We start from the raw sequence: 57,002 nt of genomic DNA on the forward strand, positions 1-57,002 counted from the left end.
TTTCGTTTTTTTCCGTTTTGCTTAATAAACATTATTTTGGAGAGAGAGAGAGAGAGAGAGAGAGAGAGAGAGAGAGAGAGAGAGAGAGAGAGAGAGAGAGAGAGAGAGAGAATGGCCTGAAGTTCTGCATTTAAGTAAATAGTATAGACTTATATCATATAGTAAAGAAATCTTGCAAAATATCTTAAAAATATTTCAAGTCCCATCCTGTCAAACAACAAAATACTAAATGAATAAATAAGAAAAAGAAAAAGAAACAAGAACATAACACCCCAAACTGAGTCGATTGAAATCCATGATCCCTCAGGAAGTTGAATTACTTATTTTCAATTAATTAGTTTCAATTATAAGAAAATAAATATATAAAGAAATATTAAAAGATATATGTATATCACGAGAATGGCAAAAATTATAATTGTTTAAAGTTTTAAGACGTTAAAATAAAACTCAAGTTGCTTAATTTCATATAACAGATTATTTTTAATTGCAATGTTTGATCTCGGTGAAATACTTAGGATTGATTTTCGTATTGATTCACGCATACATATAGTTAAGCAATTGTTAATACATGTAGCAGTCATCGGGGCGCATTACAATTGTACCTGTAATTGTATTTATTTTGGTATTCGGGCACTCTGACAAAATAATCATGAATTTATATTAATGTAACCATTACTTCATTTTTATATTAATAAAAACAACTATGTCCTGAGTAACACATATTGACTTATTCCATGTACTCGTAATTAATCGAAAAAAAGTATCAAAATGAAGCCGAAATAAGAAAGATAAATTATGAATATGCACACTATACCTTTAAGTCGTTTCTGTTTAATCATTGCAATGACAACACATACCCTGATTAAAACAATAGATGCAGCAAAAAATGGAACGAGGAAGAGTCCAAATAATTATGGTATTTCAATGATTTTATGATGCAACGACTTCCCAATTATAACAAAATAATTGACATGTTAGTCATCATGCACCTGTCCGGAAACGGAAATAAAACTGTCTTTTAGGAATTTACAGTATAACAACTAGGCTATTACAACTTTTTCAGCAGAATTCATGACTTTCGATCAAGGACATTGATAGTAAATCTGGTCTCCTTGAAAAGACGAGGGTTTCCATTACCATCAGTTGCAATTATCTCGTTAAATAAACATAACAAAAATGTAAATGCTAGTAACATTTTGTTTAAGTCTTTTTTTGATAAGTCTTTTTAATCATTCAAACGTTTGTACCACTTCGCAAAAGTTCAATATCATCTACAACCATTATCTAATTCAAACACTTAATCGAATGTAACAACAAGTTTAAAACTAAATTATGATTGAGGAAGTTTTCACTTAAGGTGCTTCTGATGATTATAACAGGGGAAACAACAGATATGGTATGATGTGATATACACTTCATTTATAGTGTTGTGGGGGGAACAAGTAGTCGGATGTCACGCACATGTAAAACAATTAGATCTAACCCATGACTCATTTCACTACATATAAATATAAACAATGGTTTATTTAAAACACCAAGAAGATTAAAAATTACAGCTATGTGTAACATCTTCTTTTTAAATTTTGTATTTATTCTTAGTGAATAATAATTTGGATACGACATTTGTATTATATATAAAATGTCGAGGAATAACTGTTCTCTGTGCACGGTAATTTTGGCTATATTATCAACAGCCATCATACCCAGCAAAGGTAGGTTTTGTTTTTATTGTTTTATTTGTCACTTATTGTTCTATTTGTCTTGATCAAACTACTTTACTGCAATGACGTGACGAGACGCCTTTTACTTTAAATAGATTTTGTTACGTTGCTTCACTTGTTTTTGATTTAAAAATATGAAAGGGAATCTGAAGCTTTTTAACATGGCGGGGCTAAAAATATTTGTTCGAGATTTATATTTGATATATAAGTCTAGACCAATAACTTGTGTCATCAGCACACTCCGTTTTTCCAAAATGTTTATTCTTACTGTGAAAATTTACCAAATATTTAAAACCGTTGCAACGCATTTTACAAAAAAAAATTGAGCAAAAAATACAATTTTCAGTTTTTACCTTTTATATTCTAAATTATTTTTAACAATCTTTTCTGTTTTTAAGTACCCAGCTGATCTATATAACAAATTCAAATTTTATAGTTTTAGGCTTTTGAACCTCCTTGAAGTTCCTTTAATATTGCAATATCATGACAGTTGTAACGAAGTAAAGTCACCACCAAGGAACGAAGACCCCTCCCCCGGTCACTATTGAAAATAACACCACTTTCCTTTAAATTACTGACTCCCTCTAAAGTAAAATACTCCCCCTTCAATAACTTGTAGAATATTAGCCCCCTTTTATTGACCTCAAATTGATTATCTTTATCAAACTAACTACTGAAAGCTACTGTTCTGGCCGCAATACCGACAACCCTGTCCTACTGCCTTAGAATAGGGATCCCTTTCTATGTATACATATTTTAACTGCTGACGAATAATTTACCTAGTCTCAGATATTAAGGAAAGACACAATGCCTAGATTAAGCTTAGAATGCGAGGGAAAAAAGATCAGTGGCAGCCAATTACCATTTTCATTTTCAAAAAAAACTGGAACCTAATTTTTCAAGCTGTGTCAATGAAGAAAAATAATTGTAAACATCGAACGGCTCCATCAAAAGACCCCTGGATTTAGAGAAAGAAACACTAACCACCCAAAAACCGTTTCTCATTAATATTTACTTGTATTAAAATATTTAAGTAATATTTTACGGATGAATATGATTTTTTTCAATGAACAAATTTTTTCTAGCGACGTCGGTTACCGAATACTACACAAATAAATCTGACTGTCAAGTAGTGGAATATATAGATTCTACGTGTCGGACTGCTTTAGCGGGATGATTTTCGCTCAATTATTTACATCAGTTTTAAACAACAGGTTTATGATGACCAAAATACCTCGAAATTAATAAGGATTACAAACCCAAAATACACTGGAAATTCTAAATTCATAATAACTTGATTTTATTTAGATTTTGTCCTAGGCTTATAACTTCTACGTGGTGCAGGGTAAGGCGCTACTTTTGTGTGTGACAGGTCTGGGGTTCAAATCCAAGACGAGGCAACTAGTTTTTTAAAAATAACATTTAGATGTATTTGTTTAGGAAGTAGCCACGATATGAAAGGATAAATTGTGACTGTCATAAAAAATGGACGTAAATGATATTTTGATGCAACTCTAGTTATGCAAAATTCCGTATGTATCAAATTCTGGCGCCTGCAAGATGAAATATTGTACATGAAATTAAATTTATGCAGGAAAATAAATACAGATATACAGTACGATATAGATTGCAAAGATCAGAAAATACCACAGAGCTTGCAGCCCTTTGATTTAGCAACTCGTCATTAAATATTAGTATATTTTAAAAATGGAAACAATTGACATGGAGGAGACCTTATTAAAAGGAGGTCACTTTTGTTCGCGAGAATCATTTTTTCTTCGTGTGGGAATGTCATTATACATTTACCATAGGTCACACCTTTAAGTCGATATACTTAAAAAATAAAAACCGGGCGTTTCATAAATCTATGGGGTTCACTTTCTTCATTATACCGGTTTTCCATTTCGTAGAAAGAAATTCAATGTGCCTTGGCTGAATGACATGAATGTTTTTGGTGAATTATTAATTTTTTTTATTTACTAGGTGTAGTGCTAGACTGTTATACCACAACAGTTTCGAAGTACGATGGACATCAGGAGAGGTCTAAAGACGAACAACCGTGTTTTCGATGAGATCAGTTTGAGACATACAGTGCGAGTGACTTCCCAGATTCCACAAAGTCAGACGCAGCTAACTTCTGTCGTTCTCCAGATGGACATAACGAAACCTGGTGTTTTACAACAGATCGAGGAGATCGGCAGCCTTGTGGTATCACAAAATGTGGTGAGCAAAAACATATCTTATATTTCAAATGTATAATTACTCGTATAATTAGGAACAGGTTATCAAAATTCATTATTGTCATTTGAGAATGTTATCTGGCAAAAATGCTAGGTTTTCCATTTGTAGAAGTAACAAGCAAATTAACATGTCTTTGCTGCTTATTTTTACATGTTTTTAATTTCTATATTTCTCTATGGATTACTAGATTGTTATAGTTCTCGAATATTTTGCTGCCATCGATTGTCATCACTTGCAGACAGACGTCTGTTTTGGCAAACTGTGTAAACGATGGGACCATGTTAACGCATACTGTGCTACCTGGATGGTACAAAGTCATACTCAATTTATTTCTATCATGCTCCTGGATATCAAGAACTTTTGTGTTATATCCAATTATCTTAAACCTTTTATCTCATATAGACTTTTTTGACGACTTTTCAACCCTTTTGAGATCTCAAATAGTTAAAAATGCCCTGTTTTGACCCAAACACTTGTTTTCGTTTGAAAAGTAAATGTGGTTAAAAATTTGATTACTTTTTCGGCGCCGCAAGAGGGGATATGTGCCCCCTTCTGCTTGGTGAAGGGGTGGAGGGGGGCAGAAGTCCCCCTCATCGCCAAGAAAATCTTGGACTGGTGAGAGACTATAATGGCGTAAGGTCGATCCTAATGTCACGTGTAACCAACGCTTGAAAACATTTAACTCTATCTCAATCCATTGAGAAAAGTTGCAGCACTTTGAAATCAGTTATGCTGTAAAAAATAAGAAGAAACGTAGTGAATTTTGCAATTTTGAGATGTCAACCATTGGCATGGTAACCGGAAAATGAATATTAAGTCTGCTGTTTCAAATGCTATGGTCTAGTCAACATTTGTGCCAAGTTCATCCTTTCATAGCAGTTTGAATTTGAAACAGGAGGCTTTCACAAAGAAAACTCATTTTAACAATATGCTCATACAGTAAAAGGTTATTAATGGGCTTGAGCTCAGGCTAAATCGATTTAGCGAACAAACTCCCATTAGCCCTAGCGTGATAGAATCGGCTGAATAATAATCTGATACCTACTGTTGTTTATGATATAATTGGCATTTAATTAAGGTGATCAAACTTGTTTTCGAAAAAGATGATGTTGTATTGTTACATTTAAATAGAACGGTTTGATTGGTTTTTAGCTTGATAATGATTAAAGCCTGATGTAATTTATTTCATATTCAGTAGTAACTTGCTACATGTAAAAGTGAAATTGAAACATCTTGTTTATGAAATTAAGGAATAAATTTATTGAAGATATTAAGATTTTACACCTGAACCAAATATTGCTCTTTATCCTAAAGTTGTTTCTTCTTTAAGTTAATTCGATCTCTATTTTTATTGTTATTATCCGATTTTATCCCAATATAAGGTAGTTTCTTAGTTAATCAGTAAAATTTGTTTAGTACCATTTTGTGCCTAATACGTTTGATCGCAATCTAGAATGTTTAGATATTAAAGAAGTGGCAATGGTATCTGTTTGAATTTTGTTCACGGCGAACCTTTTCCCCGAAATTGATCTTATACACTGAGTATAATGTGATCGTTAAGTCGGATGAGTAGTCGTTCTATTGCGGGGAAATCGATTGTCACTGGTTAGTCATCCGAGACATTTTAAGCCGGTAAGGTTAATCGAGCGCCGAAATATGACCAAAAATTATTTAAATTGTCGTAGAAAACAAAAACAAATAAATATCAATCAAACAGTATAACTAAAAGGCAAGGGTCTTGCAAATGGTTGGACTCTATCAATATCATTTCTATCACTAACTTTTACCTTTGCACCTTTCAAAAAAAAAACTGTAACCCCATCCTGCAAAAACGTTTCTTGTCGTATTTTTTGGTATATTTTGAACACTGACAAATTGCCAAAAAGGGTACCTCCTATTTTTTTTGTGTTTTCATTCTAGACAGCATAAAGCTAAATAACCTCACACTTGCATAAGATGACATTGCTTGAACGTTTTTTTTTTGTAACCTTATTTCACTTTCTTCAATACGGTGCTCGATTTCATCAACCAATGACCGTTGACCAGATAGACATGTCACTTACCCAACAAGTACGCTTCAACTACTTAACGTCTGTTATCTTCCTTATACAGATTACTTTTTTATTGCTGTTGTTGTTTTGGGTGTGTGTTCGTTTCTACTGCTTTTTGCATTTTTAGGTTGATTCTACTGCTAACAATCAGTCATAGTATGTGCCACAAAAAATGTTTATCTAGGTTTTTATGAATTTTGAAACCTGTAAAAACAAGAACGTGTTTGTTAAACACAAATTTCCTTCGGCTCAGAATCTTGTCAGTTACAATATTTCTAAACATGTTTACCCCGCAAGTCTTTGCTTTTACTTGAAATGAATATAAAGTATCTTTATTTGTAAATATAAGACTTTACCTTGAAGCCACCAACCCCAAACTCCATCCGAACTTAAAGGACTACATTTAGTATGTTCCTTTAAAAATGAGTTATTGGTAACAATTACAAAGGATGTATAAAATTTTTAAAAGGATCTATTGTCATTACAAGTGACTCCCAGTACTGGACTTTGAAAGATTTGTTCCTTTCAAATATGAAAAACGTCAGAATATTAATAAAGGCTGTATAAGTCAATGTATAAAAATCTATTTTGGCACCTTTGACTTTGACCCACTGACCTCTTACTCAATCCTAAAACTATGCAAGATATCTTCCTTCCAAATATAGAAGACTTTGTCAATAAATAAAGGCTATATAGGCAAACGTCTAAAATCAATTTTAAGCACTGGTGACATTGACCAAACTGGCCCCTAACTCAATCCAAGGATGCAAGTTTCACCCTTTCTGATATGAAAAATATCAGTCAAAAATTAAAGACTGTTTTGTCAAATGTGTAGAAATCCATTATTTGTGTTATTGGCCCCTAATTCAATCGAAAGGACGAACAACATGCAAGTTATCTTCGAATTAAAAGACATCTGTCCATACATAAAGGCTATATTGTCAAAAGTGAAAGAAATCTATTTTAGCACTGATGACCTTGACCAAACTAACCCCTAAGTCAATCCAAAGGAAGAAGACCATGAAAGTTATAATCGTACCAAATATAAAAAACATCTGTCAGAAAGTAAAGGCTTATAAGCAAACATGTAGAAATCTGTTTCTGGCATCCTTCATATTGACACCGTGACACTTACCTAAATAAAAAATAAGAGTATCATGTAAGTAATATTCCTATCAAATATAAAATATATAAAATAAATATATATAAATAAATTATCTGTCAATAAATAAAGGCTGTATGGACAAAAGTGTAAAAGCTATTTTAAGCACTGGTGACCTTGACCAAACTGACCCCTAGCTCCATCTTAGGGAAGAATACCATGACCGTTATTTTCCTAACAAGTATGAAATACATCTGTCAATAGATAAGGCTGTATGGGCAAAAGTGTAAAAATATATTTTAAGCACTCGTGACCTTAACCCAACTGACCCCTAACTCCCTCAAATAGGCAGAAAACCATGTATGTTATTTCCTACCAGATATGAAATATATTTGTCAATAGATACAGTCTTATGGTCAAAATTGAAGAAAAATTTTTTCTAGCACTGGTGACCTTAACCAACTGACCACTACCTCAACCAGCAGGAAGAATACCATGTAAGTTATTTTCCTACCATATATGAAAGACATTTGTCCATAAATAAAAGCTGTATGGGTAAAGTGTAAAAATCTATTTAAGCACTTGTAACCTTGCCCCAACTGATCCCTAACTCCATCTGAAGAAAAAGACCCCGATTTTAGGTTCCTATCAAATATAAGCGACATCTGTCAATAGAATAAGGTTAATACACCTGTAAAAAGTAAAAAACTATTTTTGACATTGGTAAACTTGACCTTGACCCAAATGACCCCTATCCACACCCAAATGAAGAGGACATCCTTAAGCACTTGGATTAAACATGAATGATATCAACTAAAAAATAAAGGTTGTATGAGCTAAATTGATTGTTTATTACTGCTGTGACCTTGACCCTAGAGATACTATTCTCCATAAAAATTAAGGACTATTTAAGGAATCTACCTAGCAAATATGAAAGATATCATTAAATAAATGAAGTAATTAGGAGATATCTGTGTATCTGTGATAAATCCAACCTGCTGAAATAGGTTAACCATACATGGCCCTGTTTTCAAAATGATAAAAAGGGAAATAACTGGGAATTGTGGATGACACAGTTATATAACTTGGCAATATCATGAACTTTGTATTGATAAGTAGGTATGGTAATTATGAAACCATTAGTTTAGATAGAACTTAAGATGTATTCAACTTGCCATTTCAGGTTAACCAATCATTTATTTTTCTAATTGCTGGAAATGGCAATAACTTGATGAAAATGAAAGCCATAGTTATGTATAGTTATGTAACTTGCCCAGATTGCGTACTTTGCGTTGATTAGAAAGTATATAAAGAATGAATCCATTTTCATAAGCAGAACTTGAGAAAAGCTCAACTTGCCAACTTGTCGTTTTGGGTTTATCTCGTACGATAAGACGGACGGACTGTTCAATTTCTATATTCCCGGGGGATAAAAACCAACGTTTACAGCCTTTATATTTTTTTCTTGAATGCCCGGTTATTTACCAATCACAAACTTTTCCAAGGTCTAAACTGTTTTCAGAATCACTGCCTTCTGATAGCCTGCACAACTGACTATTTCTTAAACCGATTATCGCGCATCCTAGTTAAACTACAACATTAACATTGGCGGCGTTTCTCTTAGTGACAGTCCATATTAAAGGCCAACAGAAACTGGTGGCATGTAGAACAGGTTATTTCTTACTGTTCACATTGAAATGATCTGAGGTTCCTAAATACCACATTTGAAACTTTAAATCTATAACAGCCTAGTCGCATTTATAAAGTTACATGTTTGTGATTTTTTATCGCATTACATAGGCACTAGTCACTTCATACGATTGCTTTAATTTCAATTCAAAATTATTTTGTTTCAAATAAATCAGTTGGCACGCGATTACCATTCACGTGCTCATTTAGAACTTTATTTATTAAGCTTAATCTTCATCAGCATGCATAAATGTTAAAATGACGCCTGGCATGGACAAATGATGGTGATGGTGAAAAGTTGATGAAGATAATGATGATAGTGTTCTGAGCATGATGATTTATTCGTGATTATTTATAGGATGATGGTATCGATTATGGTGATGATATATTGATGATGATTGTGAAAGTTTTATGTTTAACTCTTGTATGTGCACTATAAACTTTAATGTTAGTGAAAGTTTTACTTGGACATTCGAAAGTTATGCTCTCTGCGATTAAAAATGCACGAGAACAATTTACAAAAGAAAAGGTGTATTGTTAAATTTGAAAATTGCTTTGTTTGTTGCGCCTATATCAAACCAGATTTAGACAAATATGAGAAAGTACTCTATTATGGGCAATCATAAAAAGATTTTTCTTGCTATTTAAATCCGGTAGAACAGATATTAAAGAAAAGTACCGATATATCAGTCCTGACTGTAACAGCAACACCCGATAGTGATGCGGTTAAAGCAGATGTATAGGCTTCGATTCATGTCACGCCCACCCTCTTATCTTTAGTTTATCTTATAACGACTTTTAAGAGTCTCCTAAAATTGGTCATGTCATAAGTTTTTTAAACCTTGAAAACGTTCAGGAAGAATATTTTTATGACATCTTTTATTTTAAATGTATGTGTTTTAAACTATATTGATGAACATAAACTTAGTAGTTGACTTAACAAAGTTTCTAATTAGTCACCCGTTAAATTGCATTTCGAAAGGTCTTAGCTATGCTTAACTATGACTGTGATTACATATGATTTGGAATGTTACAACATTGAAATAAAGTAAAATCAACCATGAGTGACAAAAATACAAAATACAATTTTAATCACGTGCAAGACAGGGAAATGTTGCTTGCATCATATATGACCATAATTGTTATCCCTATAAAAATATAATTAGAAACAAAAAAATGTCGAAAATTTCAAAATATGAACATTGAAGCAATGTTGGCCATCACAATTTATTTGCGCTTTACATTGATTTTCCGTTTAAAAAAGTTTTAACTACAGTATTGTTTTTAAGCTTGATTGCATGATTACAGAAATTAATAAATGAAACAAATTCATTTGGGAAATGGATTCTGTTTTTGTTTAGTTATCTGTCCTTGATAGTATGTCCGGCATATTCTGCCTCTTTCCGTTTTATTACAAATCAAATATCCGCCGATATGACATATTAAAACATCATAATAATTGAAAATTAATGTTTTCAGCATAAAAAAATTTCAGGAAAATGTAAGGCAATATAAATTGATATAACGGCGTGGACTTTTCGAAACATTTAACATTTATTAGAAAATTGTTTAAGTGCAATTAATATATTAACAAGAAATGAATTCAGTAAGATAAAATGTGAATGTTTTAAATGTATGATTGAGTTATTCTACAGGTGACGATGGTTTGAGTAAGTGTGGTCAATTGACTATTGACAAACCCACAATATTAGGACGGTATGTCAACTTTTCTTTTACCCCCGACACGTATGATCCAAATGCAATTCTAGAATGGCAGCGCAGCATGAATGGATTAGATCAATGGAAAACGCTTCCTTTAAACAACAAGTTTAATCAATATCAGAGAAATACCATGATTTACCACATGCTATTAACAGACAGTGAGAAAAACCAAGACGAGATATTTTACCGAGTTCATTATTATAATGAAACATCACATTGCTGGATGAACGCTGGGAAACTGACGCTTCAAGGTATGGTGTATCAATATATATAGTAATCAATAAAATATGATATTATGTTCTCTTCCAAGTATGTTTTGTAACAGGGATCAGTACGTACATATGAAATGAACCCCGATTGACAATAAACAAAATATAGCAGAAAGACGCTCGATACTTCTGATATGATAAGACATTAGGTGCTATATATGACGCACAAATATGTTATGATTGAAAAACAAGCTTAAAATTTTCAATTAACCTATCAGATGCGAAATTATGGAAAATTGACAGATCACAACTTTTCGAATTACAAGATAAAGATAAAAGTCGAGGAATTCTGCTTGAAAACGGATGCGTAGACTGGTGTCCAGCGCACTTTTATAGGAACCATGATATGACAGGGAACCAGAATAAACGGAAACAGAGTTGTTTAAAATATCAAATGGCACTTAAAACGGAGAATGTAAAATAAAAATAAAAGATTATTTTAACCGACTTCCCCGTTCAGAGACTTTGCCTAATTTCATAATACCCAGACTATAATCTGGTTTCCTGTCCTATTATGGTTCCCGTCTATGTTCTCTGACGAGTGGATTCAATTTAGATATCATAGAAAACATAAAATGGCCGTACATAGTGTGTGGTCGTGTAGCCGCCAATAGGTTTAAATTATAATTTATATACTTTCTGTCAAAAAGCTCGCTTTGATGATTTGCCTTATTCATATAAGAAAGAAGGCAAAGCCTATATAAACGGGGAAGTCAGATTTTAAAAAATCGTTCATTTGTTAATTTATATTTTTTGATGATATGTATAGAAATCTATATATATTTTCAATTATTTTTATTTTATTTCCTCTTAAATATGCACGTGTAGGCTATAGTCAGGCAAGCCAAAGCGCGGGGCCCGCTTTGCGTACCCGCCTTGTGGCATACCCGTATGAAAGGAGAAGTCAGATAAAAAAAATGTTATATTTTATTTGACAATTTCCGTTTAAAGGTGTCATTTAGTATTTTATGCACTGTTTCTGTTTAATCTGGTTTCTTGTCCTGTAGCTCGCAGGAGACCAGTCTGTGTGTCCGTTTTCAACCAGAATTCCTCGGTATTTATTGTTACCTTGTAAGCCGATAAATTTGCGATTCGTCCATTATCGGAATATTTTCTTGCCGTTTATCATTGCGTTACGGCGCAAAATAAGAAATGATACTGTAAATTTCACATGGATTTCTATGTTTATATTTTATTATTTTTTATTTCCTTTTAAATATACATGTGTAGTCTATTGCCGAAGCTTTGACTTCCCCGTATTAATTAGAGACAAAAAATAAACATAAGTAATTTCATAGATGTAGATAACTACGTTGCCTACTCTCAACAGTATTTTTTAGGATTTTGACAGTTGTCGATAATATTATCAATGTGTATAAAATCAAAAAATAAAATAAGTCAAAAATAAAAAGGAAGTCAAATATCGTAAAACAATGTAAACCTTTTCGTGTCTTTAACAAAATTAGGAACATGATGAAAATCATGTTTTGAGAATCATTTATATTATTTATACCAAAAAGAAAATTTAATGTACTGAGAGAGTGGAATTATCTAGTATTTCTAAAATTATATATCGTCTGATGACTATATGTTTGGCATTGAAATAAAAAAAGTCAACCTTCTTCTATTAAAACATTGCATTCACACGTTGGGTTTTGGATAATACAATTGTTTTATAAGCCGGTGTTTAAACTACTGCATTTATTTTCAAAACGTGTATAGTGTACTGCTGGTTAACGTTCACTGTTTATATTGTGGAAAACGGAACAATGGGAGATTATTTTCAGTTTTCTTTAAAAGTTTGCTTAAGTGTTTGATTCTCTAATGCCTTTTGATATTTCATTCCAAAGTTGTATTGATGACGCGATAATTGATTCTATATATATTTTGGATCTCCTTGCCAAAGTAACACAGTTTGATGTTATTTCTTAAACTATAATGCTTTTCAGTTGCATTTTGTACTTCAGGGATAAATAACTGTGATAAAGATAATGGCAGTAAATTATAATGTATGTTTCTCTTTGTATACCGTGTTGTGTTGAATAAGACACCCATCTTATTTTTCTAAATAAGTTTTGAATGGACAATGATCTTGTATTTTTTTCTTACTAAAAATATCCTTCGCATATTGGGTATAGCTATCCCATAAAAATGAAGCATATTCTATACGTATGAAACATTATTGAGTGTAATCCATTGGTCTTAAAATTTTAACATTTTCATAGAACTAAAATTTAGACACCAAAAAAAACTATCGTAGAAATTTGTTCCTGTCATGGCATAATTGAAAATTTTCAAAATACATATATATCCAAACAACCAATTATTGTTAATATTATTCATTATACTGTCATTTACGGTAGTGCAGAATAATGACCTTTCACGCACCATGCTCTACCATGTACTTATTTGGTTATGCATCATGTACAATCTTGTACTTATTGGGTCACATACCATGGTCAATCATGTACTTATTGGATCACACATCAAGCTAAATTTTGTACCTTGGGTCACACACCCTGTTTAATCATGTATTTATTGGATCACACATTTAGCATAATCATGTACTTATTTGAATATATTAGGTCACACACCTTTCACAGTCAAGTGTTTTTTGGGGGGGTTACAACCTTATACTCCATGATATATGAATTCTTTTGGAACATTATTACTCTTTTACTGAATAATGAGAATTATACAGCAATGCTGGGTACATGAAATCAATTAACTTTAAATATTTTCAGATACAGGAAATTGTGGACTAGTGTACCTCAGATCTGAGAAGTTAATTAAAAATGGGACCGTAGAAATAGAATATTATCCGTCAAAGTATGTGATGGAAAATAGCGGTAGTTTCAAGCGAAGCTGGATACACACTGACGACAAGAAATCAGAAACCCTAATATTGGCTAATGGCAGTTACGAAGAGACAACGGGGCAAAATAACAATTATGTGTTAACAATATATATGTTCAGTGTTTCTATGAATGGAAGATACAGTGTTTATTGCGGTCCGAATTTACTATACACAAATGCAATACTGTTAAAATTACCAGGTTGGTTTGTTTCTAAACTTCTTTTGATCTCTTTTCAATTAAGGTCAGTTTTCGCAATTAGAATATTTATTATGGAAAAACGGAGTGAGCAAATGATGCTAAATTTTACACACAGGCTATTGATGTAAATCTACACTAAACGGAAAATTAATCTCGAAAAGTTCATTTCAGTCCATTTTTGACAAATAAACTCAGTTGGGTACTTTTAAAAAACTCATAATCAAGTAGACGAATGGGTAACAGCGAGTTATCTATCATACCAGTTTATGTGTTTAATTTTAAATGTGCACGAATCTTGTTGATTGCACAAATGACGTTTTTTGTATACTTATGATGTTTTGTAAAAACTATCAAAGCGATGTAAAAAGGAAATTTCGAAAACAAAAAATAAAGGAAAATACAGAAAAGACACGATCACAAATTCTCTGCAGTTAACTACTTGTTTTACTTACTTTCAGAACCACCAAGAACACCTGTAATAGTTGGATTACAAGACATAGAAAGGTGCAGGTACTGTATTGTTGCTGAGGATAATGATAATTTCGAACTTGCCTGTGAGATACACGGTGGTACCCGTCCTCTAACCATTACGATGACAATAGGAAATGAATCATATGTACCTCTAGAATGGAATTCAACAACCTGTATGGTACTTTTTACGGTTAGAGACAACCATCACATGGCAAATGTGATATTTTCAGTCATGAACGATGCATTGTCGTCACCTTTAAGTGTTACTGCTCAGATGTTTGTTATAAGTAAGTATACTAATAATAGTATGCTAATTGATGTGTATTTATAATGGTATGTTAAAGTATTATTACACGTTATGTTCAAATTGTTGTTTTTAAACACTATTGTGATTATACGTCATTTTAAAATGAAAGAAAATGATACCTTAAAAATCGAAATTAAACTGCATTTATCAACAAAATAATTTGATAAATTTAACAAAATAATTTGATAAATTTAATCCTATACATTTTATACTTTTGATATGAATGTTTTATTAATTGTGATATCACCTTTATGTGTATATTAACAGAACCACCAACGATTCAATTGTCGGTCCCGGAAATTCTAAGAGTCGGAGAAGCTGTTAACATCACATGTACGTTGGATGACGGAAGACCTAATCCGATTGTGTATTTTAGCATTTTCGGTTCAGAAGTATCGTCTGCAAACTCACATTTCTATAATTCGACTACATCTTTAAATACCAACGTTATCACTTTGACCACATTCAAGAAAGAATGGAACAAAGAAAACATCACGTGCTGTCGATATAATGAATGGTACACAATTGTGCGTGCCTGTTCACCGCCGAAACAAGTTAACTATCATTGTAAGTTTCTTTTCTATTAGTTTTGTTTAACATATTGTGTGTGTACTACATTTTATCATATTTCATTATAGTCTGCTAAGTGCCCCTATATTTTTAAGTATTTTCACTTGATATTCATGGTTTTCTGGTTGACTTAACTCATTCATGAGACCAACCGCTATTAAGACCAGATTTGCAGTCCCTTCAGTGGCCTCACTAGCGGATTTTACTGTAATTATATACTGATGTTAACAAGTGATCATATTGTATCAAAGCATGTGTACGTTCTTGAGCAAAACAAACAAATATCTTCTGGATAAAAGAAAATTTTATTTTCCGTCTGTAACATGAAAACATTTATCGTATTAAATGAAAATTGTTTCAATAACATTAAATGGTATTTAAGTTTAATTTCTTGTTTTGTTTAGTTCCTCCCACAGATGTGATTTTAGAAGTCAAAGTTAATGAAGACAATCAAATGTATGCTACTTGCACAGTGTATGGCTCGAATCCAGTCTGCAACGTTCAGTTTAAAACTACAAGCGGTATCATCGGATCAGAAAAGTCTTCAGAGAATATAAGTCTACTACCCTATGGTGCGTGGAATTCTGTGTATGGAGTAAACTTGAATGTCAGTGAAGAAGACAATGGTACAGATGTAACGTGTATAGTTGAGTGTGACGAGTTTCCTGTTGACCTTACGGACACTGTCAAAATCCTCTTGCCTTGTAAGTTTTTAGACATTTCGTTAATTTTGTTGATACAGATTACAATTAATTTTAGATATATACCTGACATATCATTAAATACTGTCGCTCTCAGAACTTAAAGATAATTGATAAGAGATACAAAGATAAAACTTGTAAGTCAGTGCCACTTTTTAAACATTTAAATTAGTATTAAGCGGACTAGTTAGACAGATAGATAACGCGATAATTATATGGTATACTTTTGACAGAAATATGCCACGATAGTACAGTAATCCATTTTTTCTGATCGATTTGTTGCTGTGTTTTTGTTTGTGTGTGCGTATCTGTATCTGAGCTAATCATCAAGATAAATATTCCGATTGTACAAAACTCTAATTATGGCAAACATGATATTGTATTAAAATCAAATTTCAGACCCTCCAGTTATAGAGTTCAATATATCTGGATCGACATTGACTATTTCTGCAGGAGAGCGGGCACATGTAAATTGTGTAGCTGCAAGCGTTCCTGCCTCCAATATATCATGGATTGAAGAGTTAAGTAATGGAAACATAACAATGAAGCAATGTGACATGTCACCAAACTGCGTATTAAATATTGATACTGATGAAGTTTCAAACAGGCGTTTAATGTGCCAAGTTCACTATAGGACAAAAGTTGATCACAAATATTTGACTGTACACATAATAGGTACAGTTTTTAAATTCCATTTGTTTTGTTTTAGTATTTCTTTTAATAAGTTCGTTATAATTTCCAAATACAAGAATCCTTGCCTTGTTTGACATAGTGTTTAACTTAAAAATTGAAAAGAAAAATGTCGCTTGTATTTTAATATAATGTTTAATAATTTGAAGAGTTTCCATTTAAATGATTTCAATTTTCTGTCCGATATTATACTTGTTAACAGCTTACCTATGCCCCTGTACATCTCACGTCTCTTTGTACAAACATAAATTTATACACATAAGACCCATTCATTGCAAACTCTTGACACTCTTCAAGACGTTCGTTTTTCCTGTAAAGGTTTACTAAACGTGATATAATGTGTACCCTTGATACGAATTGATTTCATATAGATATAATCTGTTTCTTCGCGTTAAAATACAGTATCAAATAATAATCATAGAAGTACAATTCATGTTAATTAATCTAAGTAAGTCATTAGCTAATCATAAGGAAAATATTCATATTTATCTAGAAAAAGCCGATAAAGATAGTAAATACAATGATAAACAGAACAAAACTGGCCAAGACACGGACAAGGCCATAATTTGGATAATACTGGGTGCATGTCTACTTGTGGTCGGTATCATTGTCTTAGCGGTTTTGTTTGTTGTCATCAGGAAAAAACGCCTCAATTCTACAGGTAAGATAGACTTTATATCTTCTATGAAAAACGACGTCATTTGCAGTGCCTTGTATAGGTTATCAAATGTTGCTATTACACAAATATAAGCATTTCCTTAAATGCTAGAATTCAGCCGGTATTCCAAATTTTGTTCGTAAAATTTGGGACTCCCCCCCTAAACAATAGAGTAAATTTTCCCTTTCCTTTAGCAAAAAAACCGGATACTTTTTAACCCCGCGGGAATTTCTACAAAACAGGTTTTTTCCGAGTTTCCCGTACATAAAAAGTAGTTATTCAATTCTAAATACAGGTAACCTGACAAAACAAAACAAAAACAAAAACAAAACCATGGCAGACTGCTGTTCAAACGGCGTAACTGTTTGATGTCTTTTGTCCCCCAAATTTTTTTATAAATGTGGTTTTTAAAATTTTCCCCTTATTCTGTTTTGGTTTGGGCACATGCGGGGGTTTTGGGTAAAAAAATAAATAAAAATCTTGATAGTTGTATATACCGCCGTACAGGAAGGGGACAATTATTTAGAAAAGAAATATGCATTGCCAATTTTAAAATTATCCATTGAATACAAAAAGTAACCGAATTCATACAATGGATGGAAAAGGCATTGTAACTGTTCAAAGCTGTTTTGCGCTTATATTGTTCCTTATTATTTAGGAAACAAAAATACGCATAAAATATACAAATGTACGACATACACGTACAGTGTTTAAATCACCAAAATATGTATTTTAGCTCAATCATGGTGAGAACATTTAAACCAGATAATTTCTAGTACGCTAAATGAAACATGTTCTTTGACTAAAAGGCCCTGGGCTGAGTTTAACAACTTAAACACAAGCCCTTCAGATTTTGTACAAGAGTATCGTGTAAGCAAGCCACATGTCTGCATAAGTGTCTTTTTTTCGTTGGACACTTTCATATCAAAATTTTCTGTATTAGGCACTCAATATTAAGTTTAAGCTTATTCCTGTTTAATTCCGTTTATCTATAATTACAAAATGTTTTTGTATTTACAAACGGCATTATTAGTTATGTTGGCATTCCTTTTATATGTTTTTTTTTTCTTAAACATTACAGAAAAGAGGGACAGCCAGGTAGATTATCACAAGCATGAGGATGATATAGTGTAAATGTCTCTTTACTCTTAATAAATACTTTATCAAAAAATTAGCTTGTTTGTAAACATGTATTTAAGACATTTGTCTCAGGTAGTACAAAAAAACCCAAAAGAAAACAAAACAGAAAAATCTATTTTTTTTTCTGCAACTATATATATGTGCATATAATTATTTTATGTTGGCTTTTTAAATATATCTTAAGCATTAACGATCAAAATTTGATTGTTTTATCACATGATATTGTAATAACTAAAACCTTTTTTAAATGATTTGTATATTTCATGTTTGTGCGATGTTACAATTTAGACTGTTCAATTTTAATCTAATTTTAATCTTTAAAAACAATCATAAGAATCATGGTCCTGTGTATACGATTGCAGATTTTCTAAACAAAACCCGGAGGTTCGTCCTTTAGGAAACCTTAGTCAGAATGCGCATGCGCTTGAGAACGAGGCTGAGGTACCTGTATATTCTCAACCAGTTAAAAAGAACACGACAGAAGACTCGCACAATACATATGCGCAAGTAAACAAAACAGGAAAATCAGCTTCTTCAAAAACGGAAAAGGTGTGGATAAAAATTATCACATTTTCATTCGTTTTATATTTATATAGAGACGTTGTGGGGGCCATTGTTTGCGCTAGGTAATCTGCATATTTGATATAATCATTTACTTGACTGAACATTTTGGTTTTTCATCAGATGAAGTATAAATTGAGATTTAAATATTATGAAATCTTGAAAATACAGTATGTATAATGTTTGTGTTTGATTTAATTTTAGCCCCAACATGCACAGGACGGACAATTACTATATGCTGATCTTGCCTTTGATCCAAATGAGACTCCATCAAAAGCAGCAGTTACCAAGCGGCGAGATTCCCCGACAGAATATGCTGATATAGATTATGTGAAGACAAAAACTAATAAAGTCATTGATGAAACTCCTACGGAACCAGACAATATTTATGCAAACCAGTAGATTCATTTGATATTATATAGTAATGATGTTTGTTTCATTGAAAAAAATTCTACTTAATACACAAAAGACTGTAAATATTAGCATGTGTATGCGAGTGTTTGTCAGGGCTTATTGCCAATACCTTAAGATTTAATCTGTTATTGAACTTGTGTCTGTGTTAAGTGTTCGTCCTATGTTTTTTATGACAATGTTTGTTGCGCATGAACCTTTAACTGATAATTGCAAAAATAATATTTTATCATTAATCAATGTAGTTCTATCGTTAAAACCTTTTTTTGGGGTTATTTTCACTTGCTATTTTATAAAATTGACAACTTCAAAGTTGTCGTATTTTACTGTTTACACAACATATTAATATAAATGACAAGTCAACATGTATATACATATATTAAGGTTTTTATTTCATAATGTGAACTGTGGAACATGACATTGATTTATGTGTATTATAGTACAAGATACATACAGACTGGGCTTAGTAGTAATAGTATGCCAAAATGATAGATAACATATTTGGGAGTCGGCTATATTTCATAACATTTTATGTGAAAGCTGTCATTATATATATTGGGCTAGAGATTTAGTTTAGCAGTTCGAATTTGGTATTTCACTTGTACACTTGTATATTTGTATATTAAAAGTATGTAACATCTGTGAGTTCTCTCTCCGTTATGCGACACGTTATGCGACAAAGTCAGATAGGGATTTATTTTCATTCAGAACACATTGTCGATAAATTATAATGGAATCGGAAATAAGGATTGAAAGAAGTTGCATGTCATTAAATGGTGTTAACAAACCAGAACGTGCATTATTTGAATAACAAGTAACATAGAAAATTATGAAAAACATCAGTATTAAGTGAAGCTCATTTCGATTAAATTATGATAGATTAAGATATCCCGCAATCAGAATCGTTTACAAACAATTATAAGTGTAAACTTCAAAATTACGCCATTCACACTTTTAGATTGTTAGAACATGGTAGTCAACGCATAAAAAAGTAAGTAAAATCAACCCATTGACTTCACACCATATAATACCGCATAATTAGGAATTATATCATGATTTTGAGAGGGGTTTATTTTTGCTATTTCATATGGAGTTCAGATGTTCAGTTATATCATCACGAAGGTCGTAGACTTTGATAATGTCAAACATCTGAAACGACATACCACAACAATCTTAGATTTATGATATTTTGAAATTCAATGAATGCGATAAAAGTGAAGGAAATCAGTGTTTGACAATAAGCTTTTTGAATGAGCTATAGAAGGTGTTGATGAATTTATCATCTGCACAATTTATCACTTGCACAGTTATTTTGATTGCACTTTTTGAAAACGCCGAACCTAGTTGTTTCTCTTACTTGCGTAAATTACATGAAGGAAGTGCAATGTGTGACTGGTATTTAGTGACCCGTTTTGATCCTCGGACTCAATGTTGTACAGTATATGCAGTATCTTTCCCTCAGTACGTGCATATCATAGAGAAACTACAAGGTATAAGATTTGGAGTCAGGCTGATTAATCACCAAGGACACATTGACTGGTTAAGATCTGAGTTGTTTTTGACATAAAGGGTAGGTCCTGGAGAGCAATTTTGCCCAATCGTCGCTGGGAAGTTAAGCTTCTATCTCAATCTACGACTCAGCTGTCGTGGTCGCGGGGAGTAGCTTTGCAAAGTAGGCAGGGACGACGAGGAAAGTGTGCCTTTAGAACAGAGAGTGACGGCTTGTAAGGCAGGCCCCAAGCTGGCATAACAGTCCTTTTCAGGGCTATCTCATCCTTTTCATATTGTCCCAGGTACTGCTACTGTTAGGCTCTCATTTTTCGCCGTTCAGTGACTTACTTTTCGTATCTTTTGGTAATACTAAACTGAAATTGCTTGTAGGTCCATTCTTTCAATTAGCCTGAAGAATGTCTGATGACAGGTCCGGCGTCTATACTTGACAGAAAAAACTGTATTTAAGGCCTGAGAGGGCGGATGGACCGTCATTAAAAGCATAGGCTACAGTAACGTACCGACCGAATACATCACACATATGCGTTTGAACAACGGAATAATGTCTTGAATTTATTCATTGATACTGAACAAGTATTATATATAATGTAATTTTGTACTGTTTCAAATAACTTCAAAGTTAAAACATTTTTAAACATTTCCATACAATAAATGTATTCGATAATGTATACACCAGATTCAAGATTAAGTGTACTAAGTCTTATCTATTTTTTTCCTTAAATGTGCATTACGCTTCAGAAATGAATACAGTTTTACTTCTATAGAAAAGGAAACATGAACTGTATAAAAAAAATAAATTATTTTTGTTAGATACTTGTTACCTGGCGAAAGTAGCGCTAAATGCGAAATAGTTTGTCACAAAAGTAGCATAATGTCAACAAAGTAGTATTTTCACTTCCATACAAAATACTAAATCACTTTAATTGTACTAACGGCTAAAATGCAACAGTAGAAAATATGGTTCAGGTAATTGGTCAATGAATAACTATAAATATACACTAAAATAAAAAAGGCTTTTGAGAAACAAAAGAAAATATTGCTGTGGCATAATGTCTCTTCAATAATTTATAAAATCATAATACAAAATGAATCTTAAACATCTTATATAAAACCGTCTCAGCACATAATAAGATCATATAATTCTATATTTAATTTCCGTTATTACTTAATATTCAGGAAATCAGACACATGTTATTATCGGATAAATGCAGACGAATACTTTCCGTTTAAACTCATTTCCAGCTGAATTTATGCAACGGGAACTCCCTGCTTTTAATCTAGCACAGTTCATACCATGTTAAAGGCATTTCAATATATATAACAAAACATGAGCACTAATATATATACATATATATAACTTAAGTATAGATTTTTGTGTGAATCCCGTATGCGGAGCTGGCGTGACTCTTAACTATTGCAGAGAGTGGCAGCATGGCCGAGTGGTCAATTCATCGGTTATCTAAGGACGGCTGCGTGTATTCAAAACCAGTCAGAGGCAAGACATTGTTTTCCTGGGCAAGAAATTTTACATTCATCACTAAGTAATGGTTGGTGTCAGGAACGGTTTCGAGATTGTTTCAATAAGCTTATAGCTTCAAACACAATGGAACTAAAATAAATCTGTATAGACAAATACTATTGAAAAAGTCTCACCACTGTCGGTCCCAGCATGTTAAGGAATAAACTAGCAACTTAATCAGCAGTGTAATATTGAAATATGCTTTGTCGAAAATAGACCTCAAGAGTTTTACAGAATGGAAACTCTTGCACTTACAGCATGGAATAAGTAGCGATGGAGATAGAGACCATTTCGTCAAATTTACTTTTTGTCTGCGCTTATTGGAAGTTATTTTTTAAAATAATGATATCAGTGTTACATTATTATTTCATTATCGTACATGTTACTTATGGCATAAAACCTACAATATATTTATTTCACTTTCATTTTGATGTGTAAAACGACATCTTATCAAGATAATAAAAATGAACTTTATGACATTTTATACTAACTTTTGGGTTTTTACGGAAAATAAACATTTTGTAACCAACGAATGAAAATAAGTATATTTTTTCCTGATTGTTGTATTTATAAGTCATTTATGTTCCTTTATACTCTCGCAGATATAACGAAATCCTGGTGTCAATCGAAACAGTGCAACCGTATTCCTCGAACTGTAACTATTTGCATACGTACCGCTCACTATAATTTATATTCAATCAAGAAATTCGAAATAAAGTTTAATAAATACTATGCTTTACTGTACCTATAACATTGAGATCGGTAATCATAATCATTAATTATATACTCAATGTGTGTCCACTTATAGTGTGTAGGAGTTAAAGCATTACATATCTACTTTGTGTGAGGTCAAAACATGTTAATTTTTATATTTTCAAAATGACCATATAGCATTTATTGATGTTTTCAAATATCAAATTGGAGCATAGTATGTGTTTAATAAATCATTAATTTATTCTTTAACTTTGGCAATTTTCTACATCTATCATGCATTTAACATGTAATGCATCTACGCCGACAGCCGCTAGTCCAATGCATAGGTGTGCTACTGTAGTGTGTACTATCTTTGACTTTCAGGTTTCCTTATGCCATTCCAATTATGTTATATCAATTATTCTTCTTAGATCTTCGAAGACGTGAAGGAATCCAAGTGCCAGTCAAAAATTGACATGCACATTGCACAAGCCTGTGATTATTTCAAAATCTATATTATCCCTCGGAAGCATTAAAATCAGCAAAATTACATGAAAATTGCAGACTCGGTTTGATTGAGCCTGTACATGAGAGATTATGAAAAAGTGCAACATCCCTCACGCGCCCTAGCATCGGCTTTAGCAGTACTCCATTTAATTTTCAACACATGCGAAAAGTCCTGGAAATAATGATCCGGAATAACAAGATTAATATAACAACACCGAATCGAAGTACGGGGCCACTTTACGGCTGTCGCACACCACCTGACACCTGCAGTTAGTGACATTGAAGGATATAGCTATATAATGCAATTTTTATTCCCGAGATACTCCAATGTTATTACATTGTCTGAAACAGATTCCACGACAACTGTAGACTTGCAGATATCCTGATGTCAATATACATAATGACACATAAGCCTTCTTGAAACCCATCTGGGTACAATACATAAATCTGACATTGTTACTTTCCTAGAAATACTGGTAAAATTTGCCATGTTAAATCATGAGAAAATTGTTGGCATGGGGTGAATATACAAGAATTCTTACAGAACGGATCAAATTTATTAACAATAAAGAATTGAACTTTTGCTTCTCCCCCAATATTGAAATATAATTCAAGAAAAGTTAATAAATGAATATTTAATTACAATTTTACAAAGCATACAAATTTTAAAAATATGCATGATAACGGAATGTCAAAACTAGCAAACTTTTAAATGTATATAGTATTATATGTATTTAGAAAATTAGTCAATTAACTATATAGACCAGGAAAATTAAATAAGAGTTTCATAACAGATTTTGTTAGCTGCATTAACTTAAGCAGATGTATGTGATATTTTTTTCTTTTCTTCAGTCATACACAAGTAACATAAAGCCATTTTTTGTGAAATTGTAAGAAAATCCTGGAACTAGCGACCGAGGCATGGGATGGGATAATGCACAATTACTTAGAAGGATCAACACATAATTAGTGACCTTCATAAGTTGTTTTAGGAAAACAAAAGGACTGTAAACATTTAGCATTCACAATAAATTTCTAGATATAATTTTAAACAAGATATATCAAAACCAGTGTAAACGCCGAAGTCTTATTAAGTTTTAAAATTATTAATAATTGAATTCCACTATGAAATTTCAACAAAGCTTAAACGTTTTGATGTGTGCTCAAATTCTGAAATTCTATCTTATGCAACAATGTTTGCTTAGGAAAGTAAGTTTCCATTATATTACATTTTAATACATTTTATTCAAATAAATATATGATTTTGTTGATTTTTCTTTCGCTTCAGGTAACCTCTATCAATTGTATACTTATTTCTATCAATATGAAATATGTGTCATATAAAGAATATGTATTTATACATATTTATCAACATTTCTTTCACGTCCATATCTAATACTTGTTGCACATCAATACTTAATATATCCTATATTATTATACTTTTTTCACTTCAGTATCAAATATGCATCAATATCCATTTTATATCAATATCAAACACTCATGATTTTTTTTCTCTTCTTCCATATCTAGAATATATCGATACTTGTTTCATTTAAATATAGAATATATACAGTACATGTATATATAGTATATTTATACATACTTCACTTCAATATCGAATATATTCGATATCTTTTTCAATTTAATATTGGATAAGTTTAAATATTTCTTTCACTTCCATATCGAATATGCATCTGTATTGACTACACGTCAATGATAAATATGAGTAAAGATCAATTTCACATAAGTATCGAAAATGTATTAATATTTTGTTTACAATTATTCATCAATATTTCTCTCTAATAAGTTATGTACAATATTTTTTTCTCTCGAATGTCAAAATGTAAAAATTCTTTCACATCCATTTCACTATTTTCAATACTCCTTTCACTTCAAAATAGATTGAGAATCAAAAGTTATTTCACACCTATATTGATATTGATAGATGGTTGTTCACATAAATGTTGAATATGCTTCGTTCAAAGCGCCATTTGTACATGGTGAATGATTCAATGATTCATACGTCGAAAGAACTATGTTAACATTATCTCTGAAAATTAAAAAAAAACACTTTATCCTAGGCTGCTGACAGGAAAAGACTCTGCTCACACGACCATTGTATATCAACTTCATGATCGGTACTGTTCACTATTTAAAAGGAACATATTTGAAAAAATTATCAAAAAATGACGTTTATTTTCCAGAGTGTAAGATATAAAGCAGAGTTTAAGTTAAATATTGATAAAGAACCCTAAGAGATGGCCATCCCTATGCTTATCTGATGAAACAATTTGACGCAGCTTTAAGAATAATCAAATATTATTTGGTATTGTTTTTACCAATACATGCATGCTACTTAATAATGACCGTCATAAGTTGTTTTAGGAAAACAAAAGGATTGTAAACATTTAGCATTCACAATAAATTTTAAGATATAATTCAAAACAAGATATATCAAAACCAGTGTGAATGCCGGAGTCTTATTAAGTTTTAAAATTATTAATAATTGAATTCCACTATGAAATTCCAACAAAGCTTAAACGTTTTGATGTGTGCTCAAATTCTGAAATTTTATCTTATGCAACAATGTTTGCTTAGGAAAGTAAGTTTCCATTATATTACATTTTAATACATTTTATTCAAATAAATATATGTTTTTGTTGATTTTTCTTTCGCTTCAGGTAACCTCTATCAATTTTAAACTTATTTCTATCAATATGAAATATGTGTTATATAAAGAATATGTATTTATACATATTTATTAACATTTCTTTCACTTCCGTATCTAATACTTGTTTCACATCAATACTTAATATGTCCTGTATTATTATACTTTTTTCACTTCAGTATCAAGTATGCATCAATACCCATTTTATATCAATATCAAACATTCATGATTTTTTTTTCTTTTCTTCCATATCTAAAATATATCGATACTTGTTTCATTTAAATATAGAATATATACAGTATATTTATAGTATATTTATACAAACTTCACTTCAATATCGAATATATTCGATATCTTTTTCAATTTAATACTGGATAAGTTTAAATATTTCTTTCACTTCCATATCGAATATGCATCTGTATTGACTACACGTCAATGATAAATATGAGTAAAGATCACTTTCACATAAGTATCGAAAATGTATTAATATTTTGTTTACAATTATTCATCAATATTTCTCTCTAATAAATTATGTACAATATTTTTTTCTCTTGAATGTCAAAATGTAAAAATTCTTTCACATCCATTTCACTATTTTCAATACTCCTTTCACTTCAAAATAGATTGAGAATCAAAAGTTATTTCACACCTATATTGATATTGATAGATGGTTGTTCACATAAATGTTGAATATGCTTCGTTCAAAGCGCCATTTGTACACGGTGAATGATCCAATGATTCATACGGCGAAAGAACTATGTTAACATTATCTCTGAAAATTAAAAAAAAAAACAACACTTTATCCTAGGCTGCTGACAGGAAAAGACTCTGCTCACACGACCATTGTATATCAACTTCATGATCGGTACTGTTCACTATTTAAAAGGAACATATTTGAAAAATTTATCTAAAAATTACGTTTATTTTCCAGAGTGTAAGATATAAAGCAGAGTTTAAGTTAAATATTGATAAAGAATCCTAAGAGATGGCCATCCCCATGCTTATCTGATGAAACAATTTGACGCAGCTTTAAGAATAATCAAATATTATTTGGTATTGTTTTTACCAATACATGCATGCTACTTAAAGGGAACTAGAATTACTGAAATTCATTGCTTTTTCATGAAATACCGCTTTGAAATGTTAGTATATGCTACAAAATCAAGAATTTATTCAGTATTACTACAAGGTATCAAGAACAAAAAATGATCAGAAACACAAAATACGGCAAAGCGACCAATAAGACATATTTTTGCCAAAAAAAACACGTTTCTGTTTCGGCAACAATTCCTTTCGAATGCTTAATTTGTAAGCATATCATACTAGTTTTAGAGTATGTCATTTTCTATATTAAAGTTCAGCTGTTCTCCATATCAGATGTGCAATCATTGTTATTGTTTTCGTAGATTACCTTAACTCTCAATCTACCGACAAAACACAATGGAGCAGCAAATGGGTAAGCTCGCAACGACTTGACATGTACACATAGTCAGCAAAACCACTATACCACTGCGCATGTTCTATTCTTTTATTTGCTGAACGTCATGTGTTTAGACTGGTATATACCGCGCGAACTTTTTTCCTCAACCAACCAGATTTAATTTTACCTTCTGGCTATATTAGAAATTGTTTCATATACAAACAAAAGAACAAAACGGAGGACATCCGTCATTTCATTGTATTACTCATCAAATACTAATATCACTGAAAACAAATATTCGCGGATTGCAAAGTTATTCACATACTTTTTTGTTTTTCTCCTTATATTCTGATGTTTCTGTTTGAAACAAGTTTCCTTAAAATACGAAAATCATTTTACACAGAAATAGACTGAAATTTACAAACGTAAATGCTTAAAATCTTTAATATACATTGTATATGACGACTTTCGTCAACATAAATTACAAATAAGGAATATAAAAAAAGGAGAAGACAATAAATATATAAATCATCAGTTTCATAAAAGGAAATGAGTGTTTGGTAAAAGGGTCTAAACAATTGCATGACATAAATGCTCATGGAACATACAATAACATTAATTTCCGTAATCATTACAAATATCCTTTGATGTACACAACGAGGAATCTAGAGACAATTAAAATTTCTATAATCGTGAATTTCTTCAATTTGCTATACAACAGCTTACTAAAATCGATACACAAGTCGCAGGTGGATACTAAATATCACGTTTTATATTTTTCCCTTGATATGGTTTATTCTTCCATATTAACTGTAAGTCAACAAAGATATGTAAACAAAAGTATGTCCTCCTGCTTTAGTGACCACACAACTATTTTGACAATAGTAAATAGAAGCCCTCTGTAGTCTTTAAAACGGAATTGTAACGTGTCCAATCCATCCTATTTTATTATTTTAGAAATAAAATAAAAGTTGTTTTAGAAATGAAACCGGAAAAAACTTTTGTTAAATTATAAATGCTTGTATTCAACGTGACACGTATGTCAGTACTAAAACAGCGCAAGAAGAGTAAACTTAAGTATTTTCTAAACTGTACTGCTTGTAGGATATGTATTATATAAGTTTTACAAGTGAGGGAAGTGTAAAATTGATCAGGTTGTATGTCTGGAGTGGTCGTATAATTTTATAATTAGATAAAAGGTTTTAATACACTAACACTTTGTCATCGGTATCAGTCATTCTTTCCATTTCTGTTGATAATGCTGAAAAAAAAATCAGATTCAATATTAACCTTTAAAGAAATTGATAGCATGGTGTTCAAAATATACCTTTAGTTCTTTTCTGTTTAATTAATGCAATGCAATGGCATTACATACGCTTAGTAAAACAATAGGTACAGCAAAATTGGAACCAAGATGAGTCCAAATCAGACATTTCAATGATTTTATGATGCATCGACTTCCCAATTATAACACAATAATTTGCATGTAAGTCATCATGAACTTGTCCGGAAACGGAAATAAAATTGTCCTGTTACATTATAATGACTAAGCTATAACAATTGTTTTCAGCAGAATTCATGACTTACGATGAAGGTCAATTATTGTAAATCTTGCTCCTTAAGAAAACGGGGGTTTCAATTACCATCACTTGCCATAGTGCTCGTTTTAATACAGACATCACAAAATGTAAATGCTAGAATGATTTTGTTAAACGTGATACAGTCTGTTTAATAATTCCATCATTTGTACCACCTCCCAACAGTACAATATCATCTACAACCATTATCTGATCAAAACTTAATCGAATGTAACGAAAAGTTTAATACTATATAATGACTGAGGAAGTTTTCACTTGAAGTGTGTTTGATGATGATTAGGGGGGAGACAACAGATATGATGTGATATACTCTACATTTATAGTGTTGGCTGGAGTACTAGTAGTCGAATGTCACACACTTGAAAAACAATTAGATCTAACCCGAGACTCATTTCACTACATATAATCGTAAACAATGATTTATTTAAAATATGAGTAAAATAAGAATAAAGGTTACAGCAGCTATTAACATTTTTGTCTTTTGAAATTGTGTATTTTATTTTTAATGAATAATTATTTGGATACTATTATTCATATCATGTCAAGGGATATATGTTATCTGTGCAGGATATTTTCAGTTATATTATCAACAGTGATTATACCCAGCAAAGGTAGGTTTTGGTTTTGTTTGATTTGTCACTTATAATTCATTAATGTGTATTGATCAAAATACTTTGCACTATGACGCGACGATACACCTTTGCTTCCATACTTTGAATAGATTTTGTTAAGTTGCTTCTTTTCTTTTTGATGTAAGAAATTTAATGGGACTCTGATATTGTTTTATATTGCTTTTAACATTAGGGGGCTGAAAATAGTTTATCTAGATTAATGTTTTATTTGTGTAGGTCAAAACTAATAACTTGTGTACAAATTTCAAATCATCTGCACAGTCCGTTTTTTTTTTTTTTCAAAAAAAAAAAAAAAAATTCTTGTGAAAATTTATCGAAAATTGAAAACGTTTAATGCTTTTCACTCACATTGTGCTATGAATAGCACAAACATATCATTTTCAATTTTAACCTTATATATTCTAAATTATTTTTAGCAATCTTTTCTGTTTTAAGAACCAAGCTGATCTATATTAGAAACTGTTATGCTTTTAAACCTCCGTGGAGTTCCTTTAATTCTGCAAGAGCATGGCAGGTGTAACGAAGTAAAGTCACAACCAAGGAACGATGACCCCTTTCCTATAAAAAAACTGACTTCCTCTAAAGAAAAATACCCCACACCTTCCGAAACGTGTAACATATTAACCCCATTTAATTGACCTCAAATTAATAATCAAACTAACTACCGAAAGGTGGAAGGTACTGTTCTGATCGCAATACTGACAACCCTGTCATAATGTTGCAGAAAAGCGACCCCTATTCTATCTAAACATACTTATTCCTGCTGAACAAAATGATAACCTAGTCTCACAAGTTCAAATTTAAACAGCCTCCACCTCCTCTGAGACCTGTATAATATCTTACCAAAGTCAAATTTCGAGAAAAAAAAACAGCTTCAGCATATTTACTTTATGAAACCTGGAAGCTTATTTGAACCATTCTGAAGTGCGTAACCTCAAGCCTATTCATATGAAGAACCATGCAAAGCTCCAACCCATGGCTCCTGCGTGAAGAGGCAGAAGCACTTACCACTCGAAAACTGCTCTCCTTGAAATATTAACTTGGGGATTCTTTATTTCTCTCTATTGGATTAAGATAATAGGCCTCCTCTTCCCCCTATTTAATCAACTTCTTGTACAAAATGCTGAACTTGTAAATGTTTTGTGGTGATTGTTGCATTAAACGTTGATATATTAATAGACAAGGAATTGATTTGTTTTTGTGCTTCTCTGGTCAATTAAACAAGCATAAGTCCAAATCAAATGGAAAAAAAATGTCAAAGTCATTCTGCATTTGTTATCATAACTAATCCGATAAAAAATTAAGTTATGATTACTTCACAACAGGAGGTGTCAGGTGCTATGTGGCAGCTGTAAAAAGTTGTGCCCCGTACTTCCATTCAGTTATACTTTTCTGGGCCTTCGGGATCATTAATGCCAGCACTTTTAATTGCTGAGAATTGAGTACCGCTCAAGCCGGTGCTATGGGGCATTAGCAATAGCAATATTGCACATTATCCCTTATGTACAGACTCAATAAACCCAAGTCAGCAAATTTTATGTAATGTTGCGATGAACTCGAAGAGGAAATTTGTATGTTTCTATTTTCTTATTTATTTTGGGCAAATCGTATTTAAAGCTACATACCTCAAGATAAGTCAAAATATTTCAATAAAATCAAACTTGAGAAAAATGTACTAAGATGTTAGGAATAATAAAAACTGGTATTTTACATAAAATCTGTGATTAATGACTGATATTTCAGTATTAACAATTATATTTCTACTGCGTTTCTAACGCAGTAAAGGCTTTTTATGCATATTGACCACTTTTTGGCAATTTACGTGGTTTGTTAGTAATGTGTAAATTGCTTCCTTTTGGTAACTTCACAATATTACATACTCAAATACATTTTCAAAATTTGCATGAAAATTAGCGTGAATCTGGAGGCGTGCTGCTTTAATTTTTAGTATATTTTGAAAATAAAAACATTTTACGGGTAGTCTCCTTTGAAAGGGGCGAGGATAATTTTCTTCGTGTGGGGTGGTCATTAGACATTGACCAGCGGTCATAATATTATGAATGGGAGAGTCAGTATTCTTTAAAAATATAGACCGAGAGGTTCATAATTCTGTAAGGGTCACCTTACTTCATTATACCGCTTTTCCATTCCGTGGAAAGATCAAGCATATTCAATGCTGCTTATGGCATGAATGTTTGTTTTAATTTTTTATTACTCACGCGCTAGGAGTAGTGCTAGACTGTTAGACCACAACACGTCCGGAGTACGACGGTCATCAGCAGACGAGTGTTGACGGAATACTGTGTTTACGATGGGATCAGTTTCATGAATACAATTGAATTCCCAGATGTCACAAAATCAGTGGCAGCTAATTTCTGTCGTACTGCAGGTTACAACACCACACTCTGGTGTTTTACAACTCATAAAAGAGGGAGACGTGTGGTATCAATAAATGTGGTGAGCAAAAATATATCTTTTACTACAAATGTATAATTAGTGACAAGTTATTAAAATTTCTTTTTGTGTTTTAGCAAACATGCATGGCGGGTTTTCCATTTAATATAAGTAACAAGCAAATTAACATGTGATTGCTGCTTATGTCTTACATGCTATTAATTTCTTTATTTCTCTATGTATTACTAGATTGTTATAGTTCTGGCATACGATTGTCATCACCAACAGACAGACAAACCGTGTTTACGATAGGACCATGTTAACGCGTACTTAGCGTAATTAATTCGGCGTGAACGGTTTGACCCATTTTACAAACTTTTTTTTTTCTTACTGTCAAACCGTTACGCCTTATTTTAACTGTCATTTTTACGCACGGAAAATCTACCGGCAACACTATCGATAGTTTGGACTGATTTTTACTGCTTAAACATGAAAGTAACTTCAATGTCCTCTAAAAATCAATAGAATATAAATTCTTGTACTAACTTCTCCTAGAAAAAGTATTAGATTGTACCTGTCTTAACGCATACATGCGATTTATTTCAAATTTGTACTGTCTACATTATCTTTGGCGGACATGTTATGACGTCATCGTAAAAAACCGATTCCGTGAAAGCTGGTAGTACCTACCAGTGTGTCCAGCAGGTAAGTGTGAGTAACGCAGGAAGATTAACTTGCAAAAAATAGAGGGGAAATAAATCTATTCATTATTTTGTAATAAATTTGTTCATTATTAAATACTAATGAAAAAATACCAATGTGTTTAACATAAAATGCAATGGTAGCAAATAGGCTCCTTAAAAGTACTGTTGTTTAATATTATTTTAAATGTTTTAATACATGTGCTCAACATTTATCAATAGGTGTTTTGCCTTCTTGTTTACTACTAATGACTGCCAATGTCACTCTCGCATAAAATACTGACTTCATTTATACATGCATTTTTATATGACAATTAAGAACGTAAAAGAAATATTTATGGGAACTATTTGAATGCACATCAAATTATTCAGTATTTGTACAAATAATATTTCAAGAGTTCTTTTTCGCCGATTGCCGATAAATAATACCATATTAAACCTACTGATGAAGATTAATGTCTTCTTGACATACTTTGTTAATTTACTAAAAAGGAACTTTATTGTGATCCAAAAAAAAAGGTCATTGAGAAGATAAGAATTTTCAAATGAACAGATTAAGAGACTTGTACATGTTTAGGGTGTATGACTTGTTGTTTTATACTGTTTTGGTGACACTTTTGTTTGTGTCCCTTGTTTTCTCGTCTACGATAAGTGTCTTCCCTTTGCCCCTAGTTTTATTTCTTTATTTCGCACCCCTCTTCCTTGAATTTTCTATCCCCTTCCCATGTGCTCGTTTACTTAGTGGCCTAATTGATCATTCATTTATTTATTTTCTTTGATTTTGATTTCCTTGTCAGTTACCATTATTTCTTCATATGTATCATTTTAGTGAAAAGCCTGACCGTGCTCTCCCTTGCGCCCTGCCTTGTTTTTGTTTAGGATCCTCCTGGGCTCATTGCCAATGGTTCTTATTCGTGGGTCGAGTTGGGGTTGCGTTCATTGAACGTCACCTTTCCTTGTTCATCTTTTTTAACATATTTTATACATGTAAAGCGAACCGTAACAAACACATAATGATTATTAATACAAGGTTCGGAGCGAAAGCAAAGAAATGTAAAGAAAACAGAAAAAACTTATCCACCAATCTCCACGTCTTAAAAACACCCACAAAAAACGCATAAAACTGCAAAACCGAAACATAAATACTAACAGACGACTACAGTAATTTAAACAGACTATCTGTCGTACATCGTTATGTTATTCTACTTCTAAATTACGGCCACTAAATTCCCACTTGCTGCGTTTTTATCATAAACCCCGTCATATCTGTGCGACAATTGCATTTTACTGAGAGCTGTAATTTCTTAACTTGAGAAAAGGCCAGTCTGAAATTCCATTTTATAGTGTGAAATTTTAAGGGTTTTTTCAGAATTTTTAAGTTATTTTTGGTTGCTTTGAACTTCTTCTCATACGCAACTGTCCTCAATATTGTTTTTAAGATAATAAACTAGAAATTGATATGGAGTGTAATACAAATTGAAATTCTTCTTTGCTTCATCATGTTTAGTATTTATAATATAATTCATTAAGATGTACCTACAATTACATTGTATTTTCGTATGTGGGGAATCAAAGGCAGTTCAGAAATTTCACCTAATGATCACAGCTGTTAAAAACCCCAACTGTATAATTTCTAATTTAAACAGACATAAATGCAGTATGATCTTATGTCGGACATCAAAAACTATTTAATTTCTAAGTAAGGTTATCAGAATTTCCTTTTTACATTTTATTTTTTATGCTGAAATATTCGTGTGTGAATATAAGAGTTATTCCTGCAATAATTCACATCAATTACAAAAACAAATTGTTTTATAAGGCTTGCGTATACAATCGATTGCCACCGATACCTGTGTTACACCATGAAATGTCACAATTTTAACATGACACCGCCTGCGTCATTCCTTCTAAATTTCCAATATGGCCGCTTTCAATAATTTTTAACGATTTAAAAAAATAAAGTGGAATATTTAGACTTCTGTTTGACTTTGAAGTATGATAATTTGGAACCTTACATAAAAAAACAGTCCTCTTTCAGGTAATGTAGGCTGTTTCTTTAAAACTTTTCTTGTTTTCGCTCCCAACAACTTCTAATTGGGAAGCGTCCGTGCATAAAAATGCAGTTCGTGGCTGGACTTGGAAAAAAGACAGCGCCCGTCCAAAATTATCTCGGTGTCTCTTTGACAAGTCTAATTAGTTGGACTATGGCGTACTGTGCTACCCGGATGGTACAAAGTCATCCGCAGTTTATTTCTATCATGTTTCTAGATATTAAGAACTTTTATGTTATATCACATTATCTAAAAATTTTATGTCAGAGAGACGTGTTTTGAAGGGCTTTTCAACCCCCCTTGAGGCCTCAAGTAGTTTTTGTTTGAGAAATGAATGTTGTTAAAAAAAGTGATATCTTTTCCGGTCCGGTCCGCTTCAATAAAATATGATAAACAAGATCAACAAGGAAAGGCGGCGTTCAATGAACGCAACCCCAATACGACCCAGCAACAAGAACCAGCGGCAAGGAGCCCAGGCGGACCCCAAACAAAAACAGGACAGGGCACAAGACAGAGCACTCAAGGAAGGTAATCGAGTTGGTACCAGAGGGGGTATTGGCAGAAGTTTTATAGCAGTTTGAAATTGTAACAGTATGCTTTTTAACCCATTACTTCATATACACGCCTTTTAACGCCTTTTTCACCCCCCCCCCTTTTGTTGTCTCAAATGGTGAAAAAATGCATTATTTAGGCCCTTAACACTTGTTTTTGTTTGAGAAATGTTGTTAAAAAAAGTGACCACTTTTTCGGCGCGGCCCCCTAACCAAAAGATACATCACGGGGTTGCCAGAAGGGGGATGTGCCCCCTTCTGTTTGGGGGGTTTGAAGGGGGGCTCCGCCCCCCTCATCGCCAAGAAAATTTTGGACTTGTGAGAGGCTATAAATGACCCCAGATTGATTATAAGGTAACATGTAACCAACGCTGAAAAGCATTTGACTCTATCTCAATCCATTGAGAAGTTGCAGCGCTTTGAAATCAATTATGATGGAAAAAATCAACGCAAAATAGTGATTTTTGGCAATTTTGAGATGTCCCCTCGTTGCCATGGTAACAGTAAATTTAAGCCTGAGCATGTTGTTGCAAGGGCAATGGTCCAGTCAACATTTGTGCCAAGTTTGATTAGTGTTGAAGCAGTTTTTATAGTATTATAGCAATTTGAACTTGTAACGGGAGACTTTTCAATGAAAACGGCCATTTTTCACAAAATGCTCATGAAGTAATGGGTTAATGAAAAAAATAAAAAAATCTACAAAACAACAATTTTTCTTCAAATTTATATGACAGGCCATGTTTAAACATGGAAAAACGCAATTTAGAGTAATTTTAAGTATTTTCATCATTTTCTGTTAACCAATTACTTCATATACACGCCTTTTAACGCCTTTTTCACCCCCCCCCCCTTTTTTGTTGTCTCAAATGGTGAAACAATGCATTATTTAGGCCCTTAACACTTGTTTTTGTTTGATAAATGTTGTTAAAAAAGTGACCACTTTTTCGGCGCGGCCCCCTAACCAAAAGATACATCAGGGGGTTGCCAGAAGGGGGATGTGCCCCCTTCTGTTTGGGGGGTTTGAAGGGGGGCGGAGTCCCCCTCATCGCCAAGAAAATTTTGGACTTGTGAGAGGCTATAAATGACCCCAGATTGATGATAAGGTAACGTGTAACCAACGCTGAAAAGCATTTGACTCTATCTCAATCCATTGAGAAGTTGCAGCACTTTGAAATCAATTATGATGGAAAAAATCAACGCAAAATAGTGATTTTTGGCAATTTTGAGATGTCCCCTCGTTGCCATGGTAACAGTAAATTTAAGCCTGAGCATGTTGTTGCAAGGGCAATGGTCCAGTCAACATTTGTGCCAAGTTTGATTAGTGTTGAAGCAGTTTTTATAGTATTATAGCAATTTGAACTTGTAACGGGAGACTTTTCAATGAAAACAGCCATTTTTCACAAAATGCTCATGAAGTAATGGGTTAATGAAAACAGTCATTTTTCACAATATGCTCATGCAGTAAAAGGTTAATAGTGGGTTTGAGCTCTCGTCCAATCGATAATAAGATGATGCCTACTGTAGTTTATAATAAATGTATATTTGGCATTAAATTAATGTGGTCAAGCTTGTTTTCAAAACAAAAATGTTGTCGTAATAGAACGGATTGACTGGTTTAAGCTTGACTATGTTAATAGCCTGATAAACTCGCCAGCTTTGCTGATTAATGAAAGTATCGGATTTGTATTGCAATGTCTTGTGCTCATTTAGATTTAAGGATCAGGATCAAGGTCAAGAGTTGTCTTAAAAGTATTCTCCATTGTTAATCCTGATTGATAGCTCGACTTGTTTTTGAAAAAAATAGATATTGTTACAGTCATGTCGGCGTTGCCGTTCCCGTCAGCAAAAGTAACCTTGATCATATTTTTTTGGTTTTTGGTGTATAGTCTTCAAACGTGGCCATAACAACCCTCATGACAATACCTTTAGGTGAACCAGACTAACCTTGACCTTTATTTATAAATGACCTTGACCTGCAAGGCTAAATGTCTAAATTTTGTTTATTTTTTGCTGATTCCTGTTATTTATGGTTATAACATTCTTTTTTGAATGGAATGTCTTCAAACTTCAACCTAACAGTAACATTCTTTTTTTAAATGGAATGTCTTCAAACTTCAACCTAACAGTATGTAAGGAAAGACCTTCAAAGGAACCAGACAGACATTGACCTTAACATAAATTACCTTGACATTGAAGGTCTTTATTTAAATTTTTATCTTTTATTTGCTGTAACTGGCTATAACTTTGTTATTATTAAATGGATTGACAGTATATTATAACAATAAGACCTCCATGTATATCAAACTCAAATTGACCTTGACATTGAAGGTTAAGTCATGGAATGTTGACTAATTTTTGCTGTCATTGACTGTAACTTGGTATTTGATTAATGGAATATCTCCATACTTTGACTAAACAGCATTTTGGAAGAGACCTTCTTAAATGTTGAATGACTTGGACTTGAGCTTTAAATGTCATTGATCGTCAAGGCAAAACTATTAATTTTTGTTTAATTGTCATATTTTTGTTATTTATGTACGGATCTGATTTAAAATTGGACAAAACAATACTTGCTACCACACAAATAAACAAATTTGTGTGAATGTGTCCTTAAGTTGCCACTGACTTGCAATTTCAAATTAATGAAATTGTCTTGCTTTTTATACCCCCGTTTGGGGGGGGGGGGGAGAATAAGAGTCACTCGGTGGTTGGTCGGTCAGTCCAGCTGTCCTTTGCATTTTCCTTGTCCGGAGCATAACTTGAAGACTAATGGTTGGAATTCAATACAACTTTATACAATGGTCAATCACATTGAAAGGACGTGCAGTGCACAAGAACAATAACACCATTTTGACAAATTACATAGTTATTTCCCTTTGCTATTTTTCCTTTACTGGAGCATAACTTGAAAAGTACTGGTTGGAATTCAAAACAACTTCATACAATGGTCAAGTACAATAAGAGGAAGTGCAGTGCACAAGAACAATAACTCTGTGCAGCGTAATTGCAGAGTTATTGTCCTTTGATACTTTTCCACTGCTTTTTTCTTGTCCAGAGCCTAACTTGAAAACTACTACATTGTGTAGTTGGAATTCAATACAATTTCATACAATGGTCAAGTATGCAGTGCACAGAAATCATAACTATTTCCTGACTCATTGAAGAGTTTTTGCCTTTTGTTACTTTTTATTGTCCAATGTATAACTTGAAAATTAATGGTTGGAGTTAAAAGACACTTCATACAATGGTCAAGGGCGGCGAGGTAAAGTGCAGTGCACAATATCCATAACTCTATTTGGGCTAATTACAGTTATCAGTTACCCCCCTTCGTTACTTTTTTGTCCAGTGCATAACTTGAAAACTAGTAGTTGGAATTCAATACAACTTCATACAATGGTCAAGCGCAATGAGAGAAAATGCAGTGTACAATAACCATGTCTTCAGTATTTGTGTAGAGTAATTGTCATTGTTCCTTTTACTTGTCAGGTGCATAACTTAAACACTTATGTTTAGAATTCAATGAAACTTTATTCAATGGTCAAGCGCAATGAGAGGAAGTGCAGTGCTTAAGAAGCGTAACTCATTTTGAATTTATTACAGAGTAATTTAATATAACTTCATCAATGGTCAACCAAATTGAAAGGAAATATAATATACAAGAATCACAACTATCTTTAATTGCCCACAACCATCACTCTATTTCAGTTCTTCTGCAAGGTATTCTGTTACTAGTAACTTCCTCATTTCCGAAGCAGTCTTGTGGGGGTATTAATCACATTTACTGTTAGTACTAGTTTTTCTTCTTCAAATGGCTACAACTTTGTTATTTATATATGGAATAATTTGATATTAAGACACAACATGTTTTAGAACAGGACCTCCATGTTTTTAAACTCATTTTTACATTGTCTCATGTATGACCTTGACCTTAAAGCTCAAATTATTTTGTTTCCACTGATTATCGCTATTATTGACTGTAACTTGGTAACATATCAATGGGTTATTTTCATAATGTAACAAAACGACCTTTTGGACACGCATTCTAAAAGGTTGATCTGACCTTGTCCTTGATATTTGCTTTAAAATGACATTGACAAGGAAAAACTCGTTTTTTCTTAATTTTCTTTTTAAAGATTTGTTCTGTTAGCTTTAAGAAAAAAGTAAAAGGTCTTTGTATGTTCTGTAGTAACATACTTACATTGACTAACATGTTTATGAGATTTATGGATTAAATAATAAAAAATCTTTGAATTTTACAATTGATCCATGGTTAAACCATTACGGTTCTTATCCGAAAAACTGTTTTCTATCTTGATTCGATTAGTCTTGTATTCTTATTGTTTGTCTTTTATTTTAAACACAAATATTGTAGTAATTATTTGCATTTTGTTTATGTATCATTTGATGGTAGCCTTATATGATCAATTCAATTTCTCTAAAGAAATAAAAAAAATAATAATTGAACCACATTTTATTAAATATTTTATACTGGTCAAGTGTCGCTTGTATGTATACACTTTTCATAATACGTTAGTTCTTCATTATAAAGTAGGAAAGTATAACCAATATTCTTCCTGTAACTGGAAAAATCGACCCAAATGTACCTAGCCCTTTAATAGGTGGTCTCCTAATCAAACTCCTGTCAATATTACAGCTTCGAATTGAATAATTATCTGAATATACTCTTACCTCACATAAAAACAGACGGACATTTATAACAATCTTAAATAATAATAATAAACTAAAATACCATCCATAGTCAGAGAGAGTGTTTTTTCTCATTGTCTTCTAACATTATGATGTAATACATATATTTTGGTGACACATCGTCAAAAAGCTTCGACCAGTACATCATACATACACATTTTACACTTCCAATAGAGATAATATCTACTCGCTTGAGATTCTATTTAGAATCATGCGGTAGAAAAATGTTTTAATTTCAAACAATTACATGTATGCTGTTTAACATCAACATACAAAATTATTTAGATATTGTGATTGATGGAGCTGTCACATACATGTTTGACTCATCGTAAAGTCGGGGGTACTCATGACTCTCGACCTATATTAGGGGTCGAGCGTTGGAAGTGCAACTGGCACGACTTGGCGTGCGTTGCCGAAAGAAAACTGTTTTGGAGATTCTAGGCCCAAGGTCGTGCTCTGGTTGAGTTCAGGTCCACGATAGAGTAGGCCGAGGCAGTTCCGGCTGATTTAAATATTATTTGTTTAAATCTTTTGATGTTATATGTATTTGTGTACTTTGAAAAACTACCTTAAACCAGGAAGAAAAAACTAAGCAAATTTTGTTCTTCTAATAGTATATTTTTTTACTCATTTCTAAACTATATTCCACGGGAAGACCTAATCTGTCTTCGTATACACTTTTCGTTTAGGTTATCTAGCGGGGGGGGGGGCGCTGCTGTACGAAAAGGATGAGAAAATAACAGTATATAGTTAAATGTAAAAACACAACCATCTTTTTATATTAATCATAAAGTTTAATTATTAAACAAACTGTATTGCAATATTCTCCTAACGAATGTTTATATAATCGCATTTCTAAATTTTATTATAATTGTAATGTGAAAATTTGAAGTGCCGCTCGTATAGATTTCGGTGTAAGGAATTGATCTCATACACTGAGTCTCATAATCATTTGACCCTTACCGCTGCTTCAGATATGCAGTCGGTCTCTTGCAGAAAATTGATAATCAGTAATTAGTCATCCAAGAAATTGAAAGCCGTTAAGGTTGACCGAGCACGAAAAGTTACCAAAAATTATATATATTGGCATAGGAAACAACCAATCCATCACTCAATCAGTATAACTATAATGCGATGATCTTTCAAAAGTTTCGACTGTATCAATATCATTTGGTATTTTGAGCACTAAAAATGGCATAGCTAAAAAAGGGAATTTCCAAAACTTTGTTTCATTGTTTCATTTCAGACACTAAAAAAACAAAAACAAAACAAGAAAATTACCCCCCCCCCCTCCAAAAAATAACAAAAACAAAAAACACACCAAAAAACAACAACTTAACAACGTCAGACTGAGAGTTGTTGTCTTGCATAAAATGCAAATGCTTGGAAGTTTGTTATTGTAACATGTTTTCACTTTCTTCATAAGTTTTATTTTCTTTATTTTAGGGTGATTATTTTTCGCTTCTTTTGCTTTTTTTTTGCATTTTGTCGATTCTAATGCTTACAATCAGACGTTATCTGTACCACAAACATGTTTACCCACGCTTCATGAATTTTTATACCTGTATCAATTAACAAGAGTGTAACCCATTACTTCATGAGCATTATGTAAAACAAATGACTGTTTTCATTGAAAAGCCTCCTGTTACAAGTTCAATTGCTAAGGCTTCAATACATTTCAAAATTGGAACAAATGTTGTATGGACCATAGCCTTTGTAACAGTATACTCAATCTTACATTTCCTGCTACCATGGCAAAATTGAGGGGACATCTCAAAATTGCCAAACAATAACTATTTTGCTTTGATTTTTCCATCAAAACTGATTTCAAAATGCTGAAACTTCTCAATTGATTTAGATAGAGTCGAAGGCTTTTAAAGTTTGTTACACATTTTTTTAAGGTCGATCTGAGGATATTTGTAGCCTCTAACATTTCCAAAGTTTTCTTGGCGATGAGGGGGACTTCTCCAAGCAGAAGGGGGCACAAGCCCCTCTTGCACCCCTTGATATATCTGTTTGATAGGGGTGGCACTGAAAAGGTGATCACTTTAATTAACACCATTTCTCACAAAAACCAATGTTTTGGGTCTAAATAGGGCATATTATTCACTATTTGAGGTCTTAAAGGGGGGTGGGGTGAAAAGGCGTAAACAGACGTCAATATGAGGTTATTATTAACAGAAAATGATGAAAAATATTGGAATTACCCAAAATCGTGTTTTTCCATGTCAAAACATGGCTTTACACATACTTTATGAAGACAAATTGTTGTTTGCGGCATTTATTTTTTCATTAACCGATTATCGTGCATCCTAGTTAAACTACAATATTAACATGGCGGCATTTCCCTTGGTGACAAAGACTTGTCATATTATAGGCCTACAAAATATGATTACATACAGCTCAGGCAATTTTCTGTGTACATTGAAATGGCCTGAGGATACTAAATACCACCTATCAAGCTTGGAATCTATATCAGCCTAGTGTGCCATTTATTAAAGCTTCAAGTTTGAGTCCTTTTTATCATGTGACGAAAGCACAGTTTATGTGACTGCTTTTATTTCCATTTCAAATTGTCTTGTTTTAAATAAATCAATTGTCCCGAATACACCATTGACGTACATTGAAATGACCTGAGGATACTGAGCATATGAGCTTTATACAAAAAATAGAGCTCCCGTAAACTTAATTCATCAACAATATGCATCAATGTTAAAAATGATGCTTCTCTCCTCGCCATGAAACTGGTTATACACAAACAAGCATCTTAATCAACTATGGCGTTGCAGTCTTGATGTCTTTTTCTGAGGTAGTTGAAATTGGCTGCCAAAGGCAGAGATCATCCTTAACATTAGTTCTCCCTTCCTTAAACATTTACACCCACCTGACAGTTGTACGATATGGAAGGTCATTTTGCCATAAACTAAATCTAGATCCGATTTTATTTCTAACGAGCATTTACCCAATAACCCTTGAAAAGCTCTCTGCTCCTTTCTCAAATCACAACGACAATCAGCCATGTTTTTAACCAGTCAACAAAATTACATGTTTTGAAATGGCATGCTAAAATTTTATTGCATATGCAAATCGTGCAAAAATAGACAGCTGGATAGTAAAAATCTATAATTACGATATATTATAAATGTACTTCCGCCTGCTTATCATGGTTAAATTGAGCTGTTACAACTAATTTCAATATGCCACTCGAATCTAAAAAATGTTCAGGAAGAATACTTTTATGATATCTATTATTATTACAAGTAAAATGGTTTCCTGCGGTGAACATTTTAATGATATAAAGATATTGCATTTACCTATTTTCAACATTATTTGGGGGTGGGGGATAAATAAACGTTTGTATCAGGAATATAGTTGAAAATTGAATAAACGATCAATATAGAAGAAGGTCTTTGGAAACTGGTGACCGTTGAAGACCGGAGAAGGTCGAACATAAAACAATTATTTCTTTTTAAGAAAATGATTAAATAGGCCTTTCATTTTATGAATTATTCCGAGCAAAAAATAAATAAAGTAAACACACAAGTTTACGCAGAAAATATCTCTATTTATTATGGCAGATGCCACTACGAATATTTTAATTTTGTAGATTTTCAGTATAAACAATTTATTGTTTGAAAAATTTGAGATAGATATAACATTCAAGTTTTTCGACCTTAAACGGTAAAATAATTGTAGAAAATTAGAAATATCACGCAACAGTTTGGGTGCAATTCGGACTAATTTCCTACAGGTAAATCCGTAACGTACCGGCAAACGTTATTTAGCTAGGTTTTCGAAAAGGTCAATTAACCAATCATGTACGGTTTACAGATCACATGCTCCTCCATGTACCGAAAACAGGTCACGTGCTCCTCCATGCCTCAAAAGTTAAACGCTTACCAATACCCTGCGGTCTCCAGACCGCAGGGAATAAATATATTTGTTTCAAAGTATATTTATAAATAAAATCAATATAGAAGTATACTTAACCAATTTAGTCACCCCTTAAAATGCCTTGTTTTGAAAATTCATAGCTATGTTAACAATGTTTTCTGACATAATTTTCTGAATCATGCGTGATAGAATTACGAAATACCATTTCATGCACGTGCATCGCCAGGAAATGTTGCTTGCATCAAATGAGACGATAATCTAAGACGTATTAAATGTACTGCGAAACAAAAATATGCCGACATTTTCAATTTATGAACATGGAAGCAGTATTGGTCATCACAATTTCTTTATTTTAAGTCCGGCATATTCCGCCCATTTCGAGTTGTTATAAATCAAATATTCGCCGATATAACAAGGAAAACATCAGAATAATTGAAGATGACTGTTTTCAATGTAAAGGATTTTAAGAAAATGTATGAAAATGTAGGTTGATTATGATATACAGAAGATTTTTTGAAACATTTAAAGGGTGACTTACTTGAAAATGTATGAAATGTATGAAAAGTGAAATTATTATATTAACGAGACATTTGTTAAGTAAGATAAAATGTGAATGTTTAAATTGATGATGGAGTTATTTTACAGGTGACGATTGTTTGAGTAGTTGTGGTCAATTGAGTATTGACAAACCCACAATACTAGGACGGTATGTCGAATTTTCATTTACCCCCGACACGTATGATCCAAATGCAATTCTAGAATGGCAGCGCAGAATGAATGGAATAGATCAATGGAAAACTCTCCCCCTAAACGACAAGTTTACACAATATGAGAAAAACATGATTAACTATCTGATATTAACAGAAAGTGTCAAACACAATGACGAGGGATTTTACCGTGCTTATTATTATAATGAGACAATGCACTGCTGGACGAACGCTCGAAAACTGACTCTTGAAGGTATGATTTATCAATTTATATAGTACTATCACTATAATATGGTATCATATTCTCTTCAGAGTATGTTTTGTAACAGAGTAAGAACGCAGGGGATCGGCTGGTATAGGTGAAATGAAACCCAATTAACAATAAACCAAATCTCGCAGAAAGACGCTCGATAGTTGCTACCTATTTCGCGAAAAGATGTTATGATTTAATAACAAGCTTACAATTTTCAATTTACCAATGAGATCTTTCTGAGAATTCGTAAAAATAATAAGTAAACGCATGTTTTTTGGACTGTTGAGTAATGAAATAAAATATTGGTATTCATCCTGTCATCGAAGTGTTCCTTAAGTGATTCCGAATATCCCATCCGCCATTCTTGTTAATCTTCAGTCAGAGTTGTTGCTTTTATCTTATCTTAACGCGGTGATTTATACGTCACTTTTACTGTTCATCATCGTTACTCAAGTACTTACTCATCAATTATTAATATGAGAGAAAGAAAAGCGTATATGAACGGGGATGTCAGATAAAACAATCGTTCATTTGTCATTTTCCTTTTAAAGGTGTCGCTCGGTTTTTTATGCACCGCTTCCGTTTTCAATCGGAGCATCTCGGGGATATTCTTTTGCGAAAAGTTGCGATTTGTTCCGTCACCGCCGAAATAACCCGGCGTTTATCATTAGTTAAATTAAAAATGGAGGCGCCCATCTCAAATGATACTGAAAATTTTGATGAAAAGTATAGAAATCTAATATATTTTTTAATTATTTTTATTTGATTTTCTTTTAAATATACATTTGTAGTCTGTAGCCGGGCAAGCCAAAGCCCGGGCCCGCGAATGGCCTTTGACTTCCTTGTATGAATGGGGAATTCAGATAAAAAAAATCGCTCTTTTTAATTTAACAATTGCTTCGGTTTAATCTGGTTCCTATAATGCGCAGAAGGCCAGTCTATACATCCTTTTTTATTCAGAATTCCTCGGTTTTTATTCGAAAAGTTGCAATTGGTCCATTATCGGAATATATACTTTTATCATTGCTCCAATTAAGAAATTATACTGTAAATTTCACTGATAGGTATAGAATTCTATGTTTTTATTTTATTTTATTTTTAATAAAAAATCAATTGTAGTCAATAGTCGGACAAGCCAAAGCTTTTAATAGAAAAGAAATAAACTTAAATAAATTTATAAATGGAGATATAACTACGGTGCCTACATTCAACAGTATTAAATCAAATATTGTAAAACTATCTAACCCTTCTCGTGTCTTTAATAAATTAATGAACATAATAAAATAAAAACACGTTTTGAATATAATTTAAAGTATTTATACCAAAAAGTAGCTTTTGTGTACTGAGATGGCGGATTTATCCTTTGATAACTATATGTTTGCCACTGACGTAAAAAATGTTCAGCGTTTTCTATTCACAAACTTGGTTTTGGATAATATGATTGTTATATAAGGCAGAGTTTAAACCACTGCATTTATTTTTAAGACGTGTTTGGTGTCGTGTTGCTGAACGTTCGCTGTTTAACGGATCAATGGTGGGGGGGGGAGGGTTTCTGATTCTCTTTTATGTATTGATAATTCATTCCTAAGCTACAAATTGATGACGGGATAATTGATTCTGAATATATTTTGGATCTCCTTGCCATAGTAACATAGTTGATCTTATTTTTTAAACTATAATGCTTTTCATTTGCATTTTGTATTACAGGGGACAATAACCGTGATAAATATAATGGCAGTAAATTACAATGTATGTTACTCTTCGTATACCTAGTTTTTTTTTTTTAAATTTTCTTTTTTTTTCTGCCAAAGATACCCATCCTATTTTTTGAATAAGTTTTGAATGGCCATTGATCTAGTTTATCCGGTAATAAATGCTGCATTTATTTCTAAAATATGTTTCACATACTGGAAACAGCTATCCCATAAAAGTGAATCATATTCTAGACGTAAGTATGAAATATTATTGAGTGTAATCCTTTGGACTTCTTAAAATTTTAACATTTTCATGTAGCTAAAATTTAGCAACCAAAGAAACTGTTGTAGAAAAATGTTCCTGCTTTGACATACCGGTTATTGAAATTATTATCAAAATAAATTATGGCCTTTTTTTACAAAACGAGAAGAACATAACTTCGGTTTTTAGGATTGCAGTTAATTAACCAGTGTTTAGTGATTTATTTAACATGTTGATATCGTGATTGAGTTAATTTTCCATGTTATTTTGTAGACACAGCTAAAGAACTATCATCTGCAAAACGTCTTGTTATATTGATATGGAATTAGCAGTATCCTTAACGTAAAATTAAAACAAAAGGGAACAAAATATTAAAAAAGACCATCACCAAAATGCACACACACTACACAAAAAAAAAAACACGAACTAAAAAGAACACAGTCGAGCGTTGTCTATGCACGGCGGTTGTTCTTTTTTTTCTTCTTGTTTTTTTTTCTAGATTTTATTTATTGTTAATTGAAGCTCATCTGATCTCTTTATGTGGATTTATTGTGGGTAATATAAATAAATCCGCTTTTATCAGTTTAGGTTCTAAATAAATTGCAACTAACTGGAATATCTTAAAAGTTAAACACCGAATCGGTTCTACGATTAATAAGCGTAATATCTTTTTACCTGTGTCAATGGCTGATTGGTTATGCTTGTTGTCTTTGCTCGTTTGTTAACCACTTGCCCACCTATATTGACAGGGACATTGGAATCTTTAACATGAGCAAGTAATACATCTAGCTAACGGGCATTGGTAGTACAACTCAGGTGCCCGTCCGTTTCCATATGACATCGACTGTATTTGTGCGACGTAAACATAAACCTATAAAAAAACTTCTTAGTAACTAAAGCCAGAACTAACATGTTATTTAATGAAACACCTGAAATCAATTACCTTAAAATATTTTCCAGATACAGGAGATTGTGGACTAGTGTACCTCAGATCTGAGAAGTTAATTAAGAATGGGACCGTAGAAATAGAATATTACCCGTCAAAGTATGTGATGAATAACGGGGGTAGTTTTAGCTGGGTACACACTAACGACAAGAAATCAGAAACGTTGATATTGGCTGATGAAAGTTACAAAGAGAGATTTGGGCTCAATAACAAATATGTGTTGACAATATATATGTTCAGTGGTTCTATGAATGGAAAATACAGTGTTTATTGCGGCCAGAGGTTACTATACACAAACGAAATACTGTTAAAATTACCAGGTTGGTTTGTGTTTCTAAACTACTGGGACCTCCACTCGGGTCCAAACGTCTTATACATTTCATTTGAAATTTTTAAATAGACCATTTAGGGCCTTAAGATCATAATGATAGGAAGTAACTCAGAAATAAATGGAAACTCGAATTTTGGTGCTACTGTTAGCTTGAATTGATTGAAAAGCGTTACAGCGCTTTTCAGTTATGGGTCAGTTTTCGCAATAAGACTATTTATTGTCAAAAAACAGAGTGAGCAAATGATGCGAAATTTTGCACACAAGCTATTGATGTAAAGCTACACTAAACGGAACACTAATCTCGAAAAGTTAATTCCAGTCCTTTCTATACAAATAACACCAGTTAAGTACCTTTTGAAAACTACAAAATTAAGTAGACGAAAGGGTAACAGCGAGTTATACATCATAACAGTTGGTGTGATTTTATTTTAAGTGTGCAGGAATATTTTTGCTTGCACAAATAACATGTTTGTATATTTCTGAATTTTTGTAAAAGATATCAATGCGATGTAAAAACAAAATTTCAAACAATAAATGAAAATAAACAGAGAAAATACAATCACCATTTATTAGCAGTAAACAATTATTAAACATATTTTCAGAACAACCAAGTGTACCTGTATTAGTTGGATTACGAAGCATAGAAAATTGCACTGACTGTATAGTTGGTGAGGATAATGAGATGTTCAAACTTGAATGTGAGATACATGGTGGCTCCCGTCCTCTAACGGTTACCATGACAATAGGAAATGACTCATATAAACCCCAAGAATGGAATTCAACAACCTATATGGTATTTTTCACCGTTAGGAACCACCATCATATGAAAATTGTGATATGTTCAGTCATGAACGATGCATTGTCGTCACCTTTAAATGTTACTGCTAAGATGTTTGTTATAAGTAAGTATTCTATGCTTATTTATGTGGACTTAAGATGGTATGTTTAGTTTTACACGTTGTATATTCACAATGTTACAATCAATGTTTTTTTGAAAACGATCTTGATTTCATTTCATTCTTAAATCATGTAAATGAAAGTAAAAGCTAATTACTTTTGAAATTTAACAGCATGTATCAACAAAAAGTTTTGATCAATTAAATCTCATACATTTTATACTTTTGGTATACATTTTGTTTATTAGATATGATATAAATTTTAATGGTATATTTTATTACAGAACTAACCAACTATTCGTTATTTTGTATGGATGTCAAAGTACTACTTTGTTGTCAATTTTCTACTTACTTGAAAAATAATTTCACATTCAGTACTAATTTATTCATGCTATAAGCGTCAAACATGCTTTAAAACCATTATATATATGTTATAAAATTAATGTTTGCCTTTTCTTAAGAAGGAATAAATATTAGGCATAATGTGCCATAAATATGCACTAATACAATTTGGCTTTCTAGCAGAGAAATATATTATATGTATATAACGTGCATATTGTAGCCTGTATATGATAATGCAAGGACGTGACACGACATAATGGTGAATGTGAAGGATGGTAATTCGACTTCGGCCTTGAACTATTTTATTTATACCAAACTTAAAATAATCACCTTCTCAAAGGGTAAACTGACAAATGAACCTTCTGTTACTTAATAATATTTGCTACTGTGTTCAAATTTGAATGACAATAAGTTACATAATTTGAAAGAGCAAATATGGGTTTGTATTCTGGAGGTATTTTAGGCCTCTCCTTTTCTTTCTCTGTCCGTCCGTGTGCAAGCATGCGCGTTGGGTGCACAAGTCTTTATTTGATTTTTATACTTTACATTATTATTGTAAAAGTAAATTGGAATCTTATATTATTTCAACAAACATCTGACGAACACTTTAACTTGGTAATGTGTACATATTGTTCAAATAAAATTAATGTTTGACACATTTGACGAATAATAATTTAAGCATTCACAAATTGCCTTATATTTTACTGACTGAAGTAGCTGATAAAAATTAAGTAACGCTTTGATCATAAGGTATCCGTCAGCTGTTGTTTATTTTTCTGAGGCGACAATAATAATGAACCTAGTATGTGAACTCCCTGGTCAAAATGAATTTAGATTAAAGATATATTAGTAAGATGTTTTAAAAGATGTTTTCTTTTCCGTATCACATGATTTGAATCGTATGTGACCACTGGTACCTACGAGTTACAAAGCCCTATACTGTCAAATGCATGTATGAAGACATTGTAACCACAATCCCGACCAAGTGACATAATCACTATATTGCCTAGCACCGAATGATAGTACGATAGTTTACACAGAAGTATAATGTCATTATATACTCTATTATATGTTATTTAAATTTCAATTTTAATTTTAATTACAGTTAACCCAGATGGTAGAGAGACGAGCGATTATATGAGTACAACAGGTAAAAAAGTCCATTATTGCTCAATCTGTCCATGTTATTGATATACGTACAAGGGTTGTTCATTAAGTTCGTAAAAAAAGCCAAAACATAAAAAACGAGAAACATATTTGCATTCACAAATTGCCTTGATTTTTACTGACTGAAGTTGCTGATGAATAATAAGCAACGACTTTGTGAAAGGCATCCGTCTAGGGTCGTTCATTTACTCTAGCGATAATAATTATGAACCTAAGTGAACTCGCTGGTGACAGTTAATGTAAATTAAAAATGATGCAGTTAGATGTTTTGATAGATGATTTTGCCGTAACACATCATTTGAAACGTATGTGACCACTGGTACTTAACTACAGCAAAACGTTTAAGAAATTTCCTGTCAAATGCATATAATGTAATATATTCAAGAAGCGTAATCATAATATTACAACGCATTAAAAGACATGCACAAAAGTATTCACATAAATAAACTTAATGCCATCTTTAGATAAATACACTGTTATATGTTATTACTTTTTTTTTAAAATTTCAGCTTATCCAGGTGGTATAGAGAAAGGCGATAATATGAGTGCAGCAGGTAAAAGAGAAAATGCCCAACATTGTTCTATCTGTCCTTGTGGGCTTTTGCAATACTTGCAAGTGTTGTCCTTTAAGTTCGTATAAAAAGCCAAATTATGAATATTATAAAGCAGTAATTACATATTTCTATTTACTGTCAGAATATCTATCCACACGGTAATTTGTATGAAAAAACATGTCATAACATTTTTTGTATTTTCTATTTTAACAATCGAAATTTTGCAAACCTAGGCAGGCAAAAAAATGGACGATTTTCTTTAAAAACAAAATGTGTTATTTTGTCAGTGTACAGTCAACACACTGCTTCAAACTAAAGTGATTTTGGGCGAATATAATTATATATATATATATATATATATATAATATATATATATATATATATATATATATATATATATATATATATATATATATATATATATATATTCTTGAGTGCTCGAAATGTCGCTCAACCTACTAACTATTGCAAATACTCGTATAAAATTTAAGAAACGTGTTACTCTCTCTCTCTCTCTCTCTCTCTCTCCCTCCCTCTCTCTCTCTCTCTCTCTCTCTCTCTCTCTCTGTTACCCGAGGCGTAGCATTAGTAGTATTTATACGAGGGATGATATTTTTACTGTTACCCACAAACCCATGAGTTATTTATTTTATTACCCCGAACAAATACTGTGATGATCTTAATTTGTCAACTAAATCTACAGTAACTGTAACAAAAATAAACCAAGAGAAGCAATAACTAAACTGTCCTTACCTTGCAAGTTTAAAGTGTACTGTAGGCCTACTTGAGAAGCTGTTTTTAATTCTTTAGGCAAGTGATGATATCTACCAGTCATAAACATAAAATAAGCGGTGTTTTATTTAGAAAACAAAACACTAACCCATTTATAATATTATGATCTGTGAAATCAAATCTGATCCTTCTGCATCCAGAACATTCTTCGCATGGTTTTTGACAAAGTGCATTCAAAATTAACGATGATATCCTACAGATGTAAGTCCATCAACTCTATCTGTAACGTTTCACTGGTTTAAATTGTTATATAATCCTTTGTTACCTGCTTTAATCGTCCGCATGTTCCAGTTTGACACAAAATTATTCAAATTACAATTACTTCCGTTGAAAACGGGTGTTTCCTTTTGACTATTCAACAAAAAGATATTTTATGCGCGAAAGGAACTCTAGGGTCAAATAACTAAATTTTATGAGAGTAATAAGTTTTTCGGCGATGCCCCATCGTCGAAAATAAGAATGAATCGAGAAAAAATTGCGGCCATTTCTATTTCATTTCATTTAGAAAATAGACCACGTGACCAGATTTTATACTGTTGAAAAATACTGTTACCTATGCAACAGTACAACATTCTTAGTCACGTGGTACACTTGCATTAACAGTAAGAATAACTCTCAGAGGCCTATGGAAAATTAACATTACGAAAAAAGTGAGGGGTAATAATACTATTTAATATCTTTATTTGATTTTTCTTTTACTCTGGTAATAATCATAATGAACCTAAGTGAACTCGCTGGTCAGAGTTCATTTAAATTAAAGGTGAAGCGTATAGAGGTGAAGCAGTAAGAGGTTTTAAAAGATATTTTTCTGTACCATATCATTAGACTCGTATGTGACCACTGACACTTAACTACAGCACAACGTTTTAGCACTATTCTGTCAAATGCATGTTTAAAGTTATACATAACCACAATTCTTTTCAAGAATCATAATCATGATATTTCAACGCATTGAATGACATTCACAATAGTATTCACAGATTTATGAAATTAACTATGTTTTTATATAAACTATGTTATATGTTATTAAAATAATTTTTATTTTCTAAATTACAGCAAACCAAGATGGTATAAAGACAGGCGATAATATGAGTACAACAGGTAAAAACAGAAAATGTCCAACATTGTTCTATCTGTCCATGTGGGTTTTTGTTACACGTACAACGATTGTCCTTTAAGTTCGTATAACAGCGAAATTGTAAATATTATAAAGCATTATTGTATATTTTAGGAGAATATTTGTATTAACAATAGGAATATCAAACCACGCGGTATGAAACATGCGACACAAATATTTTAAATTAAATAATCGAAATTTTGAAAACGCAAGAATATATCGGACGTTTGACTTCTACCAAAGGTGTTTTTTTGAGTGTACAATAAATAAACTGCTTCCAGCTACCATGATTTTCCGCGAATCAATAACAGTTGTTTTTAAAACTTTGACATCATGCACAACTTTGCTCTTACAGCACGCTACGCTTAATGAACTTCATTAACTGCAGGGATAATCGGCAATAATCACCGTTGCCAAAGGGTAAAATGACAATTGAAGCTTCTGATACTTAAAATATATTTGTAACTGTGTTCATATTCGAATTATAATAAGTGTCAACGAAAATGAAAGAACGAAAAAAAAAATCTTTTCTCGAGTGCTCGAAATAGTCGCAAAACCTACAAACTATAATACAAATATGCGTTAATATAGAAAGAGAAGATAATATGAGTACAACAGGTAAAAACAGAAAATGTCAAACATTGTTCCATCTGTCCATGTATGTTTTTATTACACATACAACGGTTGTCTTTAAGTTCGTATAACAGCCAAATTATCAATATTAAACAGCAGATTTTGTATTTTTGAGAAGAATATTTCTATTAACTTTCGAAATATCAAACCACATGGCAAATAGTATGAAAGAAACGTTATAAGTTTTGTTTGTAAACTCTATTTCAACAATCGGAAGTTTGCAAACCGGAAGATTTCCATCTTCAAAAAGTGTTAGTTCTAAGTTTACATTTCAACTGCCATATTTTTTCACAAATCACTCAATGTTGTTTTGCATTTTACACCACTGTGCTCTTACAGCATGCTTAATTAACTGAGCTAGCAGCATGGACAAAATAAAAAAAGATGTTATTTCACATTCATAAACAACATAATGATTGTGCTTTTTTTAAATCCCTTAAAATCAGATAATAAAATGATAAAAAGAAAACAGGGAAGGACGACGTTAATTCATATGCAAGGTTTGCAAATGGCATTAATCAAAAGTGAAATGCGGCTTTGAAGACGAGTTCTGCGTGAGTAGACCAAAACGAATTCAAATAGGTAGTGTGACCTTAGTAAAAAGATCTGGTACAAAGAAACAGCGAGCAAAAGTCTGTTTTGATTTATACATAGACCATATTGCATTTAAAGTGTAAGTTAAATACTCAATTTAATGAACGAGTTGACTAAATTTATATCATTCGAGCCTCGAGTTGAATAAACGTTTAAAGTGAATCATTGACGCGCCTATATAGCTTTTTACGACGCGTTTTGTTGCCATAGAAAGTCAATCGGAATGTAGTATTGCCTTGCACATGCCTGATTTTATCCTTTATCCAATTGATACCAAACATAATTTATTTAAGTCACATAAATATATTTACATAATATTTCAAAATATTTCAAAATTGAGATTGGTAGTGGGTAGTGAAATAACACACTTTTATAATCCGGTTCCTCGTAACATATGTAAATGCACGTCACACTATTTGTCACTTCACAAAATCAATAAACATTGATGAGATTCGTATATGTAAAAGTTACTTAAATAACGATTGTGATTAACTATGACAAGGTACAAAAAGGTCCCGGTTTAATGATATTGTAAACTAGGTTAGCTGGAAATAAACAAGCTGTCACGTGTCAATCTGTTTGGCACCTACCACCTTGCCAATCCAACTATTCAAAGGCAGTGTACAATACAAATTGTGCATTGTTATGTAACACAGGGGTAATAAAAGTTAATTATAATCACCCTGCTGTTGCAATTTTAATTTCTGATTGGAAAGTTGTCTAACGATATCTTAGAAAGAGGACTTTTGGTCATGCGTTTTTTCATTGAATTATTATTCCCTCATAGTTTCCTATATCTGTCATAGATACAATTAACGTACTTGTTGCTTTAAGTCATCCCAAACTTACTGTTTTCCGGGTGACATAACTTGACATCACGTCTATTAAAGCATCTAAATATGATTAATTGTAGTCATCGTTGCGTTAATGCCCTACGCAGAATACGCATGAGTGATATGCAACATTCGTTACTATGAAAAAATCGTATTATCATAAAAAACTATTGATCTTTTTTTGTGTTTACAGGCACAACGGAAACAGGTGTAGGTTTAGGAGCTGTACTTGGGTCTGTGATTGGTGCATTAGCTGTTGGAATTCTTATTGGTGTGATTTGTACCTATTTTATTCTTACTAGAAAAGGAATTTTAGCAGGTATTGTAATATCATCGGTCGTCTGTCATTTTTAGATCATTAGCTACGAAATATGGTTTATAAGCAAACTTGAAATAGACTGATAGTTATCGGTAAAGCATACAACCATATTTAAACACTGTATTAGTTTAGATCTTTTAAGAGGATGCTTACGCTTTTACCTAAGGAGTAGTAGTAGCTTCCTTTCGTTTGTTGGTTTTTTAAAAAAATAAGTCAGTAAATGCAGTCGAAAGCGTGTTATGTCTTTAAATTATGTAGTTATACCGATTGATTTGTTTTATTATTTTTATTTTTGCAGAAATGATGTAGAACCATATAGCAATAAAAAGTTTGATTTTGTTATTATGTAAAACAAATTGAGAACAACATAATATGTTATTCTATGAATTACTTACTGTTTTAAGTGGTAACAATTCTGCTTTTATCAAACATATCTTATAATGGTTGGTCTCTAATATATGTTAAAAACAATATATTTTGCATGCATATGTGGTTTTGAACGTTCATAAGTTTATTTAATTTTAGACGCAATAACAGCTTAGTATTTAAATGCTTTACATGTCCTATGCTTTTTTGATAACACAGACTCGAAACCTCAGCAGACAGTTTCTCGTGACATTGAATTAACTGGACCACCAACTGCTCTGTAAGTTACGAACGTTTTAAATGTTTTATTGATAAAACATTACATTGTCAAGTGTATTTCGTTTCGAAAATCACGATTTTATAATACATGTATGTCATGATCATATGAAAGATCAGTTCAAAAAATAAAATGGCAAAGCTAGGGAGAGGCCTGGTTGGTGCATACCATCCATTAATCTCATTCGCCCTTTCACTACAGCGCTTAAATTGATATTTTTGGCATTGAAGTTTAACTCGTTTTGAAAATCATTTATACTAGGGATATCTACGAGCAACTTCAAAACAGAACAGATACTGAAATCAGGGGAACTTATGATTCTCTTGAAGGTATGTTGATTTTCAATAATTTCTTTCATGTCGTTATTCATTTAACATGTGTTACGAGCCAGGCGTAACGAGAAAGAAAAGCCAGCAACAAACTTGTAACAATAACAAATTTATTACAGAAAAATTATTAAAGAAAAATAAAATAACAAATTATGTTTACAAATACCTGAAGTCCAAATAAAAATGAAAATTACAAATGTCTAGTCTGATCCTGGAATGATCCTTTTTGAATAGCACAGTTAAATCCAAGTTAAATCCAAGAACACTTTAGAATAAATTCCCACAACAAAATCCACAAGAATAATTTATTTTAAAAATCCAAGCTCCAATAATTCACTTAATATCCAAGTTGAATAATACTCCAAATATATTGATTTCTTAAA

General features: G+C 32.2%; 2 protein-coding genes across 3 annotated transcripts; both read left to right on the forward strand.

Moving 5' to 3' along the window:
• Positions 1–1,413: 1,413 nt before the first annotated feature.
• On the forward strand, positions 1,414–20,002 carry LOC132733044 (uncharacterized). 2 transcript variants are annotated; one of them, XM_060719980.1, is made up of 12 exons: positions 1,414–1,712; positions 3,705–3,944; positions 10,460–10,777; positions 13,540–13,851; positions 14,310–14,609; positions 14,897–15,196; positions 15,604–15,903; positions 16,300–16,575; positions 17,084–17,251; positions 18,330–18,378; positions 18,751–18,937; positions 19,154–20,002. In XM_060719980.1, the coding sequence occupies exons 3-12, from the start codon at positions 10,588–10,590 to the stop codon at positions 19,349–19,351; spliced, it is 2,280 nt and encodes a 759-aa protein (XP_060575963.1). In that variant the 5' UTR covers positions 1,414–1,712; positions 3,705–3,944; positions 10,460–10,587; the 3' UTR covers positions 19,352–20,002. The 2 variants fall into 2 exon arrangements, with proteins under 2 accessions (XP_060575963.1, XP_060576656.1); XM_060720673.1 differs by lacking the exon at positions 17,084–17,251.
• A 25,203-nt stretch (positions 20,003–45,205) lies between these two features.
• LOC132734591 (uncharacterized) lies at positions 45,206–56,619 on the forward strand (the record flags this gene model as incomplete). The annotated part of the gene is made up of 10 exons (XM_060721745.1): positions 45,206–45,227; positions 46,875–46,916; positions 48,084–48,389; positions 49,003–49,302; positions 50,744–50,788; positions 51,315–51,359; positions 53,208–53,252; positions 55,522–55,647; positions 56,233–56,293; positions 56,552–56,619. Coding segments are annotated over exons 1-10 (1,060 nt in total), but the record flags the coding sequence as incomplete, so codon positions are not given.
• Between the last annotated feature and the right edge of the window lie 383 nt (positions 56,620–57,002).

The sequence above is a fragment of the Ruditapes philippinarum genome, unplaced genomic scaffold (genome assembly GCF_026571515.1).
Source record: "Ruditapes philippinarum isolate M1 unplaced genomic scaffold, ASM2657151v2 ctg7485_1_1_1_1, whole genome shotgun sequence".
NCBI lineage: Eukaryota > Metazoa > Mollusca > Bivalvia > Venerida > Veneridae > Ruditapes > Ruditapes philippinarum.

Coding starts and splice junctions, on each gene's coding strand:
- LOC132733044 (XM_060719980.1), top strand. CDS start 10,588: ATGAATGGATTAGATCAATGGAAAACGCTTCCTTTAAACAACAAGTTT. Junction 14,610..14,896: donor TGCTCAGATGTTTGTTATAA/GTAAGTATACTA, acceptor GTATATTAACAG/AACCACCAACGATTCAATTG. Junction 15,904..16,299: donor TGTCAAAATCCTCTTGCCTT/GTAAGTTTTTAG, acceptor ATCAAATTTCAG/ACCCTCCAGTTATAGAGTTC.